This window comes from Humulus lupulus, chromosome 2 (genome assembly GCF_963169125.1).
Source record: "Humulus lupulus chromosome 2, drHumLupu1.1, whole genome shotgun sequence".
Lineage (NCBI taxonomy): Eukaryota > Viridiplantae > Streptophyta > Magnoliopsida > Rosales > Cannabaceae > Humulus > Humulus lupulus.
The window spans coordinates 219,402,463-219,474,551 of NC_084794.1; the positions used below are offsets into that span (position 1 = coordinate 219,402,463).

Sequence of the window (72,089 nt, forward strand, 5' to 3'; positions counted from 1 at the left end):
CTTAACCATCTGTGGAGGCCCGCACCTCGCGGGAAATAGCAGAAAAGCCAGAGAACGATATGCTCGAACTCTATGCCACGACCAGGACATCGAGATGATGACTGTGGAGGACCGTGCGCCAAAAAAGGCTCGCTCAGAGGAGTACGGGATAACCTTCTCTGAAGGTGATGCCCAACACGCCCGGTTCCCACATTCCGATCCGCTGGTCGTGGATATCCAGATGGCCAATATGATGGTAAAAAGAGTACTGGTCGATACAGGAAGTTCAGTGAACATCCTGTATAAGTCAACACTGGAACGCATGAAGTTGTCCGTAAAAGACTTGGAGCCCTGCAATCAAACCATATACGGCTTCTCTGGAGAGGGACTCGCCCCAGCCGGAATGATCAAACTCCCAGTAACAACGGGTACAGCGCCTGCCTCAAGGACATTACTCACCACTTTTGTAGTGGTCGATTGTCCTTCAGCATATAACGCCGTTATTGGAAGGCCCATACTGGTTGAGCTGAGGGCCATCATCTCCATGTGGCACCTAGCCATGAAGTTTCCAACGGACGCAGGGGTAGGATTCGTCTTAGGAAACCAAAGGGAAGCTAGGGAGTGCTATAACGCCTCGATCACAAAGGCAAAGAGTGGAGCATCGAGGAGCGCTACCCCAGACCGATTGCAGATGACAGAAGACACACAAGCCCAATCAGGTGGTAACATCACCAAATAGGGCGTTGCCCAAAGTGAGGATATAGATTTGGATCCTCGCTTTGGGGATTTTGAAGAAAATGTTGGACCCATCGAGGACCTGGAAGAGGTCCAACTCGATGAAAAAGACCCAACCAGAGTCGTGAGGGTTGGGAAGAATTTAGAGCCTACCACAAAGCAGGCACTGGTGAAATTCTTGCAAGAGAACCAGGAAGTTTTCGCCTGGTCGCATAAAGACATGGTTGGGATAGATCCAGCAGTGATCAGCCATGTCCTGAACATAAACAAAGCCTTTCCACCTGTGCAACAAAAAAGAAGGCTGCTCGATAAAGACAGATCAAAAGCCTTAAAAGAAGAAGTCGAAAGACTTAAAGAGAATGGGTTCATCAGGGTGGCGTTTTATCCTTCGTGGGTCTCAAATCCGGTGCTGGTCCCCAAGCCTAACGACAAGTGGCGGACCTGTGTGGATTTTACAGACCTCAATAAAGCCTGCCCAAAAGACTGCTTCCCACTCCCGAGGATCGACCAGCTAGTCGATGCAACTGCGGGACATGAGATCCTCTCGTTCATGGACGCGTATTCGGGTTACAACCAGACCAGCATGCATCCCCCTGACGAGGATCACACCAGCTTTCGGACCGATACGGGCTTATATTGTTACAAAGTGATGCCCTTCGGACTGAAAAACGCAGGTGCGACTTACCAACGACTGGTCAACCACATGTTCAAGGAGCTGATTGGGGTAAGCATGGAGGTATATGTGGACAACATGCTTGTAAAGTCCAAGAAGGCAAAAGGACATGTGAGGGATTTGCAGGGATGCTTTGATGTGTTGAACAAGTATCAGATGAAATTGAACCCCCTCAAATGTTCCTTTGGAGTCGGATCAGGGAAGTTTTTGGGGTTTATAGTAAATTCAAGAGGAATCGAGGCCAAGCCTGACAAGATAAAAGCCCTGATCGACATGAAGTCGCCGAAGAAAATCAAGGATGTACAAAGCCTGACCGGAAGGATCGCCGCCCTAAGTAGATTCATCTCAAAATCAACTGACAAGTGCGTTCCATTCTTCAATCTACTCAGGGGGAATAAGAAGTTTGAATGGACGGAAGACTGCGAGCAGGCATTCCAGGCCTTAAAGGCTCATATGTCGCAACCTCCCATCCTATCAAAACCAATCGAAGGAGAGACTTTGTATATTTATCTGGCAATTATCGAAGTTGCTGCTAGTGCGGTATTAATACGGGAGGAAGAAGGCGTACAGAAAGCTGTTTACTATGTCAGCAAAAGGCTTATTGGAGCAGAATTGAAATATCCACCAATCGAGAGGTTAGCATATTGCTTAATTCTAGCCTCCAGAAAGTTGCATCCGTACTTCCAAGCCCATCCTATCACAGTTCTGACCGACCAGCCCCTTCGGCAAGTCCTCCAAAAACCTGAGGCGGCTGGACGGCTGTTAAAATGGGCGGTCGAATTAGGACAGTTCGATGTAACTTATTCACCGCGAGCAGCAATAAAAGGGCAAGTCTTGGCCGATTTTATTGCGGAGTTGTACGAACAGCCTGAAGCGCCCATGCCTCAAGACGAGACTCCTTCGTGGAAACTATTCGCGGATGGTTCATCCAATGAATCCCACACTGGAGCAGGGGTGATATTGATAACGCTCGAAGGGCATCGATTTCATTGCGCAATCAGGTTTGACTTCGCAACATCAAACAATGAAGCAAAATACGAAGCGCTCCTCGCTAGACTGAGAATGGCCAAAGATATGAGCATAAAAACGCTTGATATTTACAGTGACTCCCAGCTGGTCGTGAATCAAGTCCTGGGAGAATATCAAGCGTGAGGATTAAAGATGATGGCCTACCTTAATAAAACGAAAGATGTGCTAGCCCAGTTCACAAAGTACACCCTCCAGCAAATTCCGCGAGACCAAAATTCCAATGCAGACGCCTTAGCTAAACTCGCAAGTGCGAAGGATGCTAACACCTTGAACATAGTCCCGGTAGAAAGATTGAGTAAGCCAAGCATTGAAGTGGCCGAAGCCAACATGGAGATTCGTGCAGAAGATACGTGGATGACGCCTTACATGGAGTATCTGACAAATGGAACATTGCCAGCAGATAGAAACAAGGCCAGAACTCTGCAAAGGCGGGCTGCTAGGTACATACTGCTCGACGGTGTTATGTACCGAAGAGGATATTCAATGCCACTACTCAGATGCATTACATCAGAAAAAGCTAAGGAACTCATGAAAGAAGTACATGAAGGCTTCTGCGGAGATCACGCTGGGGGGCAGAGTTTGGCGAAAAAATTTCTAAGACAAGGCTACTTCTGGCCAACAATGAACGAGGATTCAATGGAGTACGTACGAAGATGCGATAAATGTCAAAGGTTCTCCAAGATCCCACGAGCAGCTCCAAACGAGCTAAAGCAGATGTAGAGCCCGTGGCCTTTCGCAATATGGGGAATAAACTTGATTGGATCACTGCCAACAGGAAAAGGAGGAGTAAAGTACGCAGTCGTGGCAGTCGATTATTTCACAAAATGGGCCGAAGCTGAACCACTCGCAACCATCACAACCAAAAAAGTTCTTGACTTCGTCATCAAGAACATTGTATGTCGGTATGGATTGCCCAGGAAGATAGTTTCAGACAACGGAACCCAATTTGATAGCGACCTGTTCACCGATTTCTGCGAGAGTCATGGAGTAATTAAGAGCTTTTCTTCAGTCGCACATCCCCAAGCAAATGGGCAAGTCGAAGCTGTAAACAAAACTCTCAAGGACACCCTGAAAAAATGACTTGAAGAAGCTAAAGAAGCATGGCCAGAACAGCTGCCTGAAGTCCTCTGGTCGTATAGAACATCTCATCGAACAGCGACAGGGCATACCCCATTTTCTCTAGCCTACGGATATGAAGCAATGTTACCTGTCGAGTTAGATCCCCCCTCACACCGGCGTTTGACTTACGACTAGGACGCGAACAGCCAGTTGATGATGGAGTCCTTAGACTCGATCGATGAGATAAGAGAAAAATCTCAACTCCGAGTTGCTGCTTACCAGCAAAAAGTCGCCCGGTACTTTAACTCCAAAGTTAAAGAAAGAAAATTCAACGTCGGAGATTTGGTGCTACGAAGAGTTTTCTTAAATACCCGCGACCCCACTGCTGGTGTGCTCGGACCTAACTGGGAAGGGCCTTACCAGATTGAAGAAGTCCTTCACCGAGGCACCTACAAACTTGCACGCTTAAACGGAGATCTCGTTCCGCGCTATTGGAATGGAGAACACCTGCGCAAGTATTATCAATGAACAACCTTTCTTAAAGGACTGGCTTGTTTAAATTTCTCTTTTAATTTTTACAAGTTTTGCAAAGAGGGTTAGCCACGATGTATGGCTAACTACTCGTATATGTAAGATTCTATTTCAGAATCACTCGTAAAGACATGTTTAGTCCATTTTTAATACGAGATTATAAGGGACTGTGCTCAGCCAGTCATTCCTGCCAACCTTTGTGAATTTATATTTACAAGTATTTGTTCATTACGTGTGTTATTTTGCTGTATTACAAGTACCAGTTTTACTACGAACAGGAACGTCCGAACAGGTTATGGTCAAGGCAAGTGACCAAGGACCTAAAGCTCCTCGATCACTTGGGGGGCATATAAGGCACATCGATAGCAAAGCATGCTTTTAAGGTATGTAAACACATGAAAAAAATAAGTGAAAGCATGCTACAGTACTTAGAGTATTTTTCAAAATTTATGTTTTGTTAAATCATGCCAAAGTACTATGCTAAGTCCGGTCATACGGATAAATGTTATAATAAAATATTATAGCACCAAGAGTTAAGCTTTTACACCGCAAGCATCGCTACTTGGATGTAATTGTTCAGATAAAAAAGATTTACTTCCCGTGCAGTAAAGTTTAAAAAAGAAATTACTATCTTTACACCACGACCCTTGGGTCGTATATCCAAAAAAGAAGGAAAAACAAATACAAATTCAAGAGGCATTCGGGGCTGGAGGGTCCTGAGCAGCATCCTGGTTAGTCATGTCCTCAACAGCATCCTCTTCTTCCAAACCAGCAACGCTTGGAGTGGCAGGGGTCGCGGCTCTTGCTTCCTCCTCGGCCAGTTGGGCAGCACATCGAGCCAGCTCCGCAATTCTGACTTCCTCTTAAAGGTAGCTAAAGTCAGCACCCTGATTGTGTTTCCAGAAATTGTAGAAACATCGGAGTGTTGTCCTCTTATACTTTTCCAGATTCTTGGAGTTGTCCAGCTCCAACTGCTTCACTTTTCCCTCGAGGGAGAGAATAGCCTTGTCCTTGGTCTTGACTACCTCCCCCAGATGCTTGATTTCGCGAAGCTGGGTTTTGCTGATCTCCCGGTACTCTTGCCTCAACTTGACCGCTGCTTCCTTCACAACTTCAGCCTCGGACAGCTTGGTCACTGCTGCATCCTTCTCTCGGATCACCGCCTCTAACTCCTTAGCATGCTTAGCCTCAGCAACCGAGAGCTCCTTGGCCGCCTTCACCTGGAACCTCTCGATGGCTTTTGCCTCGACCTGCTCGAGGTAAGCCTGGGCTCGGGAATGGGCAGTAATGGCAGAAAGTAAGGCCTGTGCACAAAGAAAAAGGAGTCAGAACTTATCACGAAGACTAAAAAACTAAAAACTCAAGGAGTAAAGAAGCACTTACGCTGGAGATTTCATTCAAAGCCCTGTTCATGATCTGGTCGACTGGCAGCTCTTCAGCTTGAAACATTGCGGTCCTAACACGCTCGCCTTTACCAATGCGATCGAGGCGATCTCGGGCGGATCGAATGGCACGACTCATAAGTCTGGCCCCATGAGCCTCTTCGCGAGAAAGGCGCTCCCTGGCAGGCGCAGCTGGAGGATTTGGGCGAACAGGAGTAGTTTGCTGTTCAGAAGGAGCTGGAGGAGGAGTAGGAGTTCGCCCAGTTGGTGCAAGACTTTGCCCAGTTGGCGTGCCCTGAGGAGGGTCTTCTGGTCGACTTTTCTTGGCTGGAGGGCCCCTACTGGATTCACCAGTTCTCTTTTTTGGCTTCCGTGTGAGCTGGGGGGTTTCTTCTTCCTCCTCGGCCTGATACATGTCGAAGATGTTGGGAGTCGACATATCTGCATGAAGGTAAACACAAGAGGTTAATAAGGAAAGAGAAAGGTGAAAGTAAGTAACACAACAGAAAGAAGATAACAAAGTAAATACCCGAGCTACAACTACTGGTCGATACACTATTGACTCTATTAATCATATACTCATTTTCTGGCATGAAGAAGTCTGGCCCTAGATTTGGAGCATATGTAAAGTTACCGTCCCCGTCAAACATATGACAGGGAATTGGCAAACCATTTAAAAGTGAAATAATGTTACCATTGTCATCAGAAGACTCTTCCAAGTCAACAACAGGCTCTGTGGCCTTTTCTTTCCCCTTGCCTTGGGGAGCAGAAGGCCTTTCTGCAGAAGGGCTACCCGTGGGTTCCCTGATCGTAACTCCTGTAGGCCTCCTCCTGGGAGAAGGCACAGGAGGTTGCTGCTCAGGAACCCCCTCGGCAGTGGCTTCGTCCACCACGGACCCTCTATTTTCATGGCGAGGAGCCAGGAGGCCAGACGACCTCAAGTTCTTTTCAATGATCAGGGCCTTGACGCTTTTCGCTGCGTCAGACATCCTGGCCATAGCATTGGACCTCAACACCATGTCTGGTGTTGGAGTCGGACGTAACCAGGGGCCTGAAAAACAGGTCAAGTTTGAGAAAAGATGAAGGAATATACTCTGTGGAAAAGTATCGACCAGCGAAAGATAAGCTCTTACCTCCTCTCGCGAAGGCCAAGTTGTTACTGGCTATGTTTGGAGTGAAGAAGTACTCCTTATTATAATGCCCCACGTTCGATACATGAGTAGTACCACTCAGGAACGTCCGGCCGATTTCCTGGTGACAGAAGTGAAAAAAGCATGTCCCGTTGTGCTGAGGGTTGGACTTGAGGTCAAAAAGGTAATTGACCTCATGAGGTGAAGGTTCTGGCCATTTGTTAAGTTTGTATATAATATAGAGTGCGGCCAGCATCCTATATCCATTAGGAGTTATTTGAAAAGGGGCAACACCAAAGTAATTGGCCACCCCCACAAAAAATGGATGAAGAGGGAGATAAGCTCCCGCGTCAATATGGTATCGGGACCAGGCGCTGTTCGCCCCTCCTGGGCGGTTAGCCCTCTGGTCCGCAGTGGGACGTATAATGGTTACCCCCGTGAGGGGGAATTTTCTGAAGCAGTTGGCAACCATTCGAGGGGTCACCGAACTAGCTGGGGAGGTATACCACTCGACATCAGGCGGATTCCGATGACGAGGACGAGCCATAGTTTGGATATTAGGGTCAGGAACAAGATTTTCTCGACCACTGGTCAAGGGAACCCCAGCCTGTGAGCCAGGCTGGGCAGGAGAATTAGGGTTACTTTCAGAGTTGGGCCTTTTCTTGCCAGAAGACTTTGAACGGGCCATTGGAGGAGAAGGATGTGGTTTGGAAGAGGCTCGCGGGAAAGGTATCTGGTGAATGCGATCGGTTGGTTGTTCTTCTCCCTCGAGCAGCTGGGCGAGGAGGACGTCGTCGATGGGTCTCTCACCTCCCCACAAATCTGGCATTAAAGTCTGCAAACAGAAGAATGGGGAGGTGAGGTTAGAGGATTCTAGAAGGCTTTTAGAATAACGCTGGTCGAGTATAAAAGTTAAGCCTTTATACAACAGCATTCTAACAAGAAACTAAATCTTTCTACGCGAACAGTTTGAAAAACGGATCAAAGGGTGAAAGTGAAGAGTTTTCCTGAAAAGCTTTTTCAACTCCCCTTAGGGCGGGAAAAATTATTTTTTCAACTAGCTTAAAAATCGAAATGTTACTTCGGTTTTACGTCCTAAGAAAGCATGATCCTGAGTTTTAAACTAACTCATAAGCCTACTCTGCCTACAAAAACATTCTGTCTACAGGCGCCTAAAAACCAGATGCCAAGAGACTTAAACAGTACACCATTAAAAAACATGCACCACGAGAAATTAGGAGCATGGGGTTTCAGTAACTTACTAGGGAAAATGGTCGTGAAGGTGGAAGAAAGGACTTCGGAAATCAAGGAGCCCGCCGTCTAAGTCTTGAAAGCACAAGAGAACGTTCACCGGAGAAGGTAAAGCTCTGGTTTTTAGGGTTTCCGGCAGAATAATGGCGTGCGTGAAAAGAAAAGAAATGGCTCTGGTGGTCTTATATAAGTTTGTCTCTGATATTAAAAAGGCGTAATCATTAGTTTTCCTTTTTCAAAGTATGGGGGAACGTGATGGCCGTCGAAATTGTTTCTGGGGAACTGAAAAGTCATGATTAGACAGGAGTGGGTTGCTTTTTTCAAGAACACACGAAGGGTTCTGACACGTCAGGAGGGGTTACCGAAGAGTCGTTCGTTCAAAGTTTATTTACTGTTCGTAGTAAATAAACTTTGGGGGGCAAATGTTATCCAATAAATTAGCATTTGTGACGTGGCGAATAATCTCTTGACACGTGGCTGATACCTGAAGCGTCTGCTAGAGTATCGACCAGGAGACACACCAGAAGCAGGACAAGCCTGTCTTTCCCACGACCAGTTTGGTCGGTGGTTCCGCTGGCAAGGCAACATTTATGGGAAGATCTTTGTGAATCCCGAATTTATCTGATGCAATCTTCTGGATATCCCATTATTCAGGGGATAATATCTGTAACAATATTTTGTAACCCTCCATGAGCCTATAAATAGCAAGATATAGCTCAAGGGAAGGGACTTTTTTGCTGCTGAATCATGGAGATATAGAATTTCTCCTAGTAAATTTGTATTGTTTTGTGAGAAGTGTTGAAACTCGTTGAACCCTTGTTCTTTTATCACACTTTTGGTTCCATATCAATATCATTCTAAGTGGACGTAGGTCATTACCAGATCCTGGGGCCGAACCACTATAAATCACTGTGTTTTCTTTACTTTTATCATTACGTTATTCTCTTTGCATTCGTCTATATCATTCATATTTTGACTCTGTGTCAGTTGGCCAAATCGTGGGTCAACAAAGAAGATGATGAAGGAGAAGAGAATAGTAAAATACAACTCTAAGCAAAAGGTTACAAATAAACTAAAGTGTTTGAAACAAAAGAAAAGAAAAGATTACAACTCTTGAACAAGAAATACAAGTAAATAGAGAAGAACAATATAAAGATGAAAAGAAATAGAATGAAATAAAGGAACAAGATACAAAAGATAAACAACTCTCACTCACACTACCAAAGTGAAGAGTGTTGGGGATCACCAACTTGAACAAGGTTTGAAACCTTTGTCCAAAAGCTTATTTCCCCCTAACTCAAGCACTAAGGGATCTCTCACAGATTATAGGAAATGCTTTCTGGAATTATCAAGCCTCAAGGTGTTTCTAGCCAAGTGCTCTAATGGATAGAAATGTTGTGTCTTACAAGTGAGCTATAGGCTCCTATTTATAGAGTTTAGAGACACCCTTTGAATTTCAAATTCCACCAACCCCCATGGCTGTTACCAATGTTTAATTGGATTAATATGGAATTAAAAATGAGATTTGGGAGTTATTTGGGTTTGTTGAGCCGTTCAACAAAGATTGAATAAACTGAAAAAATAGTCAGTTTTAGCCTGTGGCCGCGGCCACTAGCTTCTGTCCCACAGGCCGCGGCCACCGACCATTTTCAGCACTAAAAATGTGCTGTTTTTCCAAACGGTTCCAAACCCTCCCAAATGATTTTGTAACTCCCAAAACACATTATTGAGGTTAAAATCATATCTCTAATAGTCATTTCACGTATGGCTTTATGAAATTCATCTCAATATTGTGTAACAACAAATTTACACAATAAAGGGTAATATTTGGAAGTTACAAATTTGTAACACCAAATATGTTACATTATTTGGATATATCTCATATATCTAAATATTGTAACTCTCTATTATATGTTACAATATGTGACACTCTTTGTCACATTTATTTAATCTAAAAGATTATATTATAATATAATATAATATTACATTATATTATAAAATAATATAACATTCCTTGGCAGCGAGTTGATGACCTCTGATGGTGCATATTCCCACGGCTTAGGGGAATTTCATTGCTAGGTGGCGGATAGAGGTTATGGCTTCAAACGCCATCAGCGCAGGTCGGCCCAAAATCGCATTGTATTCAGCCGGATAATCAATTACCATGAACTCAAGTAACTTGGAAACAGGTCATGAGTCTTCTTCCAATGTTACCACCAATCTGATCGTCCCAATGGCTATCGACCCTTCACCAAAAAACCCATACATAGTCATTGAGGTCGCCTTCAAATCAGTTACAGATAACCCCATTTTTTCTAGGGTGGACCTGAAAAGTAGATTCATAGAACTTTCGTTATCCACTAGTGTTCTTCGGACCCTCTGGTTGGCAAGCTGAACGGTTATGACCAATGGATCATTATGTGGGAATTGGACATGGCTAGCGTCCTCTTCTGTGAAAATGATTGGTTGGTTTTCCAATCACTGCTGTTTCAATAACCGTTGTTCTGGGACGAACTCCACCCTGTTATGGGACTTCAGTTTGTTAATGTACCTCTTCTGGGCCCCGCTGCTCGTGCTTGCCAAATGATGTCCTCCCAAAATGGTTGTTATATCTCCCCTACTATCGGGGGAGGGTTGACCTGACTTGCTTGAGCTCCAGGTTGGTTATTCGGAACTTCTGAAACAGGTAGCAGGGTCTGACCAACGGGCTGACTCGGATTCACCCGATTTTGGGCGTACTGGGCCAAAGGCCCTGCCCTAATGAGGGTTTCAATCTCATCCTTCATCTTTCGGCAATCATCAATGTTATGATCGATGTCATTGTGGAATCGGCAGAACTTTGATGAATCTCTCTTCGACCTCTAGTTCTTTAACGGTTCTGGCTTCTTCCATGGAAGGCGATTAGAATTTTCTAGGAAGATGTACTCCCTAGTGTCCGTTAGGTTGGTGTAAGTAGCGTAAACAGGTTTGTGAACTTCTCCATAGACTTATTTTTCTTCATCCTATTCTGGTCACCCTCGCCATTTTCCCTCATTTTGTTATTCCCCCCTTGGTTATTCTGGGTAATAGTTTGAGCTGTAGTTGCGACATCTGTTACCGCTCCAACGAGCTAAACAAGGGTCTGGCTAGTTCCCACAACAGAAGCTCACACCTCCTCTAGGTTAATCCATTCTTGAGCTCGGGCCAAGAATTCGTCCACACTCTTAACTCATTTTCTTTGGAGTTCCTGCCACAGGTCACCCCCAACAAGGATTCCTGTCCTCATTGCCATTAGCTTAAAGCTATCTTTAGCATCCTTAGCTCGTACAACAAACTTGTAAAATCTACATAGATATGCTTTCAATGTCTCACCAGGTTACTGCTTTACGTTGGCCAATGAATCAGTATCAACCCGAGCTGCATGTGAAGCTCAGAATGCTTTTTTGAAATCATAAGAAAATTTCTTCCACGAGCTTATGGAATGCCTCTTGTATTGCTTAAGCCATTGCCTGGCTGGCCCGAACAGAGTTGCAAGGAATAAAAACACCTTAGATCGAGCCCGACATTGTGAGCCATCATCATGGTGTTAAATATTCCGAGGTGATCTGACGGATCTCCAACTCCATCAAATTTTGACAGGTGTGGCATTCTAAAGCCCACCGGATATGTGCTTGCCGCAATACTTGGAGCGAAAGGCTCGAGCTCCTCATCTAAGTCGCAATCGTCTTTTTCTTTTCCAAATAAAAGCCTATTCATTTTCTCTTCCCTTAAGGCTAGTCTTTCGAGGGTTTTGTCCCTAGTCCCTAGGTTACCTGGGGGCTGTTCAACAACTCCCATCCTATCTTATGCGTTTGATGGGTTATTGTCCCTCCAAGCTCGAGAATGGTTTTGTGGGGCATTCCCGTTATCGCGTACTATGGACGAACCTCCTTCTTGTCCAATATAGCTAATATCTTCATTCCTAGCTGGATTCCTGATATCACCCAATAAGCTCCTAAGCGGTCGCAGTAGTAATCGGGCTATGTCGTATCCATAGAGAGGAAAACACAACTAAAGATTATATTAGTAAATAAAAGATAAAAATAAAGTAGAATTGAAGATATGGATTTTGTGAAATTAAAATGATATATTAGAGAAAATGATCAGATAAAGAGCATGGCAAGGTAGAGACGCAGTGCTGTAAAACCTATTCTAATATTGATATTAATTCAAAACACAGTTGCAATTCTACACCATTAATTGCAACTGGAAGATGTATATGTTAAAAGCACAAATTAAATAATCTAGATTAAATTGAATCTAACTCCCAATTTCATAGCATATCATATTATATATCCAAGAGCGACAAAATACCACTGGCAGAATGCAGTAAAAGACATACAATATAACAAATATACTAAAATAAATTAACAATCTAAGTTACATAAGAAAAGCATGACTGAACTTATGTAAAAGTTGCTAAATAATTTTAGAAAAGAAATTAGAAGATGAGAAACAAAATAATTAATGAGATATGGAAATGAAGCATAAGAAGAATCAATATCACTATTGAGAATAAGAAGTACAAAAATTACACTCTAACCTCACCAATATTTCTAAAATAATTCACTCATTTTTGTCACATAAAACAAGCAAAATTAAACTAGAAATAAGAAAAGAAACAAAATACAATAAAGTGTCTTTTTCCCACTCTACAATCTGATGATTTTTTCCCTACATTTGGTCCTCTATTTATAGTGAAAATAGGACCCAAAATGTGTAAAATCGTGTACAATATAGTGGGAAAATGGCTCAAAAAGCTGATGAAAATGGGAAGTGGCTGCTAGTAAAGTAGGGGACAAGGACTGACGACAGGGATAGGTGGCGACTTCTGGTTGGCTCGTCAGGCGCGTGTGTCAGGCACGTCAGTCGTGGTCGGGCACGTGGGGAATAGTCGCAGGTGAGTGGGATGCGTGTCCTTCTCTGATTGGCTCAGCAGGCGTGGCAGCGTGTCAGACGGTGGCAGGTGGCAGCTGTTGTGGCTCGGCTCAACTCGGCTTCGGCGGCTCGGGTGGTTGAATGGCAAGCTGCCATGTGGCAGCGTGGGGAGCAGATTTTGGCTTGGACTTTGGCTGTTTGGGCTTAATTTTGGGCCATTCCATCTTCAAAAATGCAATTTTCTTCATGATTTCTTCAATTTTAATTCTTTATTTCTTCTTTCTTTTTCTTTGTGTCAAAATCATTTTATTTCCTGTAAATTAAACACAAATTAAATTAAAATTAATATTTTCAAATATAAATATATGAAAATAAATCCATGAAAATATTAATTAAAACTTAATTAATTTTACACTTTTAAGACTAATAAAATGATATTTTTGAGCACTAATCAATTCCTTCTCTGGGAATTCAGACGATCGCGCAAATCGGGTTGTGGATCATACTGTGGGCCCTGTGCTGAACTCAACTGATTTCTTAGGTCACCCTCGAACCTACCGCTATGATGACTTTCGGTCAAGTAACTCCCATTTGCGAAGCTTGCAGCTCGCGGTTGGGGCCGAGCATTTGGATTTTTGACATGTGTTCGTGGGACGTAAGTGTTGGCAGATGGGGGAGGATTTCTCCTACTGTCTCCATAAGCTGGAATGTCCCGTTGAGGATGAGGTGGTGTCGGATGTCTTATAGGTGACGGGGGATGCCTTATTGGTAAGGCTATCCTCGTTCCATCAGGGCGGACTAGCCTACCTATGTTCTACTCCAATGTCTCTAGTTCTCTATGCTTGATGATCCGATCGCGACGTAGGAGAATTTGTTGGAGCATTTTGTCTTCGTGAGCCTGTCCCAACCACCCTTCGTGGATTTTTATGGGCATTCTTGGGGGCCAGTGAAGAAGACACCGAACTTAGGGTTGCAGTCCTAACCGACCGTCTGACATGCTGACGACCCCTATGATGACCGCTGGGTCGAGCATTCTGGCGATCTTGCCCCGTAGGTATAGAACTTGGAGTTGCGGTTCTGACTAATCAAATCGGTTTGGATCGGTTATTCCTGTAGGACTTATGAGACCCACTCCACCTCTTTCCGACATTAACGACGATTGCCATAAGAGGTAACCAAGCCAAAACCTCCTCAATCTGCCTGTTTCCCTTAGCGAGATGGCTCCTCAATTGCATGTTTTCCAACTCGACGACAGTTAGGTAGTCTGGATTTAGATTAAGCAGCAATGACGCCGAACTCCCAGTGTCACCTTATCCCGCCAATTGTTATCCCAGACGTTGTTGAATCTCAGGGCCATGTTCAATCAAAACAGCGGTACGATGGACCTCCTACCCATTGGGCTATTCTATCTCATTACCATGCATTGAGCGAGTGAGAACCATGATGAGAATCGATTGGGATTTTGATGAAACACTAATTTGCTCTCAATGAAAGCCAAACTATTGACGCGGTTTTTCGCCAACAGTGTATTAAGAAATGATAAAAGCAGATTAGGTCTTAATGGTAAACCGTAATGAAAAATAACCAGAATTCACTCAAGAACCCAGAACTTTTACGTGGTTCAGTGGTTAAAATCCACCTTGTCCACGAGTTAATATTATTGTTGTTTCTCTCTCTATTTTGGCAGAGTTTCGGTATTATAGAATCATCCCCCCTGTCTTGTCCAAAATTCCCAGCATTTATAGGGGAATTCCATGGATAGGTTTTGGTAACTGCGTGAATCAATCACGCATTTACATAATGTCTACATTCAATACAAATAATTCCCATTCATATTGGGATATGATTTGATCACAAAGTAAATATGTCCTGCTATCTTGGATAATAAATATGACAGCCTAGTCATGAATAAGGGTATAAGAAAATCCTGAATCTTTGGGAATCCTTTAGTATGTAGTATGTGTTATATCTGAATCACCCAAGCTATGTATCTTCCACGGGCTTGTATTCTGATAGCAATCTGACCCCGAGCTAGTGCTTTGACATCTTATCTTATTCGTAGTTCGTGGTAAAGTCAGGACGCCTAACACCAGGTCTGACCATTACGAACCTCGAGCTGCCCGTATATATATTAATAAGATATTCTACTTGATTACTGTTGTGCAAAATTTAATGTGAGTGCAAGTGTACACTGTCAACAACAAGTAATATAGTAACAAGTACCAGATATCGTATCCACAAGGACTGTTTTCTTAAGTTTAAATTGTGAAACTAAGTTCTAACAAAATGATTTTAAAAACACTAAAATTAGTAAAAAGGAATGTGGTCTAAGGACTAACTAATTAATTACTAATTAAATGCAGAAAATTAAAATGAACAACTCAGGAAAATTTATTCAAGGAGTAACAAATGGTATGATGGCAACTAGAATAATTATCCCCCTAATATGCAACTTTGACACTGATGCTGGACTGATGCTATAGCAGCTGGAAGTGTATTAGCCCAGAATTTTAATTAAATTTCATAGGCTTTCGTCAAAGCACTATGATTCTAATGTTTTAATTAAATCACATATGTCTATGCTAATTCAATTTCAAAGATTTCATTTAAGCATCAATTCCATAAGGATATGCATGGTAATAATATATGTCTATATTACTACAATCTTGAATTCAAAAAGTTCAAGCATGCACCATTCAAATTGTGTGTCCATTAATTTCAACCTTTTCAGAATTAAAAATTAACCCAATTACCTACTAAAGGTGATCAATCAATAGCAAGCATTAACATGATAAATATTTGAATGAATAAACATCAAATTGCATAAACATCAATATAAAAGTGTCAATACAATCACATATTAAGGGTCTAATTATCCTAGCTATTTAGAGTTTAGCTCATATTCATAATCTAAAAAATACCCAAATAAATGCAATCCATAATCTGAAAATTTAGATAATAAACTAAAAAGGAAATAGAAATAAAGGTAAGAAATCAAGCCAAAGTGATGTCTCAAGTGGCTTTGTCCTCTTGCTTTTCCCTCTTTTCTCCTTCCTCTCTCCTCTTCCTTCACATTAATGGCTGCCAAAAGAATGGGTATACTCCAATATACACCAGCCGCTGGTTCCTCTTTCCTCTACCAGCCGTATCTCCCCCTCTAATTGGAAAAGAATACTATCAATCCATTTAGGTCATACCCCTCCCTTGGGTCACATGGGCCTTTTTTTTTGTTTTTTTAATTGATTTTGTTTTTTTCTCTTTACCATAAACGGGTCCCAGCACATTAAAGGCCCAAACATTCTTTTTTTTTTATTACTTTCAGCCCAATTAAGATAATCCCCAAAGTGAGCTGGAGAATTAAATAGTAGCTTCCACGTGGGTCATCCAAGTAGATTGGCTGGCCAAACGCAATGTTGTAGTATTGCCTCCTGCTGAGACCATTTAAAGCTTCAATTTCTTTCCAAATGTCCAAAATTCAACCAACCACCTACCAAGGCAAAATTTTACAATTTAGGGTATATTTTTTCCAACATTTACTAATATTTAATATTATCTTATTGTATTTAATATTTGACAAAATGAAAATAAAGACACTACAAAACACCCTAAACCACTCTTTCTTGATAAAATTACAAGTTTAAAAGCATAAAAATAACTCTAATTCCTAGAGTTATCACACCCCAAACTTATCTCATTACTCGTTCTGAGTGATGACACAACAAAACACAAGACCCACAAAAGACACTAACTAATAAAATAATTCAACACTCAAAGACACAAAATCAAAGCATACAATTTGGAATCAATCTACAAAGGATATGCAAAAGTGGGGATAATGCTCTCAAATCAATTATGCAAATGATAACTCAAACGTGCTCACAAACCAAATTCCTCAAGTATTAAAATGCTAACAAAACCAAGATTTGAATGTTATTCCGGTGAGTATCTGAATAGTCATTTCCAATCAATCCCAAATCCCTAGATCAAGTTAAGCAACAATCCTAAGGTTCAATTCATGCTTTCATATGTTGAACTCAGTAGCCCCTCTCCACTAATGTAGTTAGCTTAGCAATCTAGATCAATAGGCCTTTATTTTTGGTTGTAACGTAGGCTAGGCTAAAGGTATGGATGAAATGGACATTTGTAAGCTAAAACCTCAACCTAGTTTGCCTTGGACCTCACAAACATATTGCCCTTTTTTTTCAATAAAATGAACCCTCAAACTCACCCAATAATTCTAATTTTTTTTTCACTTCTTTGAATACAAAACATTTGCTCAATTATTACAAATACAAACTATATAAAAAAACTTATTTATTTACAATACACAATTTCTTTTACTTTTTCTCTTTTTTTTTCTGTTTTTTTAACAATGAAAATAAAATAACAAAAATATTCTTAACTAAATAAAAATTGAGCATATGGATGTATATGAATAACATTGATAAACAAGAAGATGATACCCCAATTTTTACTCCCCCAAACTCACACAAAATTGTGTCCAAGACAAACTAAGCCTAAGGTTTGGTAGAGAAGGAAAAAGAGATATTCACAAAGGAGTGGGCTATTCAATTTCATGGGTAATAAAAAAAATAGGCCATTAAGCTCAAGATGGGTTTACTAGGGATAATATTCAACAAGGTAGGCTTGAAAGGCTCAAACGGTCCAACAAAATTGCCTAAATCCTCTCTAAATTGCTAAGCCTCCTAGGATTTCGCCTCAAGGGAATTGTCGAACCAATTCTAAAAACTTGAACCTTCATGCAAACTCAACTTTTCTTAGGATTTCAGAATTTTCAAGGTTGAACTATGTGCATTGATTTGGATTCACACTTTCACTAAAGTTCGGTTAGCATAAAAAACTTTAAGTACTAAAGGCTCATTCACACACAGAAGTTATCATTTTTTTTATCACTATCTTTGAAATTTTATCATTGAGCACTCCCCCAAACTTAAGTAAAACCATTACAAAATTGATTCCAAAACAACCTAGACTCTAGACTCTACATAAAACAGGACAAACAAATTTCAAGAAAGTAAAACGACACAATTAGCAAATAAGAACAACACCCCCCAACTTAAGAGAGAGCAATGTCCTCATTGCTACCCAAAACAACACAACAAAGAACAACAACATCAATATATTACAATAACAAGAGATAGTTCATAGAAAAACTAAATAAAAGCATAAGACAAAGAACACTCCCTCATTTCACTGATCGCCACCATCGGCGTCTTCATCGCTGGTCTCCTCCGTGTCTGTGGTGCCACCTCCTCGCCATGGTGTGAGGATGCTGTCCGGAAATTGAGGCAAGAATGTGAAGTGGTTGGTGAAATTCCGCTCAAGCATGCTTTCAATGGATCGGTCACGCACTTGGGCATAGCGCCAGTAAGCCTATTGCTGTTGATGCATAAAATGCATCATGTCCATCATCTGGCGGTGGTGAGGATCGACGATAGGAGCAACGCTGGAGGAGGCATTAGTAGGCATGGGATGGGCCTCATTCTCAACCGGTGGCTCAACCGGTGGTTCATGGTCTACATCCAGAGCAACAGAAGAACTTGCCCCAAGCTTTTAGGAATCAGACGTCCGCAAGATGTGGGAGATGTCATAACTGGTGATACGTCCAGGGATATACTTCTCAGTGCACGACTCAGCCATTGGAACACCCGCCTGACGACATAGTTGTGTGATCAGAGAGGGAAAGAAGGTATGCCCTGCCTTCTTACCGGCACACTCGCATATTGCTTGGGCAATGATTCTCCCGACATTTATGGTATGCCCTCCAATGATGGCAAACAACAAGAACATGCGCTCCATATTGACAGTGGAAGTATGCATGGTGGGCATAAAACTGTTGCGGATAAAGTAGAACCATACTCTAGCTTCAGGTGACAGGAATTCTCGCCTACAAGTGAGGCAACCTTGGTTGGAGGAAGATGACCATTGAGTGCCCGAAACCGTAAGATCATCTAATACTTGCTGGCATAACTCGGGATCATAATTTTGAAACATGGCTGCATTGTCATCATCCTCAATATCTGGTAATCCATATAGAGCATTGATGGCAGCAGATGACAGTGGGACTTCGGTTTCGCGTACTAGGACACTGGGGGACTGAGTGGGCCAAAGGTTGGCATAGAATTCCCTCACAATAGTATCATCAGGCATAAGGCGAGGGCCACAAAAGAGCTACCAACGGAGTGCTTCAATAGGAGTGCGAACATACAGGGGAAATTCAGCTTCATCAACACTATTCAAATTAAACCCCTTGTCTGCTAGAAAGATTTGGTTGCGAAATGTCCTCTCATAGCGATCAACGGCCTCAGTACCGCTGAACTTAACATAAGAACTAAGCTTCCTAGAGACTTGCATTTGTCCCCGAGGCATTCTCAACACAGAATAGACAATAGTATTCAGTCCAAAAGGTTTTCTTATTAACAGCCCCTTCCTATCAGTGTAAATGTACCAGAAATTGATCCCTCCCTAGAATGGCACTTAACAACCTGCTTATAAAATATCAAAAAGGCCCAGAAAACTTGCAAAGATAGCACCAATTCAGCTAACAGTAATACCCAGCCAGAACCAATCAAGCAAGAAGACCCAGTGCAAGGACAACAATAAAGTCTCCATAGCCGTGAGCAAGAAACACCAATCAATGATGCAATACTGCTGCCTATTAACAAGTTTAATCTCAAGGAATCCCAGCAGAAAATATGGGCACAATATGCAGGCATCCAGCGATCTCACTAAAACATATTCGGAAAAGTACCTTTTAGTTGAAGCCAATCTCACTGTGTGCGTGGGTCGTGAGTTTCGTGGTGGCTGGGTTCGTGATAAAGTGGGTCACGGCTCAGCAAATCTGGGTCGGGGGTTGGCTGTTTGGGTTCGTGGGTCAGATCTAGGTGGGGTCGTGGACTTGGGAGGCGGAGATGTGGCTGGGATGTGCGGGTTTAGGTGGGTCGCGCTAGGGTTGTGGGTTCGTGGGTTTTGGTGGCTGGGGTTCTCGGGTTTGGCTAGGTTGGTTTGGCGATGGGTGGTGAGGCGGAGGCCGTGGGTTTTGTGGGGGCTGGGTTCGTGATAAAATGGGTTGGAGGTGGGTTACAGGGGTGATGGGGCTTTGTGAGATGGAGAAGGCGGAGTGGGTTCTCCGGGTCGTGGTGGCTGGTTTGGGCATTGGGGTCGTGTGACGCGGAGGCAGGGGACGGGTTTCCGCTGGGTGATGGCTTCGCGGGTCGGAGGCAAGGATGTGGCTGGGAGGTGCGGGTTTCAGGTGTGTGAGGCGGAGATGGGAGGGAGGTCGCTTTTGGCTGTAGCTGGTTGTGTTGTTTTCTGAAATTTGCCCAGGTTTTCTTAAAAATTCTCAAACCTTCACCTATCTCCAATGCTGCAGCATCACTAAAAAAACTTAATAGCATTGCTACAGCATCACCTCCAGACTTTCCAGAATTCAAATAATCCGCAAACTAGCCATAAATATCACCAAGTTTCGACCTGAAACATGTCCAAATACGCTGTAATTAACCCATAAAACTACCTGAATCCTCTCAGCCACCCCAGAACATGAAAATATTCAAATCCACAACATAGACCATGAAAGGAAAAGGTGAAAAAAAACAAGAATAAAAACAGAATAATATATATAATTTGTTTGCTGCTCTCCAAATATAGCTTTAAGCACAGCAGCTCAAGAACATGATTTTTCAAGGGTCAACTAAGGTGAGTGAGGTCTTGTTGCGCTCAACCTCACCACCCCAATAGTGTTTCAACCTCTGCCCATTGACCTTGAATTCACCTCCTTCATTTCCTCTCAATTCCACAGCCCCATGAGGATACACCTTAGTAATAGTGAACGGCCCAGACCACCTAGACTTGAGCTTCCCAGGAAACAACTTGAGTCTAGAATTGAACAATAAAACTTGCTGCCCTTCCTCAAATGAACGGGGTTGGATATGCTTGTCATGCCACCTCTTGGTCTTTTCCTTATAAAGCTTTGCATTCTCATATGAAAACAACCGCATTTCTTCCAACTCATCAAGTTGTAACATTCTTTTCTCCCCCGCAAGTTGCAAGTCTAGATTGAGTTGTTGGAGTGCCCAATAAGCTCTATGTTCAAGTTCTACTGGCAAGTGACATGCTTTTCCAAACACTAGGAGATAAGGAGACATCCCCAATAGAGTTTTAAATGTTGTTCGATAGGCCCATAAAGCATCATCCAACCTCTGAGACCAATCCTTGCGATTCAGATTCACCACCTTTTCAAGCACACCCTTTATTTCTCTATTAGACAATTCCGCTTGGCCATTGGTTTGAGGATGGTATGTCGTAGCCACCTTATGCTTCACACTATACTTAGCCAATAAACTAGCCAATACCTTGTTCACAAAATGGGTTCCCTCATCACTTATGATAGCCCTTGGGGTGCCAAATCTAGTGAAAATATGCTTGTGTAAAAGCCTCATGACCACCTTGGAATCATTAGTCGGGTAGGCAACGGCTTCAACCCACTTAGAAACATAATCAACAGCCACCAAGATATACAAGTTGCCATATGAGGGTGGAAAGGGGCCCATGAAATCAATGTCCCACACGAAAAACAACTCAACCTCAAGAATATTAGTAAGAGGCATCTCATTTCTCCTTGAGATGTTTCCTTCCCTTTGACAACGATCACATCTTACCACATAAGCATAAGAGTCTTTAAACAAAGAAGGCCAAAAGAAACCTGATTGGAGAACCTTGAAAGCAGTGCGTGCTCCCCCAAAATGACCACCACATGGAGATGAATGACAATGGAAGAGAATACCCTCAATTTCATGTTCTGCCACGCATCTTCTAATCATCTGATCTGCACACTGCTTTTATAGAAAGGGCTCCTCCCAAAAATAAGACTTCACATCATGCAAGAATTTCTTCCTTTGTTGGCTAGTCATCTCTGGTGGCATCACCCCACTACCAAATAATTAGCAAAATCAGCAAACCAAGGGAGCTTAAGAGAATGGTTGACCCCAAACACTTGTTCATCGGGGAATGTTTCTTTGATGGGGACAAGAGAGTGGGAATCTTCTTCACATTCCATTCTTGATAAATGGTCAACCACTTGGTTTTCTACCCCTTTTCAAGCTTGAATCTCAACATCAAACTCTTGAAGCGAAAGCACCCACTAAATCAATCTTGGCTTTGCATCCTTCTTGGTAATCAAATACTTTATGGCTGAGTGATCGGTGTAGACAATCACTTTAGTTCCCACAAGATAGGAGCGAAACTTGTCGAAAGCAAAGACAATGGCTAGTAGCTCCTTCTCAGTTATGGTGTAATTCAATTGAGCTCCTGTCAAGGTGTGACTGGCATAATAAATAGAGTGAAACACCTTGTTCCTTCACTGCCCCATCACAGCCCCAACGGCATAATCGCTAGCGTCACACATCAATTCAAAGGGCAAACTCCAATCCGATGCAATAATGATAGGGGATGAAATTAATCTCTCTTTCAACTCTTGAAAAGCCTTCAAACATGCTCCATCGAAGTGGAAAGGTGTATCCTTCTCTAAAATATTGCAAAGTGGTTTGGAGATCTTAGAGAAGTCTTTGATGAACCTTCTGTAGAAACCGGCATGCCCAAGGAAACTCATAATGTTCTTCACTGATTTAGGAGGTGGTAGCTTCTCAATAACTTCAATTTTTGCCTTATCAACTTCAATCCCTTGCTTAGATACCTTATGCCCCAAAACAATACCTTCCCTAACCATAAAGTGACACTTTTCCCAGTTAAGGACTAGGTTTGTCTCTTCACATCTCTTCAACACCTTAGACAAGTTATTCAGACAATCATCATAAGAATCCTCGAAGACTGAAAAATCATCCATGAACACCTCCAGAAATTGCTCAACCATATCAGTAAAGATAGCCATCATGCATCGCTGAAACGTAGTTGGAGCATTGCATAAGCCGAAGGACATTCTTCTAAATGCAAAGGTACCATAGGGGCAAGTGAATGTAGTTTTGTGCTGATCTTCTGGGGCCACTGCTATCTGATTGTAACTAGAGTAACCATCAAGGAAGCAATAGTACTCTCTCCCGGCAAGTCTGTCTAGTATCTGATCAATGAAAGGAAGAGAGAAATGATCCTTCCTAGTGGCGTTGTTTAGCTTCCTGTCCATGCAAATTCTCCACCCTGTCACAGTTCTAGTGGGTATCAGCTCATTGTCTTCGTTTTCCAATACTGTAATTCCACCTTTCTTTGGCACACACTGGACAAGACTGACCCATGAGCTGTCAGAGATGGGATAAATAATACCTGCATCAAGCCACTTGATAATCTCCTTTTTTACCACTTCTTTCATGATATTCAGCCTTCTTTGCCCTTCAACAGACCCTTTTTCATTGTTTTCTAACATAATCTTATGCATGCATAGAGAAGGACTAATACCCCTTATGTCTGCAATGGTCCACCCAATGGCCTTCTTGAACTTCCTTAATACATCAAGCAACTTTTCTTCTTGTTCCATACTTAACTCAACTAAAACAATCACAGGTAAGGTAGAAGACTTGCCCAAATAGGCATATCTTAAGTGTGAGGGTAAAGCTTTTAATTCCAACTCTGGAGGCTCTTCCACTGATGGTTTAGGGGCTGCGAAAGACCTCGAAGAGAGCTCCAAAGATTCAAAATGATTTCTTGTATGCAATCCTTGTGAACTAGCTTCTAGCCAATCCAAGTATTCATCCTCATCCTCTACATGTGAATCAAACATCAAGAGTCTCTCTAGAGGATCATAAAATTGTTTTCTAATTCCTTTGAAGCCAAAGAATCTACCACTGAAACAACAGAACATTCTTCGACCTCATCTGGAAATCTCATAGCCTTGAAAACATTGAAAGTCACCTGCTCATCTTGAACCCTCATAGTAAGTTCACCCTTTTGCACGTCAATCAGAGTTCTACCAGTAGCTAGAAAAGGCCTCCCTAGAATGATTGGTACCTCCCTATCTGCCTCATAATCCAACACAATGAAATCAACTGGAAAAATGAACTTATCAACTTTTACCAAGACATCCTCAATCTTCCCATCTGGATAAGCAAGAGATCTATCTGCAAGTTGTAGAGTCACTGTGGTAGGTCGGACTTCACCAATCCCCAATTGTCTAGACACAGACATAGGCATCAAATTTATACTGGCACCCAAATCACATAAAGCCATGCCACAATAAGAATTACCAATGGTACATGGAATGGTGAAACTCCCAGGATCTTTCATCTTCGGTGGCAGCTTGTTTTGCAAGAATGAGCTACATTCCTTGGTAAGAGCCACTATCTCAAATTCTCCTAACCTTCTCTTCCTTGTAAGAATATCTTTCATGAATTTCACATAGTTAAGCATTTGCTCAAGTGCCTCTACAAGTGGGATGTTGATATGCAACTGCTTCAACATATCTAGAAACTTCTTGAATTGAGAATCCAACTTTTGCTTCTGAAAACGTTGAGGAAATGGAAGTGGCTACCTTGAAATTGAGCTGTCTGGGTGCCGATGCTGCGGCATTGCTGCAGCATTCTGGGCAAAGGCAGGTTTGTGTACACTAGGCAATTCAGCATCTTTGTGAATTTCCTGATTTATTTGGATTGAAGAGGGCTCACCCTCATGCCCATAATTTGTCTTGGAATTCTCCAACTCCTTCCCACTTCTCAAAGTGACGGCTTTACAATGTTCATTGCTCGCATTTCTTGGATTCTCTGTGTCACTTGGCAACGTACCATGGGGTCTATTTCTCAGCTCATTAGCTAGTTGCCCAACTTGGTTTTCTAAGTTTCTCAATGATGCAGCTTGGCTTTGGATCATGGCTTCATTCTTCACTATATACTCCTTCAACATGTTCTCAAGAGAGCCAGATTGCATTGCTTGTTGTTGTGGTGCTTGTGGGGGATAACCCGGTGGGAAATTTGGTCTTGGAGGCATAGAAGAATTGCTAGGGCCAGCCCCTTGATTACTCCACGAAAATTTGGGATGTTGCCTCCATGATGGATTGTAGGAATTAGAATAAGGGTCATTCCTATTTTGATTCTCCATGTAACACACAACTGCTGGATTGGAAGGACAGTTGTCAAAAGTATGACCCTCACCACAATACACACAAGAAATGTTCTCCATTTTCCCAAATTGTGTCCCCATAGGCTTCCCCACTGATTGATTCATTCCGATATTCATTATCTTGAGCATATTAGAAATAGAGGATACTTGGGCTGCCAAAGAAGTGATGGCATCTACATCATGAATACCAGCCACCTTTCTACTTGTAGACAATCTAGAAGTGGGCCACTGATAGTTGTTGTTGGATATCCTCTCAAGTATTTCATATGCCTCATTATAGGACTTAGCAAGAAGAGCCCCATTCGCTGAAGCATCAACCACCATTCTAGTGTGGGCATTTAGACCATTATAAAATGTCTCCATCTGGATACAATGAGGAATGCCACGGTGAGGGCATTTGCACAACAACTCCTTAAACCGCTCCCATGCCTCATATAAAGATTCTTCATCAAGTTGCTGAAATGAAGTAATCTCACTGCGGAGCTTGGCATTCTTAGTGGGAGGAAAATACTTCATCAAAAAACGCTCAGCTAACTCTTGCCAAGTAGTCACAGAATCAGATGGCAAAGAGTTCAACCAAGCTCTAGCTCTGTCTCTCAAGGAGTATGTGAACAACTTTAATCTCAGCGCATCCTCTATCACTCCGGGCAGCTTGAATGAATCACTCACTTCAATGAACAATCGAAGATGAAGGTGAGGATCTTCGGTTGGCATCCCACTAAACTGGCCCACAGTTTGAAGCATATGGAACATGACTGGCTTCAATTCAAACTGTGCTGCCTGAATTTCTGGTCTAACGATGCCCGGGTTGAGCTCATTGAAGAGGGGGAGAGCATATTGCCTAATCGCACGATCTCTGTCATCAACCACAATCACTGCATTCTGCCCATTGTTGGCAGCTACTCCCCCTTGAGCTACTCGATCTTGAGCAACTCCTGCTATATTTACAGGTGGATCATGAACGACTCCTAATAGATTTGCTGCCCTCTAGGCAGCTCCCTGTTGAGCCCCTTGCTCAGCATCCATCACTACTACTTCCCTTTTTGACTTTTGTATTCTTCGCCTTCTTCTAAAGGTACGCTCGATTTCTAGATCAATGGGAAGTAGTTCAGGGTCTTGATTCTCATTCATACACTGTATAAACCTGAAATTGCACGAGAATCACCCAAGTTAGTACAAAAACAATTTAAACCAAATTGCGATATACTTAATTTCACAATAAATAACTTTAAACAGTCCCCGGCAATGGCGCCAAAAACTTGTTGTGCAAAATTTAATGTGAGTGCAAGTGTACACTGTCAACAACAAGTAATATAGTAACAAGTACCAGATATCGTATCCACAAGGACTGTTTTCTTAAGTTTAAATTGTGAAACTAAGTTCTAACAAAATGATTTCAAAACACTAAAATTAGTAAAAAGGAATGTGGTCCAAGGACTAACTAAATAATTACTAATTAAATGCAGAAAATTAAAATGAGCAACTCATGAAAATTGATTCAAGGAGTAACAAATGGTATGATGGAGACTAGAATAATTATCCCCCTAATATGCAACTTTGCACTGATGTCAGACTGATGCTGCAGCAACTGGAAGTCTATTAGCCCAGAATTTTAATTAAATTTCATAGGCTTTCGTCAAAGCACTATGATTCTAATGTTTTAATTAAATCACATATGTCTATGCTAATTCAATTTCAAAGATTTCATTTAAGCATCAATTCCATAAGGCTATGCATGGTAATAGTATATGTCTATATTACTACAATCTTGAATTCAAAAAGTTCAAGCATGCACCATTCAAATTGTGTGTCCATTAATTTCAACCTTTTCAGAATTAAAAATTAACCCAATTACCTACTAAAGGTGATCAATCAATAGCAAGCATTAACATGATAAATATTTGAATGAATAAACATCAAATTGCATAAACATCAATATAAAAGTGTCGATACAATCACATATTAAGGGTCTAATTATCCTAGCTATTTAGAGTTTAGCTCATATTCATAATCTAAAAAATACCCAAATAAATGCAATCCATAATCTGAAAATTTAGATAATAAACTAAAAAGGAAATAGAAATAAAGGTAAGAAATCAAGCCAAAGTGATGTCTCAAGTGGCTTTGTCCTCTTGCTTTTCCCTCTTTTCTCCTTCCTCTCTCCTCTTCCTTCACATTAATGGCTGCCAAAAGAATGGGTATACTCCAATATGCACCAGCCGCTGGTTCCTCTTTCCTCTGCCAGCCGTATCTCCCCCTCTAATTGGAAAAGAAGACTATCAATCCATTTAGCTCATACCCCTCCCTTGGGTCATGTGGGCCTTTTTTTTTTGTTTTTTTAATTGATTTGTTTTTTTCTCTTTACCATAAACGAGTCCAAGTACAATAAAGGCCCAAACATTCTTTTTTTATTTTTTTATTTTCAGCATAATTAAGATAATCCCCAAAGTGAGCTGGAGAATTAAATAGTAGCTTCCACGTGGGTCATCCAAGTAGATTGGCTGGCCAAACGCAATGCTGCAGCATTGCCTCCTGTTGAGACCTTTTAAAGCTTCAATTTCTTTCCAAATGTCCAAAGTTCAACCAACCACCTACCAAGGCAAAATTTCACAATTTAGGGTATATTTTTCCAACATTTACTAATATTTAATATTATCTTATTGTATTTAATATTTGACAAAATGAAAATAAAGACACTACAAAACACCATAAATCACTCTTTCTTGATAAAATTACAAGTTTAAAAACATAAAAATAACTCTAATTCCTAGAGTTATCAATTATTTTTCCACATATTTATCTGCCAGCTGTACCCAAGCTGAGTGAATGAACTCATGCTAAGATTAGGGTACGACACCTATAATATATGGTTTAAAAATTTAAATGATAAATATATACTACAAATTAAATATGTAAATAATATGTTAAATATTAATATAAATTTGATTAACTAAAAAGTATAAATATTATGCAAGATTGAGTTAAACCAATCACTAATATAAGGAAAAAATCACTAATATGTGGATAATCACAAATCAAAGTGAATGAATGGTACTTTATTTATACTTTAAAAATATAACATCCACAATAATCTGTAAACAATGAGGGATTATAGAGATTTTTAAAATTGTTAATTAATTCTTTTATTAAATAAAAAAATATTTAAAAACACAAATTATAAGAAAAATAGATAAATCATACATAGATGATTCTAGTAAGCCACACTACCTCCCTATAGCTCTCATTTATATAAGTATATAGAATTTTTTTTTCCAAGTTTACTTAATATCATCACATCATATAATTTTTAATATGCATCCTCAAATAATGTGAAGGTAGATGATACATTCTTGTTATGTTATATATATACATTCTTGGTATATTATACATTTGTTTTTTTTTCAGTATATAATATATAATTTATAAATTTAAATAATATAAAAATATATATTAAAAAACAAAATATATAAATATACATAAACATATAAATAATGTGTAAAATATTAATATAAATTTGATGAACTCAAAACAAATATAACTATTAGGCAATATTGGGTTAAATCAATCCCGTATATGTAAAAAAAAGTACTAATATTTTGACAAATTATAAATCAAAGTAAATAAATTATATTTTATTTATAGCCTTAATTTATAACACACAATAATTTACTATGTGAGACTATAAGCATTTTTTAAATTATTAATTAATTTTTTGTTAAATAAAAAAATTAGAAAAACTACAAACTATGTCAAAATAGATGAACATTATGGCTTCGTAGATCAAGTTTATATATATATATATATATAAATCTTCTATATAAAAAATGTGTAGATAACAAAAATAATTGGTTTTAACGATTTTTTATTTTTTCGGTTAACTTTAACGGAATATTTTTATATATAACAGAATAATCTTATTGTTGACGCGGTTCTTCGCCAACAAGTAATTAAGAAAATAAGAGAATGAGATTAGTGCTAAATAATGAACCGAAACAGATGAATGATCTTAAAATGAACTGATGACACGAATACGTTTTTAGGTGGTTCAAATGTTAAAATCCTTCTACTCCACCAGCCAATGTTATTGCTATATCTCTGGTATTCTTTACAGGGTATTTCGTTACACAATAGTACCCAACCCCTTGCAACTCCCAGGGTCTCCATATTTATAGGAGAGGGCACCTGGGAGTTGGTAAGGGGGGTCATCCCGTGACCTTCTTACCCATCATGTCACTTCTGTGACATTCATACTTAATTCCTAAAACCTGGCAAATGAAGTATAGTCTAATCAATAAGTAAGGGGGATAATGGGCCGCACGGCCCAACCCAGTCGTGGGTGACTGAACACGCACGTTCATGCTGTGTGTCCGAGAATTCAGGGATATATCAGACACGTGATGTCTGATATATGCACGTTTACATTGCGTGGTTGACTTTATAAAGGGTCACAACTTCCCACTCCAGCTCGTGCCTCGGGCTGGATGCCTTCTTGACTCGCGGTCCTCATATCTCTGACTCGGTTCTTCAGTACTCTCTAATAAACTTTTGGCTACCTCGAGCTAAAAAGATACGACCTGACAACAGCAGCTCCGGCTACGTGTCATCCACATGGCTGAGATATAATTACGCCATATCTCAGCTCGCTAATAGCCCGTGGAAAATTAGGGCGTACATTTGCCCCCCAAGCCTCTGCTCGTGGCACATGACGTCATCTGGGGCCACAATGGGGGCTTTTAGGCTTCTTCATGGACTCTTCATATTCCACCCATTACGCAAGCGCCGAATACATGGAGCATCGTGGTTGGTGCAGGTACGTCTTCCGAGAACCGCATTAAATGGCCTAGCCTATACTCGGTCGTCGTTTCGCCTTTCGAGTAGAGAGCCTCGGATCCCACATCAGGGCAATCCAACAACCCTCCTCACATGGCCTTTCACATATATAAAAGGGGTGGCCACCTTACACATGGGCCACCCGTTTATTTGAAAATTTTCTAAATTTTCCATCTTCTTCTCTTTTCTCATCCTCAAAAAACCCTCTTTTTCTCCCGGTTACCGTTCCCAGCATTCCAGGAGTTCAGGTGCAAGGGCTCCTTTGAGACTTTGGTACCAGCTATTCCGACGATGCTCCAACCCAGACGATCCCTTCATCCCCTCCACAGCAAAACACTCCGTAAGTTTTCTGACTGTGCATGCTTTAAATTTTCTTTTCACTGTAGCCTAGGTAGATAGTTCCTGTAGCTGCATGCAACATTCTGTTGGTTTTTTGTGGGTATGAAGGGTGTAGGTTTTTATTTTAGGGCACCGATTGTAGAAGAAAACCATTTAGGAGCATGGCTCATAGGGTACGCTTTCTGGGGAAATCTTATGGGTAGGATTTTTTGGTATGCTTATTTAAAATATCCAGTCTTTTGGGTGCAAAACCGGGTAGCTTAGGGGACACGCTTCACAGGCAGTTTTGCACTTCTTGCCTACTGAAACTTTCCTTCCAAGGCAAACTTTTATCCTGACCCTCCTGACACACGAATTCCGAGTAATCGGGGATCTGTTGGGAGCACAGGCGCGTGTTCATAGAACCGCGTGGTCTCACTCTCCACGGGCTGAGATTACCTCAGCCCGTGCAAAGGAAACACTTCTCTTCAAATTTTTTCTTATGCTTAGGTCGCCCGTTCTAAAATTTCTTATTTTGTTCGCTAGGCGACCAGATGGGACCCAAGAAGAACGCCTCTAAGAAGACCGCAGGCAGCTCGTCCTCACAACAATCCAAAGGAAAGGAGGTGGTGACAGACTCCCCAATCCCTGTTTTCGGGCCGACCGTGGAGCGGGAGCTCAAGGTGGTGGCCGACGCTTTCTTCTAGGCTGAGAAGATCGTCTTGAAGATCACTGACTAGGGGAAAGTGAATAAAGTATTCTTTTCCCACAATATCGAGCTGGGGAGGGGCGCCCTGATCGCCCGACCTCCCCTAGAAGGTGAGCGGAGCTGCGCGCCGCTCAACGAGGAATACGCGGCTTGGAGTGACGAGCACTTCAAGGCTGGGGCCTTCCTCCCGCTGGACCAATACTTTTCCGACTTCCTCAACTACGTGAAGTTGGCTCCTTTCCAGCTCCCCCCTAACTCGTACCGTTTGCTAGCGGGGCTGAGATATCTGTTCCTGAAGCAGGAATGGGAGATCCCCACCCCGGCGGATATCTTATATTTTTTCTACCTCAAGGCCAGCCCGGAGCAGCAGGGGTGAGGTGACGGGTTCTACTACATGACCCATTTTCCAAACACGGCTGCGGTCATCGAGCTGCCCAGCCACCCCAACGACTTCAAAGACCAGTTCTTTATGTCTAAGGGGTTTCGCAACTGTGAACTTCATTACTTCAACTGTCCTCATAAGTACCTTTTACTCTTAGCTCGTAAGTTAAGTATTGATTAGCTCCCCTTTATCAATTTCTGACTTAGAACAATTCTGCAGCCATTTTCGCGAGGACAGACAAGTCTGTGATCCTCGGGAGTCAGTACGAGACACTGGCGGGTCTGCCCCCCAGCAAAAAGGACTATGGCCAGCTCGTGACAGACGAGACGATGCTGGCGTGCAAGCTGATCTCTCCGGGCTAGACTTTGGCCTTGAGGACCTCCTCCAGCCCGCGAGATGGCACCCATCCCCGAGGAGGAGGCCGCGGGGGAAGGAGAGGATGAGGACGAGGATGAGGAGGACGAGGTGCCCCTTGTAAGGACGAGGAGGAAGCGGGCGCTGGAGGTCGCCCAAGAAACGGAAGAGGAGAGGGTTCGGTCCAGAGCAGCCGTAGGTCCCTCTGGGCAAGGTAATCCTTACATGTTCAGGGACTTAGATAGGGCCACCGCCGATCCTCGGTTAGCTAGGTTTAATCCCAACCAGCCCGTCCAACGCCATCGAAACAACCCAGACCTCGACATAACCCTACTCCATTGTGTCGACCGGCTCGTGCTGGATTACGAGAGTAGCTGCCCTAGGGGTACTGTTGTCGTAGACAACACCTTAGCCTTTAGGTCGACCTTCTTTGAGGAGTATGGGACTAATCTTCGGTCGTGGCCCTCTCTTCGGCAGGGTACTGTAGCTCCGGGTCTTAGGCAGTATGTAGAAGAGTCTAGTCCCGAACTAGATTCGGACCCAGAACCTATTCCAGCTCGCGAAGTCATTGTCTTAGATTCCCCCGCAGAAGCTCCGGGGCCGATGGTCGTGACCATAGATTCCTCTTCTAGCTCGGGGGGTAGGATCCCTTTCGATATATACTTGAGTTCCGCTTTTTCCCTCTTATTTTTGTTGTTCTTGAATAAATGCTTACTTGTATACTAATGTTGTCTTTGTTTCTCCAGAGGAGATGTCTCAGCTCGGAAACAAAGACCTGCGAGCTATGTTCACCGGAGGGAACTCTTCTGCTGGGGCTTCTGGGCCCATGGTGAAGAAGCTCCGGGTGGCGAAGAAAGCCGTTGGGACAACATCCAAGTCCCCTGCAAAGGGGAAAGACCAGACCCCAGCTGCCCACACCAAGGTACCTCCACCTCCTGCAGTAGTGGTGAAGATGCCCCCGCCCCCTCCACGAGCTCCTGCCTTTGTTTGGGATATGGAGATGGAGCCCGGGACTTTGGCAACCGCAGTCCCCGAGGTGCGCATTCCGGTGGACCCCCAGGCCTTGGAGAAAATTCCTGACATCTTTCGGGGGACGGTGTACAAGCCAGGCTACTTCTTCTTCTAGGGCTTCAGCCTGAGTTGTTCCCAGGCGCCTCTGTTTCTGGGACTTTGCAGGAACACTCTTATCCAAACGAAGGGTGTGCATGATGACATCTGGACTGATTCCCACCATGTCCTCGTGCGACCATGCGAACACATCCAGGTTCTCCTGCAGAAATTTGATCAGCTCCGCCTTCCTCTTGCCACAGAGGTTTTTCCCGAGCTTAACCATCTGCGAGGGATTTTGTGGATCGATATTTACTTCCTCGAGCTCTTCAATAGCTTGGAGCTCGGACTTATCCTCACCTATTCGGGGGTCAATATCCTCACTTAGGACGATACTTTCCCCTTTGGCGCTCTGAGGTTTTTCAATCTCAGGATTAGGCAAAGGATCCTAAGATTCCTCTTCTCTACCTTGGATGGCCATTGTTAACTGCCCGAGTTTCAATTTTCCCTTCATGGAAATGCTGTAGCATTCCTGACAGCAAGTTGATCGCCACGGACCGTGCATATCCCTGTGGAAGAAGGGAATTTCAGTGCGAGGCGGAGGATGGAGGTGATGGCTTCAAAAGCTATAAGTGTAGGTCGACCCAAAATGGCATTGTATGCGGCGGAATAGTCGATGACCACGAATTCAAGGAGTTTTGAGACTGTCCGAGGTCCCTCTCCTAAGGTGATCACCAACTCGATCGTCCCTATAGCTGCTGATCCTTCTCCCGAGAAACCATAAAGCATCATGGAGGTTGCCTTCAGCTCGGCAACAGTCAAACCCATCTTCTCCAGCGTGGACCGGAATAGAAGGTTTACTGAGCTCCCATTATCAATCAGCACTCTCCTAACCGTCCGATTAGCAATCTGCACTGCTACGACCAGAGGGTCGTTATGAGGGAACTGAACGTGGCTAGCATCTTCTTCAGTAAAAATGATTGGTTGCCTTTCCAATCGCTGCTGCTTTGGCAGATGTTGCTCGGGGACGAACTCTACTCCATTATGAGCCTTAAGTTCGTTGACGTACCTCTTTTGGGCACCTCTGCTTGTGCCAGCCAAATGAGGACCTCCAGAGATTGTGGAGATCTCCACTCTTGTCACTGGAGGAGGGACGTCCTGATCTACCCGAGACCCGGGCTGAGTGATCGGGACTTCCAGAGTCGGACGGGCTATGGGAACTCTGTTCCGCGCATACCGAGCCAAGGGGCCGACTCTGATGAGAGTCTCGATCTCATCCTTCAGGTGTCTACAATCATCGGTATTGTGGCCAATGTCGTTGTGGAAACGACAAAACTTGGAGGGGTCTCGCTTCCCCTTCTAGTGCTTTAACGACTCTGGCTTCTTCCAGGGGAGGCGAGCAAAGTTTGCTAGGAAGATGTTCTCCCTAGAGTGGGTGAGCTCCGTATAAGTCGCGTAGGCCGGTTTAAACTTTTCCACGGACTTATTCTTCTTTGGGCCGTGCTGGTTGGCCTCACCGTTTCCCTTTCTCTTGCCTCCACCAAAGTGGTTATTCTGTGTAACGTTCTGGGTCGCTGTTACGACCTCCGTTCCCACTCCAGCGGGTTGCTTAGGGACCTGACTGGTTCCTGCAGCTGAGGCTTGGGCCTCCTCCAAGTTGATCCACCTCTGGGCCCTATTTAGGAATTCGTTTACAGAAATGAATCCCTTCCTTTGTATCTCATTCCAGAGTCCCCCTCCGACGAGGATTCCAGTTCTCAAAGCCATGAGCTTGGAGCTGTCATCTGCGTCTCTGGCCCGAGCAGCGACGTTCGTGAACCTGCTCAGGTAAGCCTTCCAAGGCTCGTCGGGTTGTTGCCTCACTTTGGCCAGGGAGTCGGCCTTGACGCGGGCAGCCTGGGAGGCTCGGAAGGCTCTCTTGAAGTCAGCGAAGAAAGTCTTCCAGGAGCTGATTGACTGTTTCTTGCTCTGTTTGAACCACTGCCTGGCCGGCCCAGTCAATGTGGAGGGAAATATTAAACACCTCAGCTCGGGGCCAATGTTGTGGGCCATCATTAGGGTATTGAACATACCCAGATGATCCGACGGATCTCCGTCTCCGTTGAATTTGGACAGGTGCGGCATACGGAAACCGGGCGGGTATGCCGTTGCTGCTATGCTGGGGGCGAAGAGCTCAAGCTCGTCCCCCGAATCATATTCGTCTTTTTCTTTCTCCGACAGGAGCTTCCTCATTAGCTCCTCCATCTGAGCTAGGCGCTCAAGGGTTTTGTCCTGATCTCCTTGGTTATTCCGGGGCTGTTCAACAGCTCCAGATCCATTGTACACGTTTGGCGGGTTATTGTCCCTCTTATCTTGAGATAGGTTATATGGGACATTCCCGTTGTCGTGTACCTCGGACATGTCTTCCCTTGGGTGAGCACAACTGCCGTTTCCCACTGGGTCCCCCCTATGAGAGTTAAGGCGATCTCGTAGGTCGCCCCTCAGGGTGGCTTGAGGACTTTGCGCTGAGCTTAGGCATTGGCGCAGGTCTCCGCCAGAAAGGTCACTTCGGTGACTTCTGGTCTAGTAGCTCCCGTTAGAAAAGCTCGGAGCCCGCCCTTGGGGCTGAGGATCCGGGACTTCTCTGGACGTCCTGCCACGATGGGAAGGTCCTGCGGAAGGCGGGTTTCTCTTGCTGCTCCCATAAGCTAGAATATCTCGGACGGGTCGAGGAGGAAACGGATATCTTATCGGTGAAGGAGGATGTCTGACCGGGGATGCAATCCTGGTCCCGTCAGGGCGGATGAGGTTAGGTAGGGGCCTCTCGGCTCTACCAACCTGCGGGTCTTGCGCTTGGCGGTCTGAGCGGGGCGCAGGACGGCTGGCCGGGACGGGCTGTCGCTGTGAGCCCTCCCCGGATCTTCTTCTAGAATTCCCTCGAGCCCTCCTGGGTGCGCTCGAGGCTGGTAGTGAGCTGGGAGTTGAAGTTTGGACCGATCGACTATACTGTTGCTCGGCCCTGGGTAGTTCTTTGAAGGTTGTCTCTCGGCGATGCGATGAGGGAGTAGAGTTGGATGTCAGGGGTCTGACCAACCAACACCTCCTTAATCTGTTGGTTAGCTTTCGCCAGCTGACTCCTCAGCTGAGCATTCTCCATCTCTACTGCCGTGTAAAAGTCCAGGTTTGGATTAGGTGGCCAGGGTGCCGAACTTCTAGTGTCATCCTGGCCTATTGGCTGCTTGCCCGGCCGCTGTTGACCTTCAAGGTTCTACTCACCGGAGATGGCGGCATGGTGGGCCTCCTGCCCATCATGTTGGTCCGCCTCGTTACCGTGTCTTGAACGAGTGATCACCATGGTGGGATATTTGCGATAGCACCAATCTAACAAGCTCTCAATGAAAGCACCAAACTGTTGACGCGGTTCTTCGCCAACAGGTAATGAAGAAAATAAGAGAATGAGATTAGTGCTAAATAATGAACCGAAATAGATAAATGATCTTAAAATGAACTGATGACACGAATACGTTTTTAGGTGGTTCAAAGGTTAAAATCCTTCTACTCCACCAGCCAATGTTATTGCTATATCTCTGGTATTCTTTACAGGGTATTTCGTTACACAATAGAACCCAACCCCTTGCAACTCCCAGGGTCTCCATATTTATAGGAGAGGGCACTTGGGAGTTGGTAAGGGGGGTCATCCCGTGACCTTCTTACCCATCAAGTCACTTCTGTGACATTCATACTTAATTCCTAAAACCTGACAAATGAAGTGTGGTCTAATCAATAGGTAAGGAGGATAATGGGCCGCACGGCCCGACCCAGTCGTGGGTGCCTGAACACGCATAATTAAATTATATTTATTTAAAAATAATAAAGATATGCATATTATTTTTTTATCCTATAAATTTGCGTGATAGTTTGTTTTTTATTAAGTGATTGAAGTTTTTTTTCATCATCAAAATTACTAAAGACATTGCAAGATACATTAGAAATTAAAAATAATTATGCATGTAAATTACTGTCTAAACTATGACTTTTTCTATTCTTATTTTATTTCTATTATTAATTTTTTTTTGAAATATTATTGTATTTTATATATAAATCATATAAATATATATTTATGTCAATTTTGTATTTAGATGTGATATATGTAGAGATTATTAATATAAATATTTATATATATTATAAAACTATAATTCATTATATTATATATATATATATATTTAAAAAAAAATAAGGACGTTTTTACTAATATATATATATATACTAGTGAATGGCTCGTGCCTAAGGCACGAGCAACCCGTTAACATTGTTACTATTTCTCTAATATTTTACTTATTGTCAGAAGAATAAAAGTGATTTAAAAATAAATAAATAGATAAATATATTTTTGTTTTGAATTTTTGTAAGTGAAGAAAGTAAATAATAATATAAACAAATAGTTCATGATTAATAAAAAAAAATTCTTGGGCTTGAAAATTAAATTGACTGTGTTTCTTATTGAATTTAAGATATTATTATTATTATTATTATTACTATTATTATTATGTATTTTGCCACTCCTCTGATTTTATGATACACATACAATAACATACATATCCAGCAAAAGTTAATACACATACATAGTTTTAATAATATAAAAAAAATTAAATTAAAAGAAAAAGAAAACAATAACAGGTAAATAAAATGAATGATCACATTTGCCTTAAAAAAATAATCATAAAATATTATTTCTTCTTTATTATTTTCAAAATAATTCTATAAAGTTGTAATATATTTGTTTATAATTAATATGAAACTAATATTTTTTTTTTACAAATAGTATGATTTTACTAAAGATAATACTAATTAAAATTACGTTTGGTGGATATTTTTTTGTAATTTTGCTAGATATTGCAATATGATATTTTTAAAAATATAAAATATGATAGTAAATAATTAAATAACATATATCATTTCATAATTTTTTAAAAAAATTATGAGGTATAGAGTACAAATTTTATTTATTAAATTTAAAAAGTAAATATTATTAAAAAAATAATATGATATTTTGTGAAATATGTAATATGATATTAACTAATATATATCATATTATAGTGTTAATATTATATATCATATTATAATAATGTTAATATTTTGTAAAAAATTGAAAGAAATATACAAAAAAAAATTGAAAGAAAAAGACAAAACAAGAATAAAACAAAAAAGAAGGATGACATATAATATATAGTAGAGATATATATATAGAGGGAGAGAGAGATACAGAGGTATTGTGTATATTTGAGTGTGTTGTGGCACTAAAACTAAAGTCGTACTTGAACATTTTTGTCCTACCACATCGAAAGAATCAGCCTTGAATTGTTGATGAGCGGAGTTGAAACGACAGAGGAGATTTAGAAACGTGTGAGTTTGGTCAGGTATTTCAGTCTCCCGTCATCATCATCGCTCAGTCTCAACTCAAGCGTACGTGAGATAATGAAGTTCCACCACTCAACCTGGCCCACGTTTCAGGAATATAATATAATAGCTACAAACTTGATATATTTTTAAAACACAACATAATAAAGTGTTGTACACAACACGAACTCCTTTCTTCAAGACAGAACTCAACTCACCCACGGCACACACCCTGCTTGACTTTGACCTTCAGCCACCCACCTACCCATGTCTTCTTCTGCCAGCGCGCTTCGCCGGATTCTGGAGTCGCCAGGGATTCACCAGAGCCCTGCTTGTTTCAATGCTCTCAGTGCCAAGTTGATCGAGAGAGCTGGCTTTGACTGCTGTCTTTCTGGTGGTATATTCACATCTCTCTCTGTATAAATATTTATATGTATATATGTATACGCATGTGCTCTTTGTTCTTGAATATTTCTGCTACTTTTATTGGTGTAGGGTTTTCAATATCAGCTGCCAGACTGGGAATGCCCGATGCAGGGCTTATATCGTATGGGGAAATGTTAGAACAAGGGAGACTGATTACCCAAGCTGTGTCCATTCCTGTTATTGGGGATGCTGATACTGGATATGGCAATGCCATGAATGTTAAGAGAACTGTTAAGGAATATATCAAAGCTGGTTTTGCTGGGATTATGCTTGAAGATCAGGTTTTTATAATTCCATTTGTATTTTACATATGCATAGTGCCATCTAGATAGAGAGCATCTTAGAACTTTGTGTTGTTTAATTAATTTTAAATATGAATACTCGATATTTTTTATATTTGCCTATAGCTTTTGTTATTCTCTAAATTATGCTGAAAGGACAAGCAGAGAGAGACCTTTCGTTTTTTCAACCACCAATATTGTGTTTGTTTTTTTAAGTTGGGGCCCTCATTTTCTAGTAGGATTCTTTAAAAAAAATTATTTGTTGGTGCATTTCATGTACATGTCTTCTCATTTGTCTTACTTTATGAAATGTCTTGTTCAAAAGGTATCGCCAAAAGCTTGTGGACATACGCAAGGCAGGAGAGTTGTGTCAAGAGAGGAAGCAGTGATGCGGATAAAAGCAGCTGTTGATGCTCGAGAGGAGAGTGGTTCTGACATTGTCATTGTAGCGCGAACTGATTCTCGCCAAGCCGTGTCTTTTGAAGAAGCGATCTGGAGAACAAAAGCTTTTGCTGATGCTGGAGCAGATCTTCTTCTCATTACGGCACTAACTTCAAAAGAAGAGATGAAGGGTTTTTGTGAATCCTCCCCCTTAGTTCCAAAACTGGTATATACATATTCTTTTCTTTTGTAGAATAACAACTAAATGACATAGCTTTCATAATGTTCTTTTTCTAATTGGAATGTCTAAGAAACAGTAAACTAGATGCACTATCTTCCTTTTTTGGATATAGATTTTGGTAATTAAATGATGTCATTGGTTCTTGTTAGGCGAATATGCTCGAAGGAGGGGGCAAGACGCCAATTCTCAGTCCTTCTGAACTTGCAGATATTGGATATAAAGTTGTGCTCTATCCACTGTCTTTGCTTGGGGTTTCGATTCGAGCAATGCAGGTTATGCATCTAAACTAATGTTTATTTTCCAATAAGTTGCGATAGACAAAAGAAAGGGAAATTATATTCCTCGAGTCAAACGGTTTTGTACATTAGCTTTAGAGAACTATAAAAAGAATCATGATAGGATGTTAAAAACTTGCATATAACTGATTATGTTTCAATGCCAATGCAAAAATACTAATCAGTGATTCCAAGTCACTGCACAAGCTTGTAGGAGTGTGCTTTGTTTTTCTATCTTTTAGATAAATAGATTTATATACATATATAATCTCTATGTTGTGAAGTTTTGGTTTTACTTCATGAAAGTGACTCCAAATTACTAACTGCAGGATGCTCTTACCTCTATTAAAGGTGGGCATATTCCTCACAACAGCATGCCATCTTTTGATGAGATGAAGGAAATACTTGGTTTCCACAAGTATTATGAAGAAGAGAAGAAGTATTCTACCAGCACCAGCCAATAATATGTCTTCACTGGTGAGCAATGCTCATGTATCTTTTTTGACATTTTTAGAGGGAAAAATAGCCTTTCAATTTCCTCTCCCCCTTTTTATATATAATTGATCAAATAAACCGACTTAGGAGTTGCTTTGGAGCTCATTCTTGGAATATATTTCGTTCTGAAAACTAGTAAATCGTGTTTAATGATTTTGAAACATATGTACCGTTGTTGTTTATACTAAAACTTATCTTTCCTTTATTCAGTAGTAAGGTCATAGAACTAACTTCAACTCTTACCGTTAAAACTTTAACACCAACTTATTTTATATGTATGAGTTGAGTTGCTGAGTTCTTAGGTCATAGCATCTGTAACATATCTTTTCAAGCTTATATGTTTAAGTTGGATCATACTTTAGACACTGTCCTAGATCAGCCTTGTTTTGTTTTTCTCTTTCTTTTGCAGTAATATATTTCCCATATCTGTCCAGCTCTTAGATATGGCAAGAAATAGTTCTGTTATTCTTTTTCTTAAATCCTGACATGTTTTACAGGTTGAACACACTGAAGGAATTTCGAGCATGGTCAGAGAGGTACTTTTCTTTTTTTCTTCTATTTCTTAATTTCAAACACTTGTTTAAAATTCTTTCATAAAATTAATGAAAGCTCATAGTTCATACAGTTGAATGAAGTTGCTTGATGTAAGAGGGCAGCTCTTGTTAGATTTTCACGACTCAATTTCTATTTAAAAAGTGCATTTGATGATACATATAAAGATATATATATATATATATTTATATATACCTTTGGGATCAAATTTGGTTTTGAGCTTCGGACATGGACATCTTGATCAGATTGAATTTGTGTTGGTGAATTTGTTGCACACCAATATATGAGAATGAAGTTTATCTTTGAATAAAGTCTATTTTCTTTTTCAAATTTTGAAATAAAAGATTAAATAGAAGGCCTGAGAATCGTTAAAATTTTTGTTTAAATTATGTCATTAAAATCATGTCACAAATCCCCACCAGGTTTTTTATTAAAGATTTTGCATAGCTCTTCACATTGTTATTAAGAAGGAAAAAAGGTAAGAAAAAGTTATGCTCTACTCTAAACCTACTTACACGAAAAGTTTTCTCTTTTGAGTTGATAACAAAATTCTCAATTATCCTGGAATTCTATTGACAAGAAAAGTAAAAACAAAACTTTAGTTTCCATGTAAGTTTTGAAAGTGAAAACAAAATTACTTGTTACTGAAATCACACTTGTATATAAATTGAACTACAGCATAATAATTATTACTTTATTTATTATATTATTATTTTTCCTTTTAGCATATGTTATGGATTGTGATATATACGTGCTGATGTGCATATATATATTTTAGGGAATTTTTACGGTAGTGAGGAATAATTTTTAGTGAAGTTTTTTTTTTATCATTGTACATATTGTAATTATTTAGAATATCCTACAAATTTTCAGAAAATCTCGAATAATTTACAGTATCAAATACTAGGTTCAAAGATGTATTATTGCACGTGTAACTAATTTTTGTATGCACGTGGAAAACATATTTGAATATTGTTTTCGGCACTGTAAATTATTTGGAATTTTATGAAAATTTGCAAGATACTCTAAATAAGTACAATATACACGGTTATAAAAAAAATTGCACAACAAATTATTCATGGGTTAGAAAGACTAAAAACTCTATTGATAGGGCACTTTTTCTAGCACCTTTTATAGTACATTTAGGATTTATATATATATTTATATAACCTTTATTGCATTTAATTTATAGGGTATCTAAAACTGAGTCATTAATATATATAGCTTTAATTTTATTTTATTTTTGGAAAAATACGATCTGCCTTTTGCTTTTTTTGTCATCCTAATGAATCTAATTTGGTTTATAGTGAAAAGTTTCAAATACTGGTTGATAACTTGGAGCATTTCACGGTACCGATTGTATATTGGTAGAAAAATGGGTACCATAGTATTATGGGTTTATACTTTTTTTTTTTACCTTGTGTTTTGTCTCATTACCTGTTTGGACTATGTATTTTGGCAAATTATTTTTTGGACCCTATGTTTTATAAAATTGTTAAAATAGAACCTTAAACTCAATTTTGATAAAGAAAAAATTGAATATAACAACACCGTTTTTAAGCAGAATGATTTTATTTTTGTTCTGAATTGTTAGTTTGGTAAATTATTTGTGATTTTAGTTGAGAAAATATTGACCAAAATCGAATTTATGGTTTTATTTTAACCATTTTACAAAACATAGGGTCCAAAAAGTAATTTGTCAAAATACAGAGTCCAAACAGGTATTGAGAAAAAACACAGGGTCCAAAAATATATAAACCCTAATATTATCCACCGCAAAGAAAAGTTTACAAAAAAAAAACTGCAGAGAAAAGTCATATTTTTCTTCACCGCAGTCAAAAGTATGACTTTTCTCTACAATTGTTTTAAAAAGACTACAGTAAAACTTTTTATATATATAATTATTTTTGTTTTCTTTTCATAAATATAATTAATTTTGGATTTGAATTAAATATTTTTTTAATACCAATAAAATTATATTAATAATACTATATTAAATACGAAATTATATATAAATTTTTTAATATACAATACTGTATTTTATATAACTAAATTTTATATAATAATACAAAATTTTATAAATTATTATCTAACATAATGTATAAATTAAAATTAAGAAAAATATTTATATATCATTATTAATTAAAAGATGTCATTTATATATACATAAGTAGTTTGGTATACATACACAAGAAAAATTAAGAACATACGAATCAAGTTAGTAAGTTACACATAAGAAAAATTAGACTTTATAAATAGATGACATTAATCTTGTTAACTAGTCGCTTTGTAATGGAAGTAGGTTATCCTTGACATTGAATATTTTTTTTGTCAAACCACTACAAAATTGACAAGTAAATATAGATTAGATGATTAAGTATTATATAAAGTTTTTCTTAAACAAAAAAAAAACATATAAAAAATAACATATTTTCTTCTTGATAACTTCTGCCAGATTTGGTGAATTTACAAAATTATAAATGTATCTTAATACATAAAAACCACATTCATGATTTCCGGGTTGTTTTGGACAAGAACCTCTCATCAAATTTTCCTATGTTCCAATGTATTCATTTCCCGAGCATTGTGCCCATGCTCTATAAACATTAAAATTAATTATCTATCTATTGTAATCTCAACTCTAAAAAATTAACATTGAATACATTAAAACTGAAAAACTTACTTTTTCATAACCTCATTTATTATTGGTGGAGATTTATGATTACGCAATGAGTCAAGAATTATGGTCGCCCCCTCATTATCACGAGCGCCAGCATCCAATGTTAGCTAAAACAATAATAAATGATAATTATTATATGATTAAGAGCCAAAGATAATAGTGATAATGTTTTAGTAGTTCATTATTACTTAACAATCTAATGAATGAAATATATTTGGCATCGTCTATCCATAGTCATCATCCATTTGGCTATAAGATCCACCGTATTGTTTTTACTATCATCATTGCCAATAGAGAGATGTTCGTTGTTAAAAAATTTGTATAACTGTCGTGAATTTGGGTGCATGATTTCCCAAATGCATCTGTAGAATCAATCACACATATTACATATTCAAAAATATTTTCAATTAATAATATAACATATCATAAAAAAAATATTGGGAAAAGTTTCATCTGTTTCTATAACATATCCTAAATTACTAGTAATTATAAATTCAATTCAAACAAAACACAACAATCAACATGCAAAATTTCGTCCATAAACCACTGCAGCACACAAAATTTTCATAACCTACTTCGCTAAGACACAAATGTTGTCAACATTCTGTTATCTCTGACACACACATGTTCTCAGCTAAAGAGACATATGAGCAAATTATTTTATACTTGATCAGTCATGATTAAATATTTTGGCTAAGGAAGGAATGTGTCTCGTGCTTCACCAACATATCATATGTTACCAAAGGGAATGTGGATCTCAACTTCTTCTTGTAAGACATCTATAAGGCAAACCCTCACAACTGAATCATCAAGTATAACTCCATAGACGATCATTTGACTACCCAAGTTTGGTACAATGACGACGCCCATAGCCACTACATTGTCAATATTTTCATAACACAATTGCATTTCGTAGCTCGACAGTGACGAGGAGTCATAGATTGATCGATCATCTTCATTAAAAGGATCCTCTGCGGTTTGGTGGAAAGGTCGATATAATTCATCAAAGACTTCCTCTGCGGTTTGGGAAACAAATCAATAGAGTTCATCAATAGGATAGTCTTGATGAAAAGGATCATATGCATGGTAGGGGGTAGGTCGATAGACTTCATCATTTGGATTTTCATAGTATTGCCCTTTGTTATCGTTTGGATTTTCATAGTATTATCATTCATCATAGTAGTCCCCATCATCGTTTTCCTCATTTCAAGCTAGTTCCTCTTTTGTTGTAGATTTATGTCTCGTTAACTCTTCACTCTCAACTTTTAGCCGAGCAATCTCTTATTTTGCAGTCATTTTCCTCGGTATTTTTCCAAAGATTTTGGTCATTTTCGTAGCGAACCTACAAAAATAATCAACCAAGTTAATCAATAAATCAAGCTAAATATTCTTAAAAGAACACAACTATTATGAAGTATTATACCCGCCAGCTAGAACATGACCTGATTGCTCTGGTGTCCCTAATGCTTGAATCAAGATGTCATCCCGACCCTGAGCTATAATTTCACCACTACTCAATTTTTCTTTGAGTTTCCCCAATTTAAGATATTGTTTGGTCAAATTAGTTTATATAAATAAAACTAATATGTTATAATACCGTAGAATACTTACTGTCTTATTAGCAATCTTTCAGTCCAAGTCTGTCACAAGAGCTTTATTCTTTTCACACGATCTAAGCAAAACTTCATACCACTCAGGATTTTGAATACCTAGTTCTTTTTTCTATAGCATTCAAGATAGTTAAAGTTATAGTGCGATGATATCAACTGTAACGTCCAAAATTCCCTAATAAGGCTTAGTGCCTTGATTAGGGGGCCAGGAGGGCAATAATTGAATATTATGTACAAATTTGTGATTATATGCATGATTAGATGAATTATATGGATTTTATTATAATATGATTGTATTTGCATGCTTAGGTGTATTAAGCATGCATGTGGGCTCGTTTTTTATTAGAAGGGCATTTTTATAAATTTGGCCCGTTGAGGGCATATTTGAATATATATATATATGTGTGTGTGTGTGTTATATGATTGAGACCACATTATGATGTTGATGTTTTTGGGTTATTCGGCACAAGGTGATCCTAGGGAGCGATTTAGCAGTTTAGTCATAATGGGGTCAAATACCCTGCTCGGGGCGAGCCTAGGGGTATTTTTGTAATTTAGCGCATTACCGGGATTTATTGGGTAACGGGAAATTATTTAGTAATTAGTTGAGGATATTGGAGGTAACGGGAATTATGAGGCATTAATTATGATTAGCGAGAAAAGTGTGGTAAAAGACTACCTTGCCCTTAGTGGGCTTTGAGAGGAAAGTTTGGTCTAAGAGCATTATGGTCTTTTATGCCCTTAGGTAGATTTAGTCACTAGAGCCTTAGAAGTAACCAAAAGAAACACTCAGCTCTCACCTCACTCTCCTTCTCATTTTTCTCTCCCTCTCTTGAAGTGCTTGGGCTTCCTTGAAGTTTTGAGGAATTTGGTTCGAATTGAAGGAGTTAAGAGCTAAGGTTGGATTAGGTGCAGGTGGGAGGTTGAATTATACTACTAAGGTAAGATTCCTAGCTCTATCTTGCTGAGAATTCTGGTGAACTAAGTGTTCTTTAGTTTTAGCTTTTATTTTGGCTTTTGAATTGGAGTTAGGTTTTTACTTTGTGTTTTGAGGTGTTTGTATTGCTTATGATGTGTTATTGAGAGTCTTAGACTCATTTGGGACCTTGGTGCAAGTTTAGGGGTGAGATTTTGGGAGTTTTGGCTATGAGAAAATGGTGGGAAAACCCAGATTTTCTGGGTTCGCGCAGGGGCATCGCGACGTTGTTATTCCGAGCCGTGGTGCTGGAGCAGTCCAAAGCAAGGTGGCCCTGGCTGGGCACCACAACACGTGTTAGGTCGTGCCGCGACGCTAGGCCATTTTTAGGGGCCTTAGTTTTGTAATTTTAGGGCATAGGCCCAGGGGCTCGGGGGACGATTTCACCACCCCGTGTAGGGGAATTGGAGGTCCCAAGAGCACGGGATTAGTCCTAGGGTTCAATTATGGAATCGAATGGTAATGAGAATGTTATTTGTGGGTTGTGACTAGGTTACTGCTAGGGCATGGGAGAGGATCTGTAATGCCCCGGATTCCCTAATGTGGTTTAACGGCTGGATTTGTAGGCCGGGAGGGCCATAATTGTTTAATTAAGCCATTTAATGTGTTTATGCATGTTTATGAGAATTATGTTATAATATAATGTTAATTGTATGCATGTCGATGATATATGTTGAGACCATATTATGATGTGGGTTTGTTCGAGCTGTTCGACATGAGACGATCGTAGATTATTGATTAGCGGTTTAGTCACAACGGGTTTAAGTGTCGGGACTTGGGTTGAGTCTCGGGGTGATTTTGATGATTAGAGCGTTACCGGGAGATAAAGGGTAACGGGATGTGAATTATTGGTGTTTATGATTTTTGAGAATAGCGGGAATTGGAGAGCGTTAATTATGATTAACGAGTTAGGAGGAAAGTACCAAAAATGCCCTTGGGAGTCTTTAGAAACCATTAATTGACCTAGGGGTAAAATGGTCATTTCACCCCTAGGATAGATATAACCTTATTTAGCTGAAAAAGGTGATGGAAAAACAGAGTATCTTTGAGAGTTCTCCCGTACCTCCTTTCTCTCTCTGTTCTTTGTGGTTTCTGAATCAATTTTGAGGATTCAAGCTTAGGAAGCAAGCCTTGGGAGTTTGGGAGTGTGTTCCATCATTGAAGAGCTTCATAAGCCAAGCTTTGGGTAAGTTTCTAACCATAGTTTCTCTGGTTTGCTCTGTTTTGGTTTTGTTTTGCAGCTGAGTTTTCTAGGGTGAATTCATGGGTTTTGTTGGGAGTTTTGGCTAGGGTTCCCCTGCTTGTGATGTTTGGGGTGTGTTGGGATGGTTTTTGGGTTCATTTGGCATCAAGAATAGGCTTTGGAAGCTTGGAGATCGAGTTAGAAACGAAGGAGATGAAGAAGGTCGGTTCAGGGAAGTTTTGGGCTGGAGGTAGCGCTACAGCGCCCACCCTAGGGCGCTATAGCGCTCCTCAGGAGGGTTTCTGGCACTTGGGCGGTTCTGAGTATAGCGCTGTGGCGCTAGGGGTTGAGCGCTGTAGCGCTACCCTGTTCCTTCCAAACCCCGTTTTGAGTGTTTTTAAGGGTTTTTGACTTGGGGTTTCAATCCTTAAGGCCCAGGATCGATTCTACTCACCGTGTGGGCATGTTTCGAGGTCCCGAGGGTGGTGCTTAGGTTAAGACCCTATTATTGTGGATTCTCATTAATGGAGGTTATAATTGGTTGTGATTAGGTAACCGCTAAGGAACTAAAAGACCGATCGTTCTCAGGGGTCGTCTTTATCATACTTCTCGCTCGAACTTGAGGTAAGAAAACAGTGTATGGATACAGTCGCACCCTGTACAGGTATATGACATGCATGGTTTGATATTGAGGCATGTTGGTTGGTATATGTGAACGTGGATTGCATATTAAATGCTAATGAATGCTGATTACCTGTCTAAGACACTGACTAGTCAGGGACCGACTCTAAAGTCGACGATCACGCATTGAATGGCTCTATGGCATTAATGCGGGACCGACCCTAAGGTTGAAGAACTTATAAGCGCTTGCCTGGTCTACGACCAGATGACTATAGCCAAGGTATATGACCCCGGTGACCGTTTGTCACGTGGCTAAGGGACGTTGTCCATAGCTTCGACTCTAGAGTCGTGAGGAAGGTTATGACGGTGACTAATCACCATGCACCTGTCCTGGTCGAACTTATGAAAGAATCACTTATCAATTAAGCCCTGGTGACCCTATCGTCACATGGCTAGAGGGAGCGATGCTCATTATTGTGACTTTTGGCTATTGTCACCTATTACTGGACTGATAGTCCTGGATGATTATTATGAACGTTGTTGATATTATATCATGTTTTATTATGTTTTCTTGCTGGGCCTTGGCTCATGGGTGCTATGTGGTGCAGGTAAAAGAAAGGAAAAGCTTGGCCAGCCTTGAGTGGAGAGCTTGGGCGATGTGATGTACATACAGGGCCGCTTGACCGCCACGGTCAAGGAGTTCTCAGAGGAACTAGGGGTTTACCCTATTTTTGCCGCTTAGGCCGGCGGAGTTTGTAAATTTGGAACTGTAGCGACTCTTTTGTATTACGAACTACTTGTAAACATTTTAAAAGGCTCATGAGCAGTTTATTTACTTAATGAAATGTACCCTTTCCTTTTTACTGGTTTTCTACCTTAACCTGATAATAACACTTAGATCACGTTTTTAACCAAAGGACTCGGGTAGCGGGTCAAATTTCCGATTCACCGTTCTCCGTAACTGTTCTGGGGTAGCCAGGGCGTTATAGGATCGTTATGGGGAGTCGTGCTTGCTTGCCATTTTACCTTACGCTTGGACATAAGGTAAGAAAACTGCACCCAATACGTGATGTATATGATTAGGGTTTGGCCCGGTTGTTAGATTTAATTATGATTAGGGTTTGGGTCCCTATAAATGCGCATGATTATGATTACGCGTGTGATTGTTTGATTAAGCATGCTTGAATGCTCTGTATCTTGATAATTGTTAAATGGTGTATGCTTATTTGCATTACATGATTGAAAAGCATAGACATATAAGTCAAGGGCGGCAATAGCGCACTGAGCGTTGGTCGTTATGGTTAGGCCTAATTAGGAGCATATTATATGCTTGACTGACCCCTATGGTCGTTGGAAAACTAAAGCGTTAGGTACGTTGGGCTAGCTCTAAGGCTAGTTGTACAGAGGATAGGGAAGTGAGCCTTAGGGTGACTCTATAGTCCCATATCATAGGGCAATGCGCCCTGCAATGATTTATTAATCATTCATTTGGGGAAGCGGCCCCGGGGTGACTCTATGGTCACGTAATTAGGGAAACGAGCCCTCAGTATGACATATTAGTCACTTTTCTGAATAGAATGCATGCATGAATAAGGTTATTACTGCTAGGCATGCTTATTATGATTTTATGGTATGTTGTTAACTGCTTAGAAGTATGTTTAAGTTTTCTTGCTGAGCCTTGGCTCATGAGTGCTATGTGGTGCAGGTATTGGGAAAGGAAAGCTGGACCAACCATGAGTTGGAGAGATTCGGTGGCGACGTGTACATATGTGGCTGCTCAACCACCACTACTGGGGATTCTCAAAGGAACTAGGTTCAAACCCTATTTTGCCGCTGAGGTCGGCTGGTTGTAACTTTTGAATTGTAATTATCCTTTTTAATCGTTATTTTGGGATCCCATGTATGAACGTAAATATTTTAATGAAATGGTTATACCTTTTGACCAAAAATTTTAACCATAAACTATTAATCACATTTAGTTACACGTTTATGGACAAATGACTCGTTTAGCGAGTCTAGCATTATTTAAAATACACAGTGTAACGGTCTTGGCTATCTAGGGCGTTACAACTTGGTATCAGAGCGTGCCAAGGTTAGGGATTCTTGAAAACAGGCTGGGCATGTACACTCGCCACTAAAGACAAGCTCGACTCAGGGTTTGGTAACTATTTATGTGGTTATGTGTTTAACTGTGTAAATAGGATATAAATGCCTTATTTTCCTGCCTTATTAAGGAGCATGAGATATTCTGATAGGGTCTAGCCCTTGTCTACTGTATGATGTATAAAGACATACTTTTTAGCGCTGATATTGCTTTTGAATGCAAAAGAAATGCTTATTAGCGCTGTTATATGTGTATGTAGGCCAAGAAATGCTTATTAGCACTGTTAATATTGGTAAATGTTAAAGAAATGCTTATTAGCATCGATATTTGTCTATAGATGCCAACAAATGCTTATTAGCATTTTTATTTGGTTATGAATGTTAGGAAGTGCTTATTAGCACCATGTTTGAGTATGAATATGAGCCGACATGCCTATTAGCATTATTGTTGAGTGTGAATGTTTGTTTGATTCGGTCTTGGACCATAGGGCGGCAAGAGGTATAGTTATTACTACCTAACTGACCGAATTGGTTACTGCAGCAGGGTACAAGCTTCGAAAGTATGCTTCTAGGGTAGTCAGATCTTCAAGCCAGTCAAGGAATTCAAGCCGAGAATGATAATCAGGGTCAAACCCCTCTTCCAACTCCTGAGAACTGGCAGCAAGTGCTTGCTGATATGCAAGATATATTACTGAGGAAGGAAGAAGAGATTTGCTTCCTGAGACAGCAACAAGTTTCTGCTGGGAACGTTCAATCAGAGGTGCCACCTATGTTGATGTTAACAATAGTACAACGTTAGAGGATGGGAATATATGGGAACCTGTCCATGAAAGGTTCATGAAGTAGCACCATCCATGTTTTGAGGGCAGTGCGAATCTGGCTAAGGACAAAAAATGGATGAGTATGGTTGCCGCTATCCTGGATTTCATGAGGGTAATTGGTAATTAGAGGGTGGCCTGTGCCATATACATGTTTCAAGAGGATGCCCAAATTTGGTGGGAAGAGTTTAGAACTCTGTTCAATGAGAAGTATTATAATGGTGCAGTTAGGGTTGCAAATCCAGAAGAGTTCAGTAAGTTGTTACAGGGAAACATGTGAGCGTCAGAGTATGCAATGAGATTTGATAGACTGGTAAGTTTTGCTGCAGACTTGGTACCCACTGATGGGACAAGGAAGGAAAGGTTCATTCAGGGGAGTGACAACTTATGCACAGGTGGTGGAGAAATCCCTTACTATAGAGGGTGCAGAGAACAAAATATGACGTGAGAACGCGACTAGGAGAGATAATAGGAGGATGGGACCTCCATTTTATGGGTTTAGGTATGGGTGGAGGCCATAGTGATCAGAAAAGGAAGGCTCCACATGCCTTTTCAGATCAAAGCCCTGACAAGAGACCACGTGGTCTATAGACAGGCCGCCAGGGTGGAAATGAGGGCTGGAGGACTTACCTAGAGTGCGCCAGATGTAGGAGGCGCCATGTGGGAGAGTGTCGGGAAAATGCCTGCTTCTTGTGCGGGATAGTGGGACACTTAAAGAAGGATTACCCGAGAGCAAGAAAGGAAGAACCAAGAAAGGCAGACAACTCAACTCTAGATCGAGTGTTCACATTCACACAGGTAGAGGCTGAGGCTAGTCCCTCAGTAGTGAAGGTCAACTTTCTAGTGTTTGAACCTCTTATATTGTTTTGATTGATTCTGGTGCTACACACTCTTTTGTTTCTAGTAGGATAATTGATAGACTGTGTATGCCATGTGATTATTATGTTGTTGGGTTCCAGAACTTATTTCCCACTGGGGATTTAGTAGTTTCCAGGAGATGAGTCAGATCATTGCCAGAAACGGTGGATGGCAGAGAGTTGTCAGTTGACTTGATAGAGTTAGTTATGAACGACTTCGACATGATTTTGGGCATGGACTGGTTAGTGATGTATGGGGCAACCATAGACTGCAAGAAGAATATGGTAACCTTTGAGCCTGAGGATGAGGATCTCTTTGTATGTGTTGGCACTGTGCATGGACCCCATGTACCTATGATATTAGCATTGATGGCTAGAGACCTACTGTGAGGTGGTTGCATAGGATTCCTAGCCAGTTTGGTAGATACCACTCAGATCGTGCTAGTGGGACCAGTAGAGACTAGATTTGTCTGTGAGTTACTGGATGTGTTTCCAGAGGATTTACCAGGGTTGCCACCACACAGAGAGATATAATTTATTATTGAACTAGCGCTAGGGACAGAGCCATTGTTTAGGGCAACCGTACAGAATGTCCCCAGCAGAGTTGAAGGAACTGAAGGTACAGTTAAATGAATTGTTAGACTTGGGTTTTATTAGACCCAGTTTCTCACCATGGGCTGCACCAGTCCTATTTGTAAAGAAGAAGGACGGTTCTCTGAGGATGTGTATTGATTACAAGGAACTGAACAAGTTACCAATTAAAAATAAGTATCCTATGCCAAAGATAGATGACATGTTTGATCAGCTGCAGGGTAAGACATTATTTTCAAAGATAGATCTTCGATCTGGGTATCACCAGCTGAGGATCAACGAGGGAGATATACTGAAGACTGCTTTTTGCACCAGATACATGCATTATGAGTTTCTAGTCATGTCATTTGGTTTGACTAATGCCCCAAATTTTTTTATTGATATGATGAATAGGGTGTTCAAAGATTATCTGGATCGATTTGTAATTATCTTCATCGACGATATTCTAGTGTATTCTCAGTCAGAGGCAGAACATGAGCAACATCTCAGGTTGGTTCTACAGAGGCTGAGGGAACACAGACTGTATGCAAAGTTCAAGAAATGTGAGTTCTGGCTACCACATGTGACTTTTCTTGGTTACATTGTCAGTAGAGATAGGATCAAAGTGGACCCAGCTAAGATTGAGGCAATCAGAGATTGGCCAAGGCCAAGGAATGCCTCAGAGAGTAGGATTTTCCTTGGATTGGCAGGTTATTACATGTGTTTTGTGGAAGGGTTCTCAAGGATTGCTACCCCACTGACGGGACTAACAAGTAAGAACCAGAAGTTTGCGTGGTTAGATAGGTGTGAGAACAACTTCAAGGAGTTGAAGCGGCGAGTGATTACAACTCCAGTACTGAGCCTTCCAATAGATCAGGAGAATTTTGTAGTGTACTATGATGCCTCGAGACAAGGTTTGGGTTTTGTTCTTATGCAATCAGGGAAGGTGATTGCTTATGCATCATGTCAGTTGAAGGAGTATGAGCATAGATATCCCACTCATGATCTTGAGTTTGCAGTAGTGGCCGTTGCATTAAAGGTATGGAGGCATTACCTTTATGGGGAGAAGTATGAGATATATATTAACCACAAGAGCCTGAAGTATTTCTTCACATAGAAGGATTTGAACATGAGATAGAGGCGTTGGCTAGAGTTGGTTGTTAGGGTCATTTTAGGTTTGTTTTAGAGATCGTTTTAGGTTGTGTTTTTAGTTATTTAGGATTGTTTAGTGCAGATTTATGCTTGTTTTCTTCTTGTTTCAGGTTTTAATGGTCAATTACATAATATGAAGTGAAATGAGAAGAAACATGTTAAATATGATTAATAAGATAGATTTCGTGTTGATTGTGGAGTTTCAAGATATTATGTGTGAAAAATAATACATTGAAGATGCTCAACACACGTCATTTATGCTCTATAACGCAAGTCTGAAACTTCAAGCCGCATTTTTACCATGATATATTCACTTTCTGGAAACACTTCTAGAAATAGACGTTGTAGATATTTCTCTTATATTTCCATAGCCTTTTGAATCATTCAATTTGGAGTTATATCGAAGGAGTTATGATCAAAATACGATGAGCTGACGCTGCAGGCTGTTCGAACCGAGTTTTGTCGATTCTGACTTTAGCGCTACAGCGCCATAATAAGAGCGCCACAGCGCTAGTGCACCAGATTTTGAGGCATTTTTCCACTGTTAATAGCGCTATAGCGCTCCAGAAGTAGCGCTACAGCGCTAGTGACGCGATTTTCACATTTCTGACCACTTTTTGAATGGCAATTTGGTCCTTTCACTCGGAACTTTGTAGGGTTATTTTAAAAACATAATGTTGCGACTGGAAGGGGGCTGAAAAGGAGGGTACGACGGCTGGGAGTGAGAATACCATCTTGGAGGATTCATTCCTGTGTTTTTCATCTTTTTCTTTAAATTTTTATGTTTGTAATTGAATTATCTTATTGCTAGAATGAATATTATGGGCTAATTTCTTCTTTAGGGCTATTATGTGAATCTTTTGGAAATCCTTTTTATGGATTAATGCAGAATTCTTGTTCTTCTTCATCTCTTTCAATTCTTTACAATCTGTGTCACTTGTGCAATTATTGATTGATCACCTCTAATTGTTATTTCATGAATCAAATTGAAATCTGAAAAGTGAAATTTGATATGCTTTGATTGTTTGGATGCAAATTCAATTTAGAACGAAAGTATCTAAATTGTTTGCCTATTTTTCTGAGTTGTGTGTTTAATGCCTTCTTCATGATTCAACTTACCATAGAAATATAGGAAGTTGTCATTTAGATTGAATTTTATAAATCTTAACCAGATTATGAATTGTTTTTGCAACTTGCTCTTGATTAGGGAGAAGGGGATATAATTCTTGCATTAGGAAATAAAAGGGTGGAAAATAGAGGATCATAATTGTCCTAATTTCATTTTCTCTGTTATTTTTGTTTAAATTTTCATTGTGTTTCGTTAGTATTCTTCTTTGTTTGAAATCTCTGAAATTGTTTAATCAAATAGAATTAAAAAGATTGATTGATTGGTAATTGATAAATCAGTCCTTGAGGACGATACTTGGTTTTTACCATTTTATTACATATTGCGACTGTGTGCACTTGCATAGAAAAAATATCGCAACATTGGTGAAGGATTATGACTGTGAAATCCTGTATCACCCAGGAAAAGGGGAAAGTGGTGGCAGATGCCTTAAGTTGGAAGGGTCTGGGACAATTATACAGTGCAAGACAGATATCCATGGAATTGGCAGAGGATATGACCAGAGCTAGAATAGAGTTAGTGGTGGGCCAGTTAGCCAACATCACACTACAGTCTACTCTTCCAAAGATGATAAAGGAAAGTCAGTTGAGTGATCCACAACTGATGATGATTAGAGGAGACATCCAAGCTGGAGTGGCTAGGGACTATACAATGTCAGATATGGGCTTGCTGAGATACAAGGATCAGATCTATATTCCGATGGACACTGTTATCAAATGGGAGATTCTAGATGAATCTTATACTACCCCTTACTCTTTGCATCCAGACACCACGAAGATGTATCAGGATCTGAGGGCTTTGTATTGGTGGCCTGGGATGAAGACGGACGTGACTAAATATGTGATTAAGTGCGTGACATGTCAGCAGGTCAAGGATAAGCATCAGAGACCAGCAGGGCTATTACAACCTCTGGATATCCTAGAGTGGAAATGGGAGGATATCCCCAAGGATTTTGTGGTTGAGTTACCTAGGATCGTGGGTCAACATGATTTGCTGTGGGTTATCGTGGATCGATACAACAAATCAGCTCACTTCTTACCAGTGATGATAACTTATACAATTGACCAGTATGTAGATCTCTATGCGAGAGAGATAATGCACCTTCATGGGGCTCTGAGGTCGATTGTGTCAGATCGGGACCCCAAATTTACTGCCAAGATTTAGGGAAGTCTGCAGAAGGCTATGGGTACACAACTAAAGTTTAGTGCCACTTCTCATCCTCAGACAGATGGACAATCTAAGAGGACGATACATATATTAGAGGATATGCTGCGAGCATGTGTGCTGGACTTTTAAAAGTCTTGGAGTAAGTATTTGCCTTTGATAGAATTTTCCAACAATAACAACTATCAGTCGACCATTGGGGTAGCTCCTTATGAGATGATGTATGGTAGGAAATGTAGATCACCAATTCACTGGGATGAGACAGGAGAAAGGAAATATTTGGGTTTGGATGCAATTCGGGGGACCAATGAGGCTATTGAGAAGATCAGAGCTCGGATCGCTTCTCAGAGTAGACACAAAAGTTATACTGACCCGAAGCACATGAACGTGGAGTTCCAAGTTGGAGACTATGTCTTCCTTAGAATCCCACCCTGGAAAGGGGTGATGAGATTTGGGAAGAAGGGCAAGTTAAGCCTTAGATTTTTAGGACCATTTGAGATCCTAGAGAGGATTAGTCAGTTGGCTTGTATATTGGCCTTATCTCTGGCACTGTCGGTTGTATATAATGTGTTTCATATTTTGACAATTCGAAGTATGTGTTAGATGTGACTCACATATTAAGTTACGAAGATTTGGAGCTGCATACAAATATTTCCTATGAAGAATAGCCAGTCCAGATACTAGATAGGAAGGATAAGGTCCTGAGAAACAAAACCATACCTTTGGTCAAGGTATTATGGAGGAACAACAAGGTCAAGGAGGCGACCTGGGAATTAGAATCCAACATGCGGGATTAGCGTCCTAAGCTATTCAGGTAAAATTTCGAGGATGAAATTCCTGTCAGAAGAGGAAAGTTGTAATGTCCCAAATTCCCTAATAAGGCTTAGTTCCTTGATTAGGGGGCCAGGAGGGCAATAATTGAATATTATGTACAAATTTTTGATTATATGCATGATTAGGTGATATTATAATATGACCTCATTTTCATGTTTAGGTGTATTAGGCATGCATGTGGGCCCGTTTCTTATTAGAAGGGCATTTTTGTAAATTTGGCCCGTTGAGGGCATATTTGAATATATATATATATATATGTGTGTTATATGATTGACACCACATTATGATGTGGATGTTTTTGGGTTATTCGGCAGGAGGTGATCTTAGGGAGCGAGTTAGCATTTTAGTCATGACGGGGTCAAATACCCAGCTCGAGGTGAGCCTAGGGGTATTTTGGTAATTTAGCGCATTATCGGGACTTATCGGTTAATGAGAAATTATTTAGTGATTAGTTGAGGATATTGGAGGTAACGAGAATTATGAGGCGTTAATTATGATTAGCGGGAAAAGTGTGGACCTATGGGCATTATGATCTTTTATGCCCTTAGGTAGATTTAGTCACTAGAGCATCAAAAGTAACCAAAAGAAACACTTATCTCTCACCTCACTCTCCCTCTCGTTTTCTCTCCCTCTCTTAAAGTGCTTGGGCTTCCTTGAGGTTTTGAGGAATTTGGTTTGAATTGAAGGAGTTTGGAGCTAAGGTTGGATTAGGTGCAGCTGGGAGGTCGAATTATACTATTGAGGTAAGATTCCTAGCTCTGTCTTGCTGAGAATTCTGGTGAACTAAGTGTTTCTCTTGAGTTTTAGATTTGGTTTGGGCTTTGAATTGGAGTTAGGTTTTGACTTGGGTTTTGAGGTGTTTGTATTGCTTATGATGCGTTATTGAGAGTGTCAGACTCAGTTGGGACCTTGGTGCAAGTTTGGGGGTGAGATTTTGGGAGTTTTGGCTCAGAGAACATGGTGGGAAAACCCAAATTGTTTGGGTTCGCGCAGGGGCGCCACGGCGCTGGGCGGTCCAAGGCAAGGTGGCCTGGCTCGGTGCCGCGGTGCCTGTTAGGGCATAGGTCTAGGGGTTTGTGGGATGATTTTGCTACCCCGTGTAGGGGAATTGGAGGTCCCAAGAGCACGAGATTAGTCCCACAATTCAACTATGGAATCAAATGGTAATGAGAACATTAGTTGTGGGTTGTGATTAGGTTACCGCTAGGGCTCAGGAGAGGATCGTTCTCGGGAGTCGTGCTTTCCTGCCTATTTACCTTACTCTTGGACTTGAGGTAAGAAAACTGCACCCTAATACGTGATGTATGTGATTAGGACTTGGCTCGTTTGTTAGATATAATTATGATTAGGGCTCGAGCCCCTGTAAATGCGCATGATTATGATTATGCCAGTGATTGTTTGATTAAGTGTAACGCCCTGGATAGCCAAGACTGCTACACTGTGTACTTATTAAAGTGCAGGACTCGCTAATCAAGTCATTTAATTAAAAACGTGTCACTAACCATGAATGTGCTAGGGTTAAAAAGGGTTTTGGTCTCAAAAGATACAATTTATATAATTTAAACAGTTTTACACATGGGATCCCAAAAGAAACAATGTTTAAAAGTTGGTTTACAGAATCTCCAAAATACAAACAACCATCAACCATTCTAAGGCAAAACAGACATTTTTGGTTCCCTTGTTCCTGCTTTCCCCTCAACCGTGGCGACTAAGCAGCTGGTGTTGACGGTGAAATCTTGTCAACGAAATTAGATCAGAAAACTCAAAGATAAGTGTGGCGATGTTTTTATAAGAACTTAGAATGAACTTATGGAAGGATAAACACAGATCAATAATGGAGTAAAAATGTATATTGCTTAATAGTCTCTGCATACAATGAATTTTCCAACCCCTTTTCTGGAGGGGTAAGGATCTATTTATACTGGAGCTCTAATGGCTCCTCATACATTGTGGTCCCAGGGGACAAGACTGTACATAGGTACATTGTCTGGGTAGTGGCACAGGTCGTGGTGGAGCAGAAAGTCATGGTGTCGGCCTGGCATGTGGTCAGAGGTGTGCACATAGTGCTTCCACTCTCTGTACCAATCTGTACCATCACCACGTGCGTGATATAGATGTCAGGGTCACGCTTCTGTCTTCCTTATGGTCGTACGTCCTGCACCTGTACACGTACGGGTACTTTGTATCTGATGAATATGTTGGTGCGTGGCACCTTGGGGGACCGCGGGACCATGGTGGTGTGAGGCCCTTACACATGGGTGCGTGAAGCCCTTGCACATGGGTGCATGAGGCCCTTGGTGCATGGCTGACAGGTGTTTAGTGGAGGCCATGCCTCGCGAGGCCCCTAGGGGCGCGAGACGCTTTAGGGGGCCGCGTGACCATGAGTGCGCGAGGCCCTTGCGTATGGGTGCGCGAGGCCTTGATGCCCAGGTGCGTGAGGCTGGTGGTGCGAGGCACCTGGGTGCACAGGGGCATGACATCTCGCAAGACCCTTTGGTGCGCGGGGGCGTGATGTCTCGCGAGGCACTTGGGTGCGTGAGGGCGTGGCGTCCCGAAAGGTGCCAGGTGCGTGGTAAGTAGACGAGGTTTGGCGAGGCATGGAGTGTCTCGCTGTGCGTGACTGGGAGCGCCTCGCCACGTGAGCTTGGGCGAGGCTTGGTGCGCTTCGCTGTGCGAGACTGGGCGCGGCTGGCCGAGGCATGGAGGGCCTCGCTACGCAAGGCTGGGTGAAGCGTAGGGCGCCTCGCTACGCGAGGCTAGGTGACGCCTGGCCGAGGCACGGAGGGCCTCGCTACGCGAGGCTGGGGGCACGGCTGGGCGAGGCATGGAAGGCCTCGCTACGCAAGGCTGGGTGAAGCGTAGGGCGCCTTGCTACGCAAGGCTAGGTGACGCCTGACCGAGGCACGGAGGGCCTCGCTATGCGAGGCTGGGTGTGGCATAGTGCGAGACACCCTTCTAGGCATGAGACCCATCCGAGGTATGAAACACCTTGATGGCGCGAGGTCACTGGCCATGGGAAATGCTCACCTATAATTCCCATACTTCCATCGAGGAAAGCTTTAAGAGAAATTATTCCATATTCACAACACCCATAGGTCCGAGCCCAATAGCATGAATGCCCGACCTTTAACCACGTAACCTAACCAGGGACCAGAGGTTTTTTCCCTGGTTGATTTTTTGGCATCCACACTTGCCCCCCAGTCTATAGGGAGGCCTTTAGGCGTTCTTGTAGACTCTTCTCTTCCTTTTTATTATTCCTTTTTTTTTTATTTATTTATCATGCTCGAGATCCTTTGGAACCCACATGAAAGGGGGTTCGATAGGTCTCTCTTTAGTGCACCTTGATTTTGTCTATAAGGATACATTGACCCCTTGGGTTTTGGTTATCCTTTTACATAATTTTGCGCGCGCTTATTATTTCTTGCGAGAAGCGTCCTTCTCGTCATTAGGCATAGTACTATTTTTGCAAGCGTCTTCTTTGAGACCCTTTTTGCAAGTGTCTACTTTGAGACCCTTTTTGCTAGCATCTACTTTGAGACTCTTTTTCCAAGCGTCTGCTTTTGAGACCCTTTTTGCAGGCGTCTACTTTTGATACCCTTTTTGTAAGCGTCTACTTTGGAGACCCTTTTTGCAAGCATCTACTTTTGAGACCCTTTTTGCAAGCATCTACTTTGGAGACCCTTTTTTGCAGGCGTCTACTTTTGAGACCCTTTTTGCAAGCGTCTACTTTGGAGACCCTTTTTCCAAGCGTCTACTTTGGAGACCCTTTTTGCAATTTTTGAGGTGATCTCCCCTTGGGTCGGGACTTTCATGGCTAGATGGTCTTCGTTCAATCTCAAACTTGGTCAGTGACCCCTCTAGCACGACGCCCCCCTCTATATGGAATCTTCAGACGTATCAGTTGTAAGGCGACTGGAGGAAGGTTCGCTTTCTTCAACATGCGAGTTCTTACGACCCTCTTCCACCCGTATGTACTTCTGTGCTCTCTCGAAGAAATCATCTAAACTTGAAACTTCTCTTTTGAGCATGTTACCCCATAACTTGCTTCCTGGACGGACTCCGGCTGTAATAGCCATCTTGAGCTCCGCTTTGGTTAAACTTCCCACCTTTGTTGCTTCTATACTGAACCTATGGATGTAGTCCTTTAGACTTTCATTCTCACCTTGTTTTATGTTAGCGAGGCCGGTAGCTGGCATGACGTAATCACAGGCTACATGGTGTTGCTGAAGAAATTCATCAGAGAATTGTTGCCATGACTCGATTGTTCCTGGCCTTAACCTCTTAAACCACTTGTACGCCACTCCTTTAAGCGTAACAACAAAGCAATGACACTTTGCCCTGTTGTTGACCCCTTTTAACCTCATCAAGTTATTGAAGGAGTCTAAGTGATATTTTGGGTCTGTAGTACCCTCGTACGGAGTCCTGCGAGGCTCTCTGAAGCCAGTGGGAATTTGCTAAGCCTGGATCTCCCTTGTGAAAGGCGAATCACGGTCAAATTCTTTGTCATCCATGTGCCCCCCAAGTGCAGTAGTGATCTTGCCTCGTGGGCTTCGCATTTTGGTGTCTAGTCCCCTCGTCTTTTTGCATAAGAAGTCTTGCGGGTTCTTAGGCTGATCCCTTGCCTTGGTTGTGTTCCTTGGGGGAACCGATGGGGGGGGGGGGGGGGTGCATTTCTTACTTCTGACCTCTTCCCATGGAGCTCTTTTCTTAGGCCAGGGGGCACCTCTTTTGAGGGGACTTCGGCCTCGTTCTTATGACCATCATCTTCCCTCCGCCTTTGCTCCTGGGGACATTTCGTCGGGCTAGGTCCCCCATGGTACTTTGTCTGGGGGGTTTTACTGGTGGAAAGTTGGGTTCCCCCATCGTCTATGGGGATAGTGTTTTCCCCTTTTTCATGCTCCTTCCCTTTATGCTTAGGGGGGGGGGGGGGTATGCTTGACTTTCCTTGCAGTAGGTCGTTTAAAACCTCCTTCATGTTCTCTATCGTGGTTTCCAGCCTTCGAGTATTTTCATGCAACTCGTGAATCTCATCCTTGTAGAAGCGAGTCCTTGAGCTGGAACTTACCGAGCGTACTCCGGGACCCTTGCCTGGCCAGTGTGTCGAGGGACCTGGGTCTTGGTGACCTGAGCGTGGTGTTAACGGGGGCCGGTTAAGCAGATACACTGGCGGCTCTGAATGACCTCCGTCGGGCTGGATAGCTGGGGACGATGCTTCCTTCTCCTCCCCTGGGGGAAGAGGATCCTCCGATCTACCTCCATGCTTAGGCGGAGGGGGGTCTTTCTTGGAAGCCCTCCACTCTACTCCATCCCGATGAACTTCACCATCTTGCATTTTCCATAGGCGTTTTGAACGTCTTAGCATCTTTCTATGTTGGAAGTGATGAAAGAAAGTTGGCCTGATGCTTGTTCTTCCCACAGACGGCATCAAACTGTTGACGGTGAAATTTTGTCAACGAAATTAGATCGGAAAACTCAAAGATAAGTGTGGCGATGTTTTTATAAGAACTTAGAATGAACTTATGGAAGGATAAACACAGATCAATAATGCAGTAAAAATGTATATTGCTTAATAGTCTCTGCATACAATGAATTTTCCAACCCCTTTTCTAGAGGGGTAAGGATCTATTTATACTGGAGCTCTAATGGCTCCTCATACATTGTGGTCCCAGGGGACAAGGCTGTACATAGGTACATTGTCTGGGTAGTGGCACAGGTCATGGTGGAGCAGAAAGTCATGGTGTCGGCCTGGCATGTGGTCAGAGGTGTGCACATAGTGCTTCCACTCTCTGTACCAATCTGTACCATCACCACGTGCATGATATAGATGTTAGGGTCACGCTTCTATCCTCCTCATGGCCGTACGTCCTGCACCCGTACACATACGGGTACTTTGTATCTGATGAATATGTTGGTGCGTGGCACCTTGGGGGACCGCAGGACCATGGTGGTGTGAGGCCCTTACACATGGGTGCGCGAGGCCCTTGCACATGGGTGCGTGGGGCCTTGATGCCAAGGTGCGCGAGACCCTTGCACATGGGTGCACGAGGCCCTTGGTGCGTGGCCGACATGTGTTTAGTGGAGGACATGCCTCGCGAGGACCCTAGGGGGGCGAGACGCTTTAGGGGGCCACGTGACCATGAGTGCATGAGGCCCTTGTTCATGTGTTCGCGAGGCCTTGATGCCGAGGTGCGTGAGGCTGGTGGTGCGAGGCACCTGGGTGCGTAGGGGCATGACATCTCACGAGACCCTTTGGTGCGCGGGGGCGTGATGTCTCGCAAGGCACTTGGGTGCGTGAGGGCGTGGCGTCCCGCAAGGTGCTAAGTGCGTGGTAAGTAGATGAGGTTTGGCGAGGCATGGAGTGTCTCGCTGTGCATGACCTGGAGCGCCTCGCCAAGCAAGGTTGGGCGAGGCTTGGTGCGCTTCGCTGTGCGAGACTGGGCGCGGCTGGCCGAGGCATGGAGGGCCTTGCTACGCGAGGCTGGGTGAAGCATAGGGCACCTCACTACGCGAGGCTAGGTGACGCCTGGCCGAGGCACGGAGGGCCTCGCTACGCGAGGCTGGGTGTGGCATAGTGCGAGACACCTTTCTAGGCATGAGACCCATCCTGTAACGACCCGAATTCGCTATTAAGGCTTAGGGGCCTTGAGTAGTGTGCCTGGAGGGCATAATGGGATCTTGGGTGCCTTTAATGAGTTAAATGCATGACTATGATTTAATGCATGTTATATGACTATTTGAGATGCATGACTATGTGTATTAGTATGCATGTAGACCTGATTGTCTTAGAAAGAGCATGATTGTAATTTAGCTATTTTGGGCATGACTGTGTTGATATCTGTGATCTGTGACTCGAGACGATCCTAGAGTGAGCAGGTTAGCGGAAATGTCAAAGCGGGAATTTATACCCGGCTTGGGTCAAGCCTGGGGAGTTTAAATGGGAATTTGGAAAGTATAATGAGGTTAATCTTGATGATGAGGAATGTATATTTGGTAAAATGTGTTACTTGAGGAATTAGTGGGAATTTGGGTAAATTGACTAAAAGGGCCCTACATGGACAAAAGGTCTAGAATTAGTGGGGAGGGCATTTTGGTCATTAGGCTTTTAAAGATAAGTTAAATGAAGCTTTATACTTAGTGGAATTGGTAGAAAAGAGTTGTAAGGCTGAGAAAAAGAAAGAAAGAAGGAAGAAAAAGGAAAAGAGAGAAAACAGAGGGGTTTTTGTCTCAAAGGAACGGTTTGTGGTCCTCCCACAATTTCCCTTCATTTTTCTTGGAGTTAAGCTCAGTGGAGAGCTAGGGTAGGCTGAGCATCAAGGATCCTAAGCTAGACTTGAGGATTGGCAAGGGAATTAGCAAGAACACATCATAAATTTGAGGTAAGTTTTTAGTGATTTCAGTTTTAGGGTTTGACTGGTTTGAGCTGTGTATTTAAGCTAAATTGATGGGGGTTTTTGGGGAAATCAGGCCAAGATTGAGAAGGAGCAAGCTAAGGAGGTCTAGGGTTCAACTCAAGGTCAAATTTCCATCCACGGTATGATTTCTAAGTCTTTAACTTTGGTGTTTGACTGATTTTCTGGGTTTTGGGTTCATTGTGGCAGATCTTGAGTTTTGGGTTGCTTGAGCTTGGGTTATGGGTTCTTGGGATTCTTGGGATGAGTGTGAGGTGTTGATAAGTTTTTTTTTGGGTTTGGGAAAGATTTGGACAAGTTTGGGGTTGAAATGGTAGAAGGAAATCGCAGGAAGCGATTTTGGGTGTTGCTGGTCTGCAACTAGCGCTACAGCGCTAGTCTTTGGGCACTATAGCGCTAGGCCCTGTTTCTGGGGATGTGAGGTTCTGCTTGTAGCGCTATAGCGCCCTCTTTAGAGCGCTGTAGCGCTGCACTATTCACAGAAAGGGGTTTCTGGGCTTTTGTTGAGGGATTTTGACCTAGGGTTTGGGGCTCGATTCCACCACTTTGTTTTGGGGATCTAGGACTTCTCGGGGGCTCGGGATTGGTCCCGAGGCTAGGTTTTGGACTTGAGGTTTGGTAATGACTTTGACTTATGGATTTTTTATAGGTGAGCGCTAGGGCTCGAGTAGGATCGTGCTCGAGGGGTCAGGTGATCAAGGCTATCGAATTGGAAGGTAAGAAAACCGTAACACCCGAGAACAGGGCATGGGCCCACAGTGTTATTGCAGGGCATGGCCCTAGATTGTATTACATGCAAATGTATAACCTTAGATGAATTATTATATGCTTGAATGATTATTTTGAAATGTGCATTACGTGCAATCATAATGAAATGAACGGCTAAGGCCGAGAGCGGTGAAGGCCGGGTACGGCCTTGGGGCCGGAAGTAACACTTGGCACATGGGGTGCTTATAGCCAGGGTGGGACCCAATAGATACATGAGTTATCCTTACGGCAAGGACCGAGACCCCGGACTTTGGTAAGGCCTCTGGGGCGGCATGGCCGTGTTTGTTCAGTCTGATGGTTTTCCTATTTATCAGTGGATTATATGTCAGCTATATCTTATGCATATGTTATGTACTATTTGAGTTTTCTTGCTGGGCTTCAGCTCACAAGTGCTCCGTGTTGCAGGTAAAAGCAAAGAGTCAGTAAACCGGCCATGAGTATGGAGAGCGTGGGGGCAGCGCGTACATGTTCGGCCTGCCCGACTGATTTGGTTGGGGGCATTTTGTATATGGCTGTATTAACCCATTCTTTTGATATTTAACCAAGTGTAAATCTATTTTTGAGTTGTAAATATTTTGTAAACCTTATTTTGGGATCCCGGATGTTTGATACTTAATGTTTTCAATGAATCTAAGCATTTTCAAAGATTACAGCCTTAAACTCTGGTTTGGTCACACTTTTGGTTTTAGAAACCACGTAGAGTCGGTTAGTTGCACAATTTCTGTTTTAAACTCACTTACTAATGACTCTAAGGTAGTAGGGCGTTACACATCCGAGGCATGAAACACCTTGATGGCGCGAGGCCACTAGCCAAGGGAAATGCTCACCTATAATTCCCATACTTCCATCGAGGAAAGCTTTAAGAGAAATTATTCCATATTCACAAGACCCATAGGTCCGAGCCCAATAGCATGAATGCCCGACCTTTAACCACGTAGCCTAACCAGGGACCAGAGGTTTTTTCCTTGGTCGATTTTTTGGCATCCACAGCTGGTCATGTACATTCAGCCAGCAGAGCTTTCCTAGTTAGGGCTGATCGAGTTTGCCCTTGTCTTTACTTGCACCACGCAGCACCCATGAGCCAAGGCCCAGCAAGAAAACATGATATGCATCACAAACAACAATAACAGATGAGTAATCAAACACTCAATACTCTTATTAACCACATAGCACGTATTCAGAATCAAAGATGTAACCAAGCATTAATACAATCAAGTTACATAATAATCAGGGCCGACAACTTAGGCCGCACCCTCTGTTTACCCCACTGACTCCGGCCCGCTTAAACCGAGCTCAGTGCATATTAAGCTGTCCTCGGCTACCAGTGGCCAAGCCGCGCCCTGTGCGCTAGTGTAACCCTTGGCACTCTTAGGCCGTTGGTTTACTGTTTACATGGAATAATACCATCCTTTCAAGCATACATATTAGGAAGCCCTTAGTCCCATTACAAATACACAACCGAGTGCAATTTTCTTACCTTTAATTTCTACATTCACTGATTACGTGCGGCATTCCTCGAGCACGATCTGTTTCCCGAGCCCTAGCTTTAACACCTAGTCACAACCAAGGTAATTGATTCCATTAATATTCAAATAAAGGTTTCCGGGTACGATACTAGCTTCCGGGACTTCGAATCCCACCAAACACGGTGGTGCAATCGATCCTGAGCACCCTAGGTTAGGTTCCCACGCTTATAATCACCAAAAGACCAAAAATGCACCCAAGGGCCGCGGCCCCTGAAACCTAGCCGCGGCCCGCCCCTGAAATAGAAACCAAGCCCCCTCTGAAGGTAGACACGCGCCGCGGCCCTGCCCTGTGGCGCCGCGCGCTCCCCTTTGGTCGAGCCTCCCTGGCTCCCTTGCTTCGTAGGACCGTAGCGCTCTAGAATAGAGCCACAACCCTACCCTTCGTGCCCAAAAAATCCACCATTTCTAGCATCCTAACCTCATCCAAAACCATCCCAAAGCACCCTAACTCAAAACCCATTAATCACAAAACCTTTAACATGATTCTAACAACATAATCCAACAGAAATCCAACTTAAAAACCTACTAAAATTCCATTTTGATTCTTGAAACCCAGCAACTCAAAACACCAAAACCAGTCATGCAAAACTCAAATTTTAACCTCTAAATTACGAATGGAAGCTTACCTCTTTTGCTGAACCACTTTCTTGACAACCTCTGAGCTAAAACCCAAGCACTCAACTTCAATCCAGCCCTTAAACATCAAAATCATAAACACCTTAATATTCAGCCAAAAACTCAGAGTTCTAACACCCAAAAACACAACTCAACTCTTACCTTAATCTTGGTTGAGTGACCCTTAGTCTGAACTAGGCTAAACCTTCATGAATTCAGCTCAAACACAGAATTTTCCAGTTGAGTTTCCCTTAGATTCCAGTGATTTCTTGGAAGAGAGAAGAGAAGAAAGAGAAGGAAGAGAAGAGCTGAGAAGGTAGGTTTATGTTTTATTCTTCTGCTTTCCTTTAACTTAGTCTAATTTTAGCCAGTTAAGTCAATCTCGAGGCTCGGGGTACTGGAAACGTCCCCGAGGGCAAAACGGTAAATTTCCCCAATATTCCCGCCTAAGCTTCCTATCCTCAAATATATCTCCATATATTTATTTCCATAACCCGATAGTCTAAATAACTACCCGATACCTAAAATACCCCTGACTTATCCAAGCCAAATATTAAGCTCCGTTGTGTCTTTTCCCGCTATCTAGCTCCCTAGGATCGCCTCAAGTCGCACACTGCAAATCTACCCACATAATAATGTGGTTCTCACAGATATAACATTTAATCACATTTACATTCATATAATCATACAAGCATGCTTATCATATAATCATGCATTAATTCAATAAATTCACACCTAAGCCAATTATGCCTTCCCAACGCGCTAATCAAGGCCCTTAAGCCATATTAGCGATTTTGGGTCGTTACAACTATCCCCTCCTACTGAGAATTTCGTCCTCAAAATTTACCTGAATAGTTTGGGATACTGTTCCCGCATCGCTGTCTCTAACTCCCAGGTCGCTTCCTTGACCTTTCTATTTCTCCACAATACTTTAACTAACGGAATTGTCTTATTCCGTAAAACTTTGTCCTTCCGATCCAAAATTTGAACTGGTCGCTCGTCATAGGAGAAATCTGTCTGTAACTCCAAGTCCTCATACTTCAGCACATGTGTTGTATCTGAAACATACTTCCGCAACATGGAGACATGGAATACATCATGAACTCCTGACAGTGACGGTGGCAAGGCCAACCTGTAAGCCACTTGTCCAATCCTCTCTAGGATCTCGAAAGGTCCAACAAACTGAGGGCTCAGCTTGCCCTTTACTCCAAATCTCCTTACCCATCTCAATGGTGAGACTCGCAGAAACACGTGGTCCCCAACCTGGAACTCCACATTCCTACGCTTAGGATCAGCGTAGCTTTTCTGTTTACTCTGCAAAGCAAGCATTCTGGCTCGAATCTTCTCAATAGCCTCATTAGTCTTCTGAACCATATCTGGCCGTAAGTACCTCCTCTCACTCATCTCATTCCAATGAATGGGTGATCTACACTTTCTCCCATATAACATTTCATAAGGAGCCACTCCAATCGTGGATTGATAACTATTGTTATACGAGAACTCAATCAATGGTAGATACTTATTCCAAGATCCCTCGAAATCAATCACACATGCCCTAAGCATGTCCTGCAACACCTGAATCGCTCTCTCAGTCTGTCCATCAGTCTGTGGATGAAAAGCTGTGCTAAACTTCAGCTGGGTCCCCATAGCTCTCTGCAGAGCTCCCCAAAACATAGAGGTAAAGATAGGATCTCGATCAGACACAATAGACTTTGGAACCCCATGGAGACGAACTATCTCTCTCACATACAACTCTGCATACTGTTCCACTATATAGGTCGACTTCATTGGTAGAAAATGAGCCGACTTGGTGTATCTGTCTACTATTATCCACACCGAGTCACAAAGTCCCACTGTCCTGGGTAGACCTCCCACAAAGTCCATTGTAATATCTTCCCATTTCCATTCAGGAATTCCCAAAGGCTGAAGCAACCTTGCTGGCCGCTAATGCTCAGCCTTTACCTGCTCACATGTCAAACATCTAGACACATACTCTACCACATCCTTCTTCATCCCGGGCCACCAATATAATGTCCGTAGATCCTGATAAATCTTCGTGGTACCCGGATGAAGCGAGTATGGCGTAGTGTGAGACTTATCCAATATCTCCTCGTCTGATCCCCTCATCTGTTGGAACACAAATCCGCCCTTGATATCGAAGCATACCAGTCTCAGAGATGGAGTAATCCCTAGCTGTCCCCGCTAAAACATGTTGCCTAACTTCCTGCAATTGCGCATCCACCAATTATCCCTCCTTAATCCTCTCTAGCAGGGTCGACTGCAAGGTAATATTAGCTAACTGGCCCACCACCAATTCTATCTTTGCCTTGATCATCTCATCTACTAAATCCTTTGAGATCTGGGTGGAACTATACAACTGTCCTAGGCCCCTTCAGCTCAATGCATCTGCCACCACGTTGGCTTTCCTCGGGTGGTAAAGGATATCGCAGTCATAATCCTTAACCAGCTCCAACCAACACCTCAGTCTCATGTTTAGGTCCTTCTGAGTGAAGAAATATTTCAAACTCTTATGGTCGGTGTATATCTCGCACTTATCCCCATACAGATAATGCCGCCAAACCTTCAGTGCGAATACCACTGCCGCCAGCTCCAAGTCATGAGTAGGATACCGCTGCTCATAATCCTTCACCTGCCGCGATGCGTAGGCTATAACTTTCTCATTCTGCATCAGCACGCAACCTAAAACCATCCTCGATGCATCACAGTAAACCATAAACTTTCCTTCATCTGAAGGAAGACTCAACACAGGTGCGGAGATAAGTCGTTGCTTCAACTCTTGGAAACTGTTCTCACACCTCTCTGACCAAACAAACCTCTGATTCTTTCTTGTCAACTCTGTCATCGGTGAAGCGATCTTTGAGAATCCTTCCACAAATCGCCTGTAATAACCTACCAACCCAAGGAAACTCTGCACCTCCGAGGCGTTCCTTGGCCTCGGCCAATCTCTTACTGCTTCCACCTTGGACGGATCCACCTTAATCCCTTTTGCACCGACTATATTCCCAAGGAAAGTCACCTCTGGCAACCAAAATTCACACTTTTTAAACTTGGCGTACAGCTGATGCTCCCTTAACCTCTGTAAAACCTGTCGAAGATGCTGCTCATGCTCTGTCTCTGAAGTGGAGTATACTAGAATGTCATCGATGAAGACAATGACGAACTAGTCTAAGAAGTCCTTGAACACCCTGTTCATCAAATCCATAAAAGCTGCCGGGGCATTGGTCAAACCGAAAGACATGACCAAGAACTCATAGTGCCCATATCGCGTCCGGAAGGATGTCTTCGGTATATCCTCATCTTTGATCCTCAGCTGATCAATCTTTGAGAACACCGTCTTTCCCTGTAGCTGATCGAACAAGTCATCAATCCTTGGTAGAGGGTACTTATTATTTATAGTCAACTTGTTCAATTCTCAGTAGTCTATACACACCCTCAACGTCCCGTCCTTCTTCTTAACAAATAACACTGGAGCACCCCATGGTGAGTAACTAGGTCTAATGAATCCTAAATCCAGAAGCTCCCGCAACTGTATCTTTAGTTCCTTCAACTCTGCTGGTGCCATTCTATATGGTGTCCTTGATACTGGCTCTGTCCCCTGTGCTAACTCAATCTCAAACTGAATCTCTCTGCGCGGCGGCAACCCTGGTAAATCCTTAGGAAATACGCCCAAAAACTCACACACCAATCTGGTCTCCCCCGACCCTGCTGGCATAACCCTAGTGGTATCCACTACACTGGCCAGAAAACCTATGCATCCCCCCTGCAACAAGTCTCTGGCTCTCAGTGTTGAAATCATGGGTACACGGGGTCCACTTACCGCACCCACAAAAATAAAAGGATCCTCGCCCTCAGGCTCAAAAGTCACCATCTTCTTCCTGCAGTCATTAGTAGCCCCATATCTAACCAACCAGTCCATCCCCAGAATCATGTCGAAATCTTCCATATCTAACTTAATCAAATCCACCGAAAGTTCCCTACTATCAACCATCACTGACAGTGCCCTAATCCATCTCATAGAAATTACCAGTTCCCCTGTAGGCAATAAAGTCCCAAACCTCGCAGTCCTATACTCACTAGGTCTACACAATCTATCAATCACTTTACTAGAAACAAAGGAATGTGTAGCACCAGAATCAATCAATACAGTAAAAGGAGAGCCAACACTAGAAAGCTGACCTGTCACTACCGGAGGGCTAGCCTCGGCCTCTACCTGCGTCAAAGTGAATACTCGATCTGGAGTCAAGCCATCCACTTTCCCTGCTTCACCTTTCTTCACTGTTGGGCAGTCTTTCCTGAGATGCCCCACTGTTCCGTACACAAAACAAGCTTTGGCCCGACATTCGCCCAAGTGACGCCTTCTACACCTCGGGCACTCCGGATAGGTCCGCCATGCCTCGCCGCCACCCTGACCACCCCGACCCCTTCTATCAGGACTAGCAGCGGTCGAAGTGTCAGGAGCCTTTCTCTTGAAGTCACTGGGGCCTCCGCCCCTACCTGTCCCAGAATAAGGAGGCACCACTCTGCGGCCCTCGCGCCTCACTGCACTTTCCCTCCAAATCTTGTTCTCTGCTTCCTCAGTGGTAAGAGCCTTCTCGACGGCCTGGGCATAAGTTGTTCCTCCAGGTACCGTTGTAATCCTAACATCCCGGGCTATCATAGCATTAAGCCCCCTGATAAATCTATCCTGCCTAGCAGCATCAGTAGGCACCAGATCTGGTGCAAACTTCGCAAGCCTGTCAAATTTTAGGGCATACTCTGTAACAGTCATATTGCCCTGCACCAAACCCACAAACTCATTGACTTTTGCTGCCCTGACAGCGACATTGTAGTATTTCTGGCTAAACAAATCTCTGAAACCTTCCCAACTTAAAGCAGTGACATCCCTGGTCTGTGAAGCCACCTCCCACCAGATGCGGGCATCCTCTATCAACATATACGTGGCACAGGCCACCCTGTCATGCCCCTTTACCCTCATGAATTCAGAATAGTTGTGATCATAGTCAGCCATTTCTCAGCCTTCAGTGGATCAGGTCCCCCTTCAAAGATTGGAGGTTGCTGCTTCCTGAACCGCTCATATAACGGCTCCCACCTATTCCTAACCTCCCCAGACTGTACAACTGGTACCTCTATAGGTGGTACAGTAGGGACAACACTCCTTGATGGAGCCTGCTGTCGTAGTAGACGAATCTGTTCATCCTGGCTCTGCAACCGAGCCTGCATATCTGCCATGAGTTGCTGCCAGTTCTCAAGAACTGGCGGAGGGATCTGGCCCTGGTCATCACCCCCAATCCCAGACCTAGTGTCGGCTAGTCGCGTAGATTTTCTTGGACGCATAGCTATCCAAGTCAATCTGCAATCAATGACTCGACAGTCAGACCATGATGACAGGGTAAAAGCTTCTCCAAAATCCATTAAAGGAACATAACCAATCACAAACATTCAAAATATAGGCATTTATCCACATACACCGGCTGCTGATAATCATGCCCCAACATTACCACATCACAACTAAGATAAAAGCATTCACCATTAGACTATATGTAGTTAATCATTCAAATATTCATTTACATGCACTGCGATGCTAATAAGCATGCCTTAATATTTTCATACAGTAGTCAAGGGCCAGGCCCTATCAGTATCTCA

General features: G+C 42.0%; 2 protein-coding genes and 1 non-coding gene across 11 annotated transcripts; 2 read left to right on the forward strand and 1 right to left on the reverse strand.

The window, feature by feature from the left end:
* Positions 1-23,426: 23,426 nt before the first annotated feature.
* LOC133815176 (uncharacterized) lies at positions 23,427-25,877 on the reverse strand. Its single transcript, XM_062248045.1, has 4 exons — positions 25,826-25,877; positions 25,017-25,681; positions 24,237-24,974; positions 23,427-24,131 (listed from the first exon to the last, which is right to left on the reverse strand). The coding sequence occupies exons 1-4, from the start codon at positions 25,875-25,877 to the stop codon at positions 23,427-23,429; spliced, it is 2,160 nt and encodes a 719-aa protein (XP_062104029.1).
* On the forward strand, positions 25,126-25,232 carry LOC133820436 (small nucleolar RNA R71). Its single transcript, XR_009886846.1, has one exon. It is a non-coding gene; the product is annotated as a small nucleolar RNA R71 (small nucleolar RNA).
* Positions 25,878-37,744: 11,867 nt separating the features above from the next.
* On the forward strand, positions 37,745-49,432 carry LOC133818980 (uncharacterized). Of its 9 annotated transcripts, none has more exons than XR_009886185.1 (8): positions 37,745-38,159; positions 38,258-38,469; positions 38,795-39,076; positions 39,241-39,363; positions 39,718-39,843; positions 40,359-40,397; positions 48,092-48,527; positions 49,189-49,432. XR_009886185.1 is itself a non-coding variant. In XM_062252116.1 (6 exons), exons 1-5 carry the CDS (start codon positions 38,030-38,032, stop codon positions 39,828-39,830), a joined length of 882 nt encoding a protein of 293 aa, XP_062108100.1. In that variant the 5' UTR covers positions 37,766-38,029; the 3' UTR covers positions 39,831-39,843; positions 40,359-40,743. The 9 variants fall into 9 exon arrangements, 1 of the variants encoding a protein (XP_062108100.1); XR_009886181.1 differs by having other exon boundaries at positions 37,764-38,159; positions 39,696-39,843; XR_009886184.1 differs by lacking the exon at positions 48,092-48,527.
* The last annotated feature ends 22,657 nt before the right edge of the window (positions 49,433-72,089 follow it).

Coding starts and splice junctions, on each gene's coding strand:
- LOC133815176 (XM_062248045.1), bottom strand. CDS start 25,877: ATGAATGAGAATCAAGACCCTGAACTACTTCCCATTGATCTAGAAATC. Junction 25,682..25,825: donor CATTGATCTAGAAATCGAGC/GTACCTTTAGAA, acceptor TAAATATAGCAG/GAGTTGCTCAAGATCGAGTA. Junction 24,975..25,016: donor TTGCTAAGTCCTATAATGAG/GCATATGAAATA, acceptor AACAACTATCAG/TGGCCCACTTCTAGATTGTC.
- LOC133818980 (XM_062252116.1), top strand. CDS start 38,030: ATGTCTTCTTCTGCCAGCGCGCTTCGCCGGATTCTGGAGTCGCCAGGG. Junction 39,077..39,240: donor CCCCCTTAGTTCCAAAACTG/GTATATACATAT, acceptor GGTTCTTGTTAG/GCGAATATGCTCGAAGGAGG. Junction 39,364..39,695: donor TTTCGATTCGAGCAATGCAG/GTTATGCATCTA, acceptor TACTAACTGCAG/GATGCTCTTACCTCTATTAA.